This window comes from Canis aureus, chromosome 16 (genome assembly GCF_053574225.1).
Source record: "Canis aureus isolate CA01 chromosome 16, VMU_Caureus_v.1.0, whole genome shotgun sequence".
Lineage (NCBI taxonomy): Eukaryota > Metazoa > Chordata > Mammalia > Carnivora > Canidae > Canis > Canis aureus.
This window is the reverse complement of record NC_135626.1, coordinates 36,385,952-36,456,344: the sequence shown is the minus strand read 5'-3', so window position 1 is coordinate 36,456,344 and position 70,393 is coordinate 36,385,952. Positions and strand designations below refer to the sequence as shown.

Sequence of the window (70,393 nt, the reverse complement as noted above, 5' to 3'; positions counted from 1 at the left end):
AGTCCAATCATGTGGTTCAAGGAGCCCCAGTGCCCAGTGGAAAGCATTCTATGGATGGCGGGAGGGGCAGAGAACTGTACCAGATGTGTCAGCAGTGGGTGTGACCCTTCCAGAAGACACATCAAGTGGGGAAAAATCAGGTGTGCAAATAACGTTTTGTAAATGCCTTTCTAATTCTCAATGCTCCAGGAAGGAATCTCAGAGATTAAATTAAGCTGTTAACCCTCTAGGCGCTCCTGTCGTTTATTGTTAAGGAATTAATGGGAATGCGGGAATGCAGATGGCCTGGCTGTCAGCTCGGAGAGGCGATTTTTCTGATCTTCACGGACGTTTCCAGCATCTTTCATTAAGCGCTCATGTACCAATTTGTCATTTTAACCGAGCAGGAAAGAAACTCCCACTGAAGTCCGTCGCGCAGGTGCCGGCCCTTAAATCCTCCCCCGACGAGGCCCGCAGGGTCGCATCCCGCCGCAGGGGAGGCTGCAGGCCTAGTGCGCGGCCTCTGATGGGGCGGGGTGAGGCGGAGCCATTCTAGGAAGGAAGTCGGGATCCCCAAACCCGGAGGTCCTGGGCATAGGTTTTAGGGGGCTGCAGGAGAGCCCAGGCTACTAAACAGAGCACAGACGTCAAGAAACTTGGAACTTCCCCTCCGCGCTCCGGGACGCAGGCAGGGCGCTCAACGAGGGGAGGCGCCACCTACAGGACAGAGGAAGACCTGCACCCTGATCTGGAAAATTCGACCGCTGGGGGGTCCGGAACCGACTGGGCACCGTGTGCCCCTCCTCCTCCTCGCCGTAGACCGTTCACCTCGGGGTTCCCGATTTTTGAGACTCCCTTACTCAGCTGGAGAGAAAATCGTTGCCAAGGTAATCATAATCTTGTGTAATAAAAAATGATGGCAGGGGGGCGAATAGGAATGGTACAGATTGTGTCACTCTCATCTTCTTCGGTTTAGAAGGGACCCAGCCTTGGCTACAATCTCAGTGATAAGGCAAGAAGTAGAACCCAGGTCTCCTGATTCCCAGGCCTGTGCTTTCCCCCATCCAACCCTCATTTTTTAATCATCCCTGGCCAGGCTCTCTAGGTCAAAGAAAGTTAACCACACGCAATGTGGCTTCAGAGGCTCCAGGTCTACCCTCTGACCAAAACCTGATTTGAGGGTTTCTAAAATCCACTGGCTTTTACCTGAAACCCCACCATTAGTCACTCATTTCTTTTACTAAAACTTTCATCCTATCCACCCAGGACCAGTAAGGCTTTCACTGTTGGCTTTCATTTCACCTGTATGAGGTTGAGTTCTAAATCAGTGCTACTCAAAGTATGGTCCACAGACAACAGCATCAGTGTTAGAATTGCAAGTTGTGGATTCTGCTGCAGACCTACTGAGTCAGAACTACCTTGGTTCCCGAACTTCAGTGTGTAGGCTTAAAAGTGTCATCTAAAGAGCTTATTAAGACAGTTTCCTGGGACAACCCCTTTCCACTCCATCACCAGAGATGCTGTTTCAGCAAGTCTTGGGGAGGGACCCCAAATTTGCATTTCTAACAAGTTCTCAGGTGGTGCAGGCTGCTGATGGTCTGGGGACTATTCTTTTTCTTTTCTTTTTTTTTAATATTTTATTTATTCATTAGAGAGAGAGAGAGAAAAGAGAAAAAAAAAAGCATGAGGGAGGGAAGAGGCAGAGGCAGAGAGAAGCAGACTCCCCTGAGAGCAGGGAGCAGGGAGCACTATGCAGGGCTCAATCCCAGGAGCCTAGGATCATGACCCAATCCAGAGGCAGACACCTAACTGATGGAGCCACCCAGGCGCCCCTCTTTTTTTCCTTTTAAGTTTATTTATTTAAATCTTCTCTACACCCAACATGGGGCTCACAGTCACAACTCTAAGATCAAGAGTCACATGCTGTCAGGACTGAACCAGCCAGGTACCTGGGCCCGGGGCTGTTCTTCCAGTTGTTGTGCCTCAAAAATTCCTAATAGCAGATATTGAGAGTGGAAAAGCACCCTGGGATAAAACAAGAGAGAGAAAGGACATGATCACGGTTGAAATAGATACAGAGTATGGAGATTTGGAGTCAAAGACTTCCGAGCTTGTGGATTCACAATTATGCATGTGTGTTTACATTTGAATAAGTTGAAAAATGAAACCACAAGTGATTTCATGCACTGTATAAATGTTAAATGTTTGTGAGCTGAATTTAGCTAGGCATGGTAAATAAAATCCCTTCCTGCTTCCCCTTTGGCTGAGCCCTGCCTGTCTCAGTTACAAATGGAAGTCTTCCGGGTCCCCTCTGACCATCAGTTAGCTCTCCAATTTCATTCCAGAGTTAACTGCTCTGTGGCAGCAGACAAAGCTGACTGGATGGCAGGAATACTGTTCCCCGATGGTATCAGAATCTCTTCTGTATTTATGTTTGCTGTGTGACTGTCACTTGTGTACAATTACATAGAGACTCTGATATTAAGACTTGGGCTGCAAATCACCCCCATGGCACAGCTCTGGTGGAAGAGGAAAAGGGACTTCAGTGGCAACCAGATATCAAACACGAATTACATTGCCCTTGTACCAAAATAGGCATCTTTAAGAAATCATGTCTTCTGGTCCTCCTTTGCTGTGCTTCAGGTGGTATGGTACGAAGAAGCACCCAGATAAATGACCATCTCTTCTGTTTGTAAAGATGACTTGTGAAAGAAAACTCCTTAGCTTCCCTGCGGTGGAGGGGATTATTATTCAGCAAATATTGAATGTCCTCTCTGTCCCTCCATGTGGGGAAAAGTCTTACCCCTACCGCCCATGATGGGTTTAGTCGTGTGACTTGCTTTAGCCAATGGAGTGTAAGCAGAGGTTTTCACTCTACTTGCTTGGTTGGGCTTAGCCTCTTCCATTTCTGCCCCTGGACCATGAGAAGAGCATGTCCTGGTCACTTTGGCCTGGGGCCCAGAATGAGAAGGTACACAGAGTGAACCTGAACAAAATCTACAACCTAGAACGGAGCCCCTGCAGCCAACCCACAAACCTATAAGCAAGAAATAAATAATTTGGGGGCACCAGGGTGGCTCAGTGGTTGAGCGTCTGTCTTTGGCTCAGGTCATGATCCCAGGGTCCTGGGATTGAGTCCCACATCGGGCTTCCAGCAGGGAGCCTGCTTCTTCCTCTGCCTATGTCTCTGCCTCTCTCTATGTGACTCTCATAAATAAATAAAATCTTAAGAAAGAAAGAAAGAAAGAAAGAAAGAAAGAAAGAAAGAAAGAAAGAAAGAAATATCGTAACCTCTGAGATTTTAGGTCATTTCTTATGGAACACTATTTTACTGAAGTTGACTGATTATACTGCCTTGGGTGCCTGTTCCATTGAAGTTTTGCCAGGCAGTCTTTCACTGTGTCTAACCTAAATCATTTATACATTAAGGCAAACATCCATTCTGTCTTCAGTCCAAATAAGGGCATCATTAGATTACATCCTTTATTCTAAATGTCCAAGAAATGTAGCTTAATTTGTTTAATAACTATCTGCACTAAGAAATTAGAGATATACTCAAGGAATTGGTTTTACAAAGTGTTATTTATGCTTGCCCTTATTGGAGCTATTAGAGGGAGGGTCCCCCAAAGGTGATCATATCCTTCAAGAACCAGAGAGGTAGCAATCAATGGGAAAGATGTGAGTTTGGAGACCTGTTTAAAATACTATAGAACTCCCTTATTTTCTCTCAGCTCTTGCTTGGCACTTTACAGAGTTGCAATTATTTTATATATCTATGTTTTCTTTTTCTTTGGTTTTCTCCCCACAAGAAAGTGTTTCCATGGGACATCTGGGTGACTCAGTGGTTGAGCATCTACCTCTGGCTCAGGGTGTGATCCAATCCCAGAGTCCTTGGATCAAGTCCCACATAGGCTCCCCTCAAGGAGCCTGATTCTCCCTGCGCCTATGTCTCTGCCTTTCTCTCTCTGAATATATATATTTATAAAAATCTTTAAAAAAAAAAAAAAGAAAAGAAAAGAAAAGAAAGTGTTTCCACATGGGACAATGCTTATCCTGTTTACCATTTTATCTTCCAGTACTCGGTGAACTCTGGCATGTAGCAGCGTCTCAAAAAAATACTTGTTGAACAAATAAAGGAATTCTAATAAAGCATATTACTGAACCTGGTAAGGGGGAAACAGTGAAAAGCCTGTTTACAGTCTAAAAACCTGGCTCTGGGGTGCTTGGGTGGCTCAGTCAGTTAAGCATTTGACTCTTGATTTCAGTTCAGATCTTGATCTCAAGGTCGTGAGTTCAAGTCCTGCTCTGAAGTCCATGCCCAGCATGGAGCCTACTTAAACAAAATCTGGCTCCAACATTATGTGACCTTAGACAGTTCAAGGGTACCTAATTATGTAAAATAATCATTTGAATAATCATAATGATAAGTCAGTGGGAAGCCACTGAAGAATTTTGAGCTGAGGAGAACATTATCAAGATAACATCTTGGGATGATGTACCTATCTGCCACGATTACAGAGAGAGAGGCAATTTCAAAGTGAGGGGATAAGGGCCTGAAGCATGAGGTGGCAGTGGAAGTTAGGAGTGAGGCTGGGATGGAGGTTCTAATAACTCTATCCCCTGACAGGGAAAGAAGGCAGCAGAGAGGGAGTGTCTAAGGTAGCACCACAATCAGCTACCTGTATGGCTGAAAGAATAATTATGTTCTTAGGACACCTGGGTGGCTCAGTGGTTAAGCATCTGCCTTCGATCAGGTTGTGATCCCGGGGTCCTGGGATTGAATCTCTCATCAGGCTCCTCACAGGGAGCCTGCTTCTCCCTCTGCCTATGTCTCTGCCTCTCTCTCTCTGTCTCTCATGAATGGATATATAAAATCTTAAAAAAAAAAAAAAAGAATACCCATGTTCTTAACAGAGATATGGAAACTTGACAAAGAGGCCAAATGTTTTGGTGAGATGATAAGTTAATTTAGATAGAATTTTAGGCAGTGGCCTGGGTATCAGGTGAAACCACCTAGCCCCCAGGACTGCATCTTGAGAGAGAGGCCAGAACTGGAAAGGCACATGTGGACATAGATTCATGGAGGTGACAGATATAGGAAGAGAGAGGCCGAAGACTGGAGCCAGCCCTACAGACTGCCTAATGAGAAGGGGAAGGAGGGGGAAGAGTGGCTGACCAAAGGGATAGAACAAGTGGGATCAGCAAAGGGTCTCTCCGAAGCAAAAAAAAAAAAAAAAAAAGGAAAGAGAGGAGTTTTGATGTCCAGCCCCATCTCTTACGGGAATAGTGTCAGCTGTCAGACTTCAGGGAGCTTCCCTTCAGAGCAGAAGGGAACATCCTTTAACCTGACACCCTGGCCTCTAACCACCTGGGTGGCTGTTGGCCCCAAGGCTTTGTGAGCCTTAAAGAGAAGTCCAGGGAAGGGAAAATGGAGAACTGTAATCAATAACAAGAAACCTTGTTAGGTTGGGTTTGTTTTCGGATTTTTTTTGTTGTTTTTTTTTGTTGTTGTTGTTGTTTTGTTTTGTTTTGTTTTTGGTTTTTTTGGTTTTCCCCCCCCCCCCCCCCCCACTTCATATGCAGGAAGCAATCCAGGACTGTAGCTGGTGCTATGATGGGTGTATTCTGGATGTTCAAAAGGTCATCGGGCATGGAGACAGGCTAAATTATGGCCGGAGTGTATGAATCTGAGGAGGTTCTCCATTAACATTTATTAGGAATTGTCATCGCTTCAACCCGAATGGGCCCCAGATGTGGAAACCCCGGCCGCCCCAGACTTCTCTTCCGGGCTGCAATCTCTCCTCTGATTTATTGTTATTAAACATGACCAGATTTTGTAGAGGGGAAAATTGAAGAAAGCAACACACACATGGGGAACTGTTAGGTGGAGGCTGCCAAGAGAAACAAACCATTTTATTATTTCTGGTGGCAGTGGGAGCACGTGGAGATGCAGACCATTGTTACAAGACTCCATCGTGCCTCTTTCCTAAATCAAAAAGATGCAGGCCTGAGCTTCTGGACAGTCTGCTCCAAGGGCAAATGTCTTCACCCTGGAGGGTGAGAGAGGGGCAAAGTTGAAGGTAACAAGAAACACTGAGAAGAGAGAGTCGGCGCTTAGAATTCTAGAAGCCATAGACAGGAACTCTCTTCCTCAAAATATATTACTTTCCAGGGCAGATGGCTTCCTACAGAGTCAGTCATACCCACTGGATATTAGGTCATTTTTCTTATCACTAATATTTACCCTCTTACTGTGTAATTATGGTGAGGGATTCCAAGAAGTCCAAGTTAGAGCCCCACCTTTGGGTAGCTTGTAATCTATATAATTTATTCACACTTTTAACGTAATTTTGTGAAGCCCATGCTGTGTATAAGGTATTGTTGTAGGTGTTGGAGAAAAATTGGTAAGGAAGAGAAACAAAGTTTATGCTGTCAGAGCATTTACATATCTGTAAGGAAACGGCATCAGAAAATGCCAAACAATTAGCTACCAGATGAAAATTCTTTTCTAAGGAAGGCAGTAGGGATGCCTTGGTGGCTCCGCAGTTAAACAGTTGCCTTTAGCTCAGGGCATGATCCTGGGATCCAGGATCGAGTCCCACATCGGGTTCCTTGCAGGGAGCCTGCTTCTCCCTCTGCCTGTGTCTCTGCCTCTTTCTCTCTCTAATAAATAAAATATTAAAAAAAAAAAAAAAGGAAGGTGGTGCACAGAAAGGAGACTGTGTTATACTGTGTTATAGGTAGGAATCAGGAAAACTGCATTCCCATCCTGGCTCCACTACCCAAGAGTCTGGTGGCCTTAGGTAAAGTACTTAACTTCTTGGAACCTCAACTTCTTGTTTATAAAATGGTGATAAGCCTGCCTTGCCTTATCTCTCATAGGAGCATTGTAAAAATTTAAGGAGGTAATGTATTTGAAGAGTTCCTTATAAACTGTAAATTGCTCTTTGGTGTTGGGTGTTTTATGACAAGCACCAAATAAATGATATGGTGAGTGTTATGGGCCAGTACTCTCACTAGCTGGGAATCTGGGGACTCATCCTCCATGCTTTCTTTTGGGAAAAGGATAAGCACACTATCCCCATGCTGCTGAACACATGTCCGCTGAGGAGCCTTTTACTCATGGAATCTGGATTATCTGTGACTGATCTTACTAACAGGCCATTTCTGGAAAATCCTCACTTGACTAGGCCTTTTTTCCTAGAACTTTGCATGGAAACTATCCCATGTGGGAATAGTAGTGAATGCATATAGGTAATGGGGTACATCTTGAAAGTCACTGGGTCTAAACTACCTTTGTTGCTGCATTGTCCCTTTTTGAGGAAATTATCTAAGTTCCCAAGAAGGAATTGTGTTAAGCCATCACCATCCAGTTTCCAACTTTTCATTCCTTGCCCACCCCAATGCATTTACATCATATATATATGTAAAGATACACCCACTAGTGCACACACCTGCATTATGTCTGGAATTAATGGAGATACCCCTAGAGCCAGCCTTCCTTCTACCAGGCAACTGGACCAAGTGTCCAAGGGCTAATCCTGCAGCTGCTTCCTCCTGCCAAGGGGTAAAAACATGGAGAGAAAAAGGAAACAGGGAAGGTTTTAGGACTTAGGAATATTCCCTAAAGATTTCCTCCAGTGGAGAGATCTGCCTTCAAGTTCTGGGGGTCTGCAAACCCACATCTTTCTAGCGTGGCCTGGGAACAGAGAGAGGAGAGAGAATTGAATTCTGGGTTTCTACTAGATAGTTGTGTTGCACCAGGAGGGCATTTTAGGAGAAGGAAAAGGAAGGTGGTGTAGGAAGGAGGAAGGGAGTTTTACATCTCTGCTTTGCCCTTAGCTAGACAAGCCCGCTAGGGCTTGTGGCAGGGTGAGTAGGGCCTAAGACCCTCCTACCCACAGGGTGGTCCACAGGTCAGCAATATCTTAGGACTCAACCCAGTCCTACCGAGTCAGAAATTGCATTATGATCCCTAGATGGTTAGCATGCCTATTAAAGTCTCAGAAGCATCAGCCTGAGATGCTACTCTGGGAATGACTTCTGTCAATGAGCCACTAAGGATCTGTGCTCTCTGATCTCTCTGGCCTTCCATGTCCACTCTCTATCCTTCCCCTCCCCTGCTGTTGGTGCTGGTGCTAGGAAATGATCTTTATGAACTGCCTCAAGAGACTCTCTTATCCTCTGACTTCTGGTTGGGATCAGTCAATGGTCAGTGCTCAAGAAACAGTGACTTTGCCTGAAGTTCTTAAGGGAGAACAAGATAACCAATATATATCATGCAGCAAGTCACTGGAAGGCTGAAGGTGTGAGTTCAGGGTCTTTATTCCCCCAGGTCCCTGCTAGCCCTGCCTTGGGTTGACGATGCCTATGTTCCTTACCTAAAGGCCATGGTGCTCCTCTGGGGCCCCCATCTGCTACAGCTCTCTCCAGATTCTGGGAAATGTTCCTTCTTTAACCCTTCAGGCCCAGAGAACCAATTGTTTCCCACTAACTATCCCTTGTGGATTTCTCTGAACTCTGTCCATAGCTTTGTAAATATGCCTTTATTATACTCTTCTTGAACGAACCCTGTTTGAGTAGGCCGTCTCTTTCCCAACAGGAGCCTGATCAGTTCAGGATCTCAGAGAACAGACTCAGGGGTTCTTGTTCATGGTTAGGGGGAAAGGACTAGTTGAGTACTTCCAATTTAGGAGATTGGAATAGCCATTGTCAATCCAACATACTATTTCCTATGAAATTCTCGTTTCTGAAATAGAAAAACATATCACAGGCTCTCTTGGCACTTCCTCCAACACACCTTGGCTTCTGTGCTACAGATTACCTGTCTTTGTGTGGACGTGTGGGTGGTCTAGAGCTGCCTCATTCTACCTTGGGAGCACTGATTTTTAAATTTTCAAGAATTTGTCCAACGATTTTGTAAGAAAAACCTAAAACTAGAACACCTGGGTGGTTCAGTCCCTTAAGCATCCAGCGTTCTGACTCTTGGTTACAGCTCAGGTCATGATCTCAGGGTTATGAAATTGAGCCCCCTGTTGGGTTCTACACTCAGTGTGGAGTCTGCTGGATATTCTCTCCCTCCCCCTCTTTCAACCCTCCCCTCCTCACTGCTAAATAAATAAAATTATTATTATTTTTTTTTAATAAAATTATTTTTAAAAATAAAAACTAAAATTATATAGTTATAATTAAAGAAATTTTAAAACAAAAATAATAACATATCCCTTTTTATTTATTTCACTAGATTTTTAAAAGATTTTTAAAAATATTTTATTTATTTATTCATGAGAGACACAGAGAGAGGCAGAGACACAGGCTAAAGGAGAAGCAGGCTCCCTCTGGGGAGCCAGATGCAAGACTGGATCCCAAGACCGCAGGATTGCAATCTGAGCCAAAGGCAGACCCTCAACCGCTGAACCACCCAAGTGGTTCATTAGATTTTTTTTTAAGATTTTATTTTTAAATAAACTCTACACCCAATGTGGGGCTCAAACTCACAACCCCAAGATCAAGAATCACATGCTCTACCTGACCGACCCAGGCAGGAACTCCTTCACTAGATTTTACTATGATCTTTTGGGGTTATTTATATCTGTTGTATGTATATAGTAGAAATACTATATAAGGGTGTGATACTCTCCATCTCTTCATAATTCTGCACTGAGTGATGTCATAATGATAGTTTGAAATCAGTCATGTTGCGAGTATTTACACTAAGGAAATTGGCAAATGTTACAGATCAAGATAGTACTTTTTTTTTTTCCTGGAGAACTGTTTTGTTAAACACCATGGAGTTAGTCCCTATCATTGAAAGGTGCTGGAGAGATGAATAAGAGGAAGGGAATCCTTTGAGATGGTCATGGTATTTGGACTTGGGTAGCTTTAAGGGAGATCCATATGCCTGCTTTCTGACAAGAGGAAGAAACGTGAACAGACTTGGCACTTGACTAGAAAGGATAAACTAAACAGAGAGAGGAAATATCCTCTTTGGCTCCTTAGGGCAGGATGGATTAAACAGGCCTTTTAGCATGTGAGATATAGTATTAATAATAGCTTACTTTCACAACGGGGTTGTTTGTTTAAAAGCTCTCAAAGTACTTTACATCTATTACCTCTTCCATCTATCAAATATCTTGACCAAGGAGAGAAGCAACAGAGACATTTCTTCTTACAGATAGAAAAACTGGGGCTTGGGGAGGTTAAATGACCTTTTTAACCTCAGAAAACTGAGATCCAGAGGGGCAACAGGGCCCAGTGCTCGGACCTACATGCCCACTGGAATCCCTCCACTAGCAGCTAACATTTATGTGATGTTGAGCAAGTTGTCCGAGTTTTCTGAGCCTCGGCTCTTCATCTGTGGAAAGTTATGGAGGAATAAATGAAAGAATGTGTATTAATCACTAGATGTGTGTGATCAGTGCTGCAAAAATGGTGAGTTTACTGGAGAAACCCAAAGATTGGGCAGGGGCACGGGAGGAAGAGCTTGTATCACATGGCACAAGCAACTGTAATGGGCACGTGGGAGTCACTGTTCCTAAAACACCTGCCAGTCAGTCCAACCAGTGTGGAATCTCACGTGCGCCTTCAGGATGCCTGGCCTCTCTCCTGTTGGGGCCTCATCACTCCCTTTTCTCTCCTCTTCTTGCTCTCTCCTGCAGAACAAGACTCTCCCTTCTCTAGAGCTTTGGTAACATCTGCCGTGTGATAAACACATATCAAGGCATTCTTCCAAGCAGTTTCCTTCCTAAGAGAAATCTGGTGAATAAAATGATTACCAGGGCACCTGGGTGGCTCAGTCAGTTAAGTGGCTGTCTTCAGCTCAGGTCATGATCTCAGGTTCTGGGATCAAGCCCCATGTTGGACTCACTGCTCAGCAGGGAGTCTTCTTCTCCCTCTCCTCTGCTGCTCCCCCTGCTTGTGCCCTCTCTCTCAAATAAAATTTTAAAAAATGATTACCGCTCCATTATACATAGAGAGGCATTTACACAGGGTTTTCCCATCTTCTATTTCCTTTGAACCTCAGAGCCACCCCATGGCAAGGATTACAATCACAGCCACTTTACATTGGGGAAACTGAGGCACCCGGAGTTGCCCAGGGTCACAACTTGTAAGTGGCTGAGTCAGGACTTGACTGGCAATGTCTATATTGCACAACACCATGCTGAGTGTGATTCTTCCTTCCTCAGAATGGGCATATTCTAGTCTATCTCCTGGAGAACTGCTCTCTCTGCCATTCAGTTAGCTGTCTAGACCAAGAGCCTGTAGTGGGTAGATTCCTGAGCTGGATGGATACCAGGTATTGGACAAGGAGTTAGAAAACACAAGCTGGGGCTCTAACTATTTTTTTTTTCTAACTTCTTTCCTAGCTTGCTGTACATCCTTGGGCAGAAGACTGAAGAGGCAGGAAGCTATCATGTTATGAGCAAGTGCTACATTCCAGACACCATGGACTAGGAACTTGACATCAATTCAATTATTTCATGTAGTCTTTGCTACAACTCCATGAGAGAATATCATTATTTTCACATTAAAGGTGTGGAAACTAGGCTCAGAGAGCTTAAGAAACTTGCACAAGTCCATCTAGGCGATGAGTGATAGAGGTGAGATTTGTACCCATGTCTCTCTGACTCTAAATTCCTCCTTCTCCTCCCATACCATCTTGTCCCTCTGAGTCCCTGTTTTCTGAGGCGAATCCCGGCATCTAACCTCTCTGGTTCCCAGCTCATACTTCAATCAACTGCTGGATTATGTTCGGCCTCTGGCAGGGGGCTGAGGGCTGGGAAACCATGCAGTTATCCAACTTCTCCCAAGTTCAGAGGTCAGAGTCAGGAGCTCTGATTACTGCATCCACCCTCCCCCACCTCTAGGAGGGTGCCGTGTTTCATGTGAGGTCAGCAGCCACACATCTCTTCTGCAACATCCTTCAGAATATGGGCTCCCCACCCACAACTCATCCCTGGCCTGGGGCGGACTGTTCATTAAGGGGAAGGTAGGGAGGAGGTGAACCAAGATAGCAAAGAGATCCATCAAGGTGCGGAGCTGACAGGTGCACACACCTGCTTCTAGCCAGAGGAGCTAGCGGCCAGTGGGAACCTGCCTCAAGGAGAGGACTTTATCTGGAAAGGGAAGGGAGGATAAAGGGAAAAACAAAACTAAACGAGATTGGACCACTCTAATCATATGGCTCTAAATCACAGGGAAGAACCATGGCTCAGACATCCAAGTGGTGGAGGATGGGATTTTTACCTTGACTCCTGCTAATTTTCATTGATTTATGTGGCTTGAAAGCATTTATTTTCTGCTTACAAGCTACCCACCTCTTGCTAAGGAGGCTCTGGACTCCCTTAAATACTCTCACCATGAAGAGGCAGGAGGCAGAGCTGGGTTTCAGGGCAAGGGCTAAGTTTCCTGCTTGGTTTCAGTGACTGCCTGAGAGCCAAGAGGCCTAATGGGAGCCCCTGGCCTGCCGCAGCCACCTCCCCAATCCTGTCCCCAGAGCCTGCCTGCTTCTGGTCACAGCTCCTTGAGTTTAACACTCCTGGCAGCTTAACACTCTGGTTTTTATGTGCTAGGCCGTAATATTTGGTGAGCTGTGAGATGAGGTGGGAGCATTTGCAACTGGCGCTTCCCTTCCGGCCCTGCCCTGTGATTCAGGCCAGCAGTGTGACAAAGTGAGGCTACCACTCCTCCCCACTCTGGCTCCCACCTGTGGCTCTTTGGCACTTGTCCTTCCTTCATTGTCTCCTCTTCCCTGTGATCCCATGTCTGCTAGACTCCCATACCTCCTGGGTTTTGAAAGGGGGTGCTCAGTCCTCACGTTCCAAACCATCTGCACAGTGAAATATTTTAAAAAGATATCCTGAGTCTGTCTAGGACCACATTCCAAGAGGGGATGGGTAGGTATCAGGAAGGAGGCTTTCTAAATGTCATAGGCCTTGAAAAACTTTTGACTGATGATGACAAACTGATGGGAAGCCGATGGGTCACCCAGTGAGGGTCAAGTTTTCATGGGGATTAGAAGCATAAGAAAGCAGTGTACAGATCTTGAAAACTTCATTTCCTCTACTGGAGGCTCCTGATGAGTCATTTGGGCACCTCTGGTTTATTTCTCCAGGTCCCTGAGCCCTCCTTGTCCCTTCACATGATCCAGGGTCAGAGTTCAGATCCCTTTGGATCCCCCCAGACATCCTCAGTCTACAGTTGTCTTATTTCCTTATTTGCCCCATATTCCTTCCCATCAGCCTTAAAAGTACAGCTGCTTTCCAGGAATAGAGTAGACTTCATTGTGGCAGGCGAGTACAAGAAAATGAAGCTGATTATTTTTTAAGGGGTAGTTTTGAGTATAAATGGATGGAGAGCTTCTTAATAAAATTATTTTAAAATTAATAATAAAATTATTATCAGAAGATGACTCTGAATGAGATGCAGACCCAGCCTTCAAATACACCAAGAGCAGTGGAATCTTTTACTGTGTCTTTTTTTTTTAAAGAATTTATTTATTCATGAGACACAGAGAGAGAAGCAAAGACACAGGCAGAGGGAGAAGCTGGTTCCCCACAAGGAGCCCGATGTGGGACTCGATCTCAGGACCACAGGATCACGACCTGAGCCAAAGGCAGACGCTCAACTGCTGAGCCACCCAGGCATCCCACCTAGTGTGTCTTTTAAAATGAAGAGTTTCGGGGCAGCCCCCATGGCTCAGCGGTTTAGTGCCGCCTTCGGCCCAGGGCATGATCCTGCAGACCCGGGATCGGGTCCCACATCGCGCTCCCTATGTGGAGCCTGCCTCTCCCTCTGCCTGTGTCTCTGCCTCTCTCTCTCTGTGTCTCTCATGAATAAATAAATAAAATCTTTAAAAAAATAAAATAAATTAAAAAAAAATAAAATGAAGAGTTTCTGGGATGACTGGGCTGGCTCAGTCAATTAAGTGGCTGTCTTTGGCTCAGTTCATGATCCCAGGGCCCTAGGATTGGACCCCATGTTGGGCTTCCCTGCTCAGTGGGGAGTCTGCTTCTCCCTCTGCCCTTCCCCCCGCTCATGCTCTCTCTCTTTTCCTCTCTCTTGCTCTCTCAAATAAATAAAATCTTTAAAAAAAAATAAAGTGAAGGGTATTTTCTACATTTGGTGCTATAACCTAAAGATAGTGGGATGGGGGACACCTGGGTGGCTCAGTGGTTCAGCATCTGCCTTTGGCTCAGGGCATGATCCTGGAGTCCCACATCAGGCTCTCCACAGGGAACCTGCTTCTCCCTCTGGCTGTGTCTCTGCCTCTCTGTGTGTCTCTCGTGAATAAATAAATAAAATCTTAAAAAAAAAAAAAAGATAGTGGAATGAGTAATGGACTCCTGGGGGAGACATGCAATGCAAAGAAATAATTCCGCAAGATGAGAGATTAAACTTTTATAATAAAGAACCCCAAGTGCAATGTCTCAACAAGATAGAAGTTTGTTGTTGTTGTTGTTGTTGTTGTTGTTGTTGTTTTCTCACAGAACAGTCTGAGCTCCAGGTTGACAGATTCTCCTCCATGCTGTCATTCAGGGAACCAGGCTCCTCCTGGATTATTTTTCCACCATCCCCTATGATGGCCTTTGCCTGATTCAAGTTGAGTTGAGGGTATGCACGTGTTCTGGGTGTCAAGAAGAATAAAAAGTGTAGAAGAGGCACATCCATTTCTGAATATTCCAGCTCATAATTGACCCACATCACTTCTGCTTTCATTCCATTACCAAGAACTGAATCATATATCAGTTGCAAGGGAGGCTGCAACTGCAAGGGAGGCTGGGAAATAAATATATACATATGAGCAGCCATGCTTCCCACAGTTCACTTATTCTTCCTTGAAGAAGGAAAGTACATTTTTGGATAGTGTCACTATCTAAACCTGCATGTTACCCAAACACCACAGAATAGAGGTTCTTTGTTTATTATCAGCAATTAGGTCAAAGTTTTTGGTAAAGCAGGAAATAGGAAAATGCAATTTATAGAAGACATAAAGACACAGGGTCCCTTCAAGCAATGGAGCACAATCTCTGAGGCCTTGAGAAGAATGTAATTCATTTGTTCTCCCAATGGGAGACTTTGAGGCAGTCTGCGGCAGACAACACTGAATGTTGCTCATAAAATGCTTTATATTTAAATATATTTGAATATGTTTATGTCTTACAAGGATTGTTTACACACATTATCTAATTGGATGCCAAAAACATCCTTGATTTAGGAAAGCGAGGCTCAGAATGGTGAAGGATCTTGCACAAAGTCTCACAATCCATAAGTTGCAGAGGCGAGATCCTCTAAGTCTTCAAGCTCGAGTCCAGTGCCTTTTACACAACAAAATGCTACTATTGATTTTCTGTCCCAAAAGGGTGATTAGCTAGACATCCTGTGGGGGCATCAGGGCTTTACTTTTTTTAACTAGACTTTATGTTTTTGTTTTTGGTCTCCATGTGATTTAGATGCCATTTGTAAGACATCAAGAGTCAGGCCACCTGGGTGGCTCAACGGTTGAGCAGATGCCTTTGGCTCAGGTCATGATCCCAGGGTCCTGGGATCAAGTCTTGCATCGGGCTCCTTGCAGGGAGCCTGCTTCTACCTCTGCCTATGTCTCTGCCTCTCTCTGTGTCTCTCATGAATAAATAAAATCTTAAAAAAAAAAAAGACATCAAGAGTCATCTGAACAATAATACTAATTATTACTTGTTGACCATCTACTGTGTGCCAGGCTCTGAGTTGAGCTCATCATATATATCTCATCTACTCCTCATGATGACCGAGCAAGGTAGACATTGTGATCCCTATCTTAGAGGAGAAAGATGAAGAGGGTAGGTAACTTTCCCCAAATCCATGGCTAATAAGCAGTTGAGCCAGGATGTGAATCCAAGTTGATCCATATATTTTCTCTCTGTGCTGCTTTAAAAGATGATGGGTATTTGCTGCCTGCTTAGGATGCAGGAAAGACACACAGGCAATGCTTGGTAATGTCAAGCCTGAGACAGACCAGATTACTTAAGCTTATCCCTAACTCCTGACCTCCCTTTGGATATCCTGGGAACTGAACCTGTAATTAGATCTTCACTGGCCATCGCCCCCAAATGTCCTTGTCCTTTGGGCTCCTAGATATTTATGGTGTCTGAACTGGAAGTAATCAAAATTCCTCTGGTTCACAATGTCCCTTTTACAGATGGTGAAACTGAGACCTAGAAAAATAAACAAATATTGTGCCAGAGGTGTCAGGGTGAATTCCTGACAAAGCCAGCACCTTCATTTGCTTCTCCAGGCTCCAGGCCCATGACGAAGACTTGGACTGAGAACTGGCCTCACCTGCCACCCCTCAGAACATTCTGCAAGTGAGTAAACAGAGGGACACAATGCACCTGGCTCCATGCTGCCACAACAAGAACTGTCCTCTCTCCCCCTCCGTTCCCACCCAGCCGGGCAAGCTTGCAGTTTTTCCAAAGCAGGGCCAGCCTGTCCTGAGCCACAAGATGTATTAATCAATTTGATGAGGATGTTAAAGCTTTCTCTTTGCAACTAATTATGGCCTGATTTATAGGCCTGGCCTTGGTTTGATAGAGCTCTCCTTGTGACAGGGATGGATGCCGAACTGGCATGGACCCCTTCATCTCTTCCATTTCTTTCTCTTCCTCCCGCCTCCCTCTGCCTGCCCTCCCACGGCTCCTGCCTCCTGCCTCTGCTCTTGGTCCCACAGGAACACCCTAATGACACGTTGACAAGCTGGTGAAGCATAGTTCCCTCTCTGTTGCATCTGCCTCTGACACCACCACTCCTCCTATAGTCTCTGACGTGGGCAGATGGAGGCCTCGGCAGGCTCCGACACCGCCCGGCTGCTCAGCTAGAAGCTCTGTACACCCCTTTCTTCTGGAAACAAAAGAATAAAATTCCTGGGGATCGACCACAGCATCTTCCTTCCCCAACACGTCAAGAGCTTGTTGACATGAACTTCATCCCCAATTGAATTAGAGATGGACACCGGGTGTCAGGATTTCATCCTGGTTATTCTACACAAAAGAAAAGGCTAAGGCAGGGCGATGAACATGCCTGTGGTTCCACACACGGTAGAACAACAAAGGTAGAATCATCGGTGTCCAGGCTTCCAGCTCCAAGATCTTCCCATTCCTTGAGTCATCTAGCTGTGCCGTGCCTGGGAACCACAGTGCGGCAGGAGGGGAGCCCCGGCAGGTACACTGGTTCCCCGGCTTTAGTGTATGTGCTGCCGAAGCGAGCACGGCTCCCTGACTTTGGGCGTGAAGGTTTCTGTGACCCCACTATTGTACAGATGTGCAATAACATGTGGATAGGCACGTGGCACAGAGTATGTGTGCCTGTGCGGGTGCACAAAGGGGCTGTTTCCAGCTGTCTTTATGTCGCACCCAGAGGTGAGGAACAATCCCAAGCAATCACCTTCCTTAGGCAAGACAGCCCTCATGCAGTCATTCCTCACAGGCTCAGCAGGGTTCTATGGGGACCAACCCAGGGTGGGGGCCTCTGCTTGTTGTATGCTGTCCCCCAAGTCATATGACCATTTCCGAGACGTGCCAGAGGAAAGGCACAACATTCGTGATATGATATTTCCATGATATATTTGTGGCAAGGTGCTAACCTAAACATAACCGATGCAGGCAGCCTGGGTGGCTCAGCGGTTTAGCGCTGCCTTCAGCCCAGGGCCTGGTCCTAGAGACCCAGGATCGAGTCCCATGTCGGGTTCCCTGCATGGAGCCTGCTTGTGTCTCTGCCTCTCTCTCTCTCATAAATGAATAAAATCTTAAAAAGAAAAAAAAAACTGACGCACAAACTCAAACCTGAACCTGAGCCTTGACCTTACTCCTGACCCTACATCTAAACAAGTTCCTAGGGATCCCTGGGATCCCTCAGCAGTTTAGTGCTTGCCTTCAGCCCAGGGCATGATCCTGGAGTCCCTGGATGGAGTCCCATGGGCTTCCTGCACGGAGCCTGCTTCTCCCACTGCTTGTGTCTCTGCCTCTCTCTCTCTCTGTGTGTGTCTCTCATGAATAAATAAATAAATAAATTTTAAAAATAAAATAAAAAAATAAACAAGTTCCTAACCCTAACTGTAAACTAATCCTAAATACAAACCCATCTCAGCATCTAAAATAGCCTGGTGCCAGACCATAACCCTAACATTAACCCTAATCTTTATATTAACTCTGTGGCTCTTGGCCAGAGGTGATTCCCACCACCACCAGCAACACACTCCCACCCCCGGGCCCAGGAAGCATCTGACAATGTCTAGAGACATTTTGGGGTTCCTACAATAGAGGTGGGAGAGGATACTATTAGAATCTAGGGGGTAGTGGCCAGGGTTGCTGCTAAACATCCTAAAAAAGCACAGGATGGCCCCAAGGATGGAATTATCCAGCTTTAAATGTCAGTAGTGCCAGGGCTGAGAAACATTGCTCTAACCTTAACCTAACCCTAATTTTCCATTAAACTAATACTGACCCTAACTTTTTTTTTTTAAGATTTTATTGATGGAACACCTGGGTGGCTCAGTGGTTGAGTATCTGCCTTTGGCTTAGGTCATGATCCCATGGTCCTGGGATCGAGTCTTGTGTTGGGATCCCACAGGGAGCCTGCTTCTCCCTCTGCCTGTGTGTCTGCCTCTCTCTCTGTGTCTCTCATCAGTAAATTAATAAAATATATTTTTTAAGATTTTATTGCTTGACACAGAGAGAACACAAGCAGGAGGGGAGAGGGAAAAGTAGGCTTTCTGCTGAGCAGGGAGCTCGATGCAGGGCTGGATCCCAGGACCACAGGGATCATGACTTGAGCAGAAGGCATATGCTTAACTGACTGAGCCACCTAGGAACCCCTGACCCTAACTTTAAATATAACTTTATTTATTTATTTATTCATGAGAGACAGAGAGAGAGCAGCAGGCTCCATGCAGGAAGCCCAACGTGGGGCTCGATCCCGGGTCTCCAGGATCACGCCCTGAGCTGAAGGTGGCGCTAAACCGCTGAGCCACCTGGGCTGCCCTAAATATAGCTTTAAACCTAACTTCCAACACCTACCTCTAACCTAAACCTACATCCAAACTCAGAATCTAAACCTAATTGAAACCCTAACCCTAATCCTAGCCTAGACCCTAATTAGAAATCAAACCCAATCCGAACTCAACCCTAACAACATCCAGGTGGGTGAGGGTTGCTAGGATGAGAAGGGTGAGCTCAGAACTTGTTCCTACTGCTATTTCCCTTGGTTTTTCTGCACATTCAACATGAGGTTGTTTAGTCTTCTCTGGATTATGCAGGTCCTCTGTTTCCTCTGACCCAGGATGGCACTGCTCATGAGCCCCCTCTCCCCGGACAACAGGATATGAAAGGATATGAAATTCAGATTCAGTTTAGCAGTTAGCTGCTTTCCAATATACCTCAGAGGACACTGGTAGAAATGGGTAATTTTTAAAATATGTATTTATATATATATAAAATGAGATTTGGGGGGAAATCCTAACAGTGATGCTATTTAGGTACAATATTCTTTTTTTCAATCTTCCTTTAAATTAAGAAAATGTTTAAATCTGCTCCCCTACTTGATCTTTAACATATCTTGAAGATCAGTAAGTCAGGCAGTATTATCCTTATCTGATAAATAAAACACAAAGGGACAGAGATGTTAAAGGCTTTGCCCAAGACCACACAGCAGGGCAGCCCAGGTGGCTCAGCGGTTTAGTGCTGCCTTCAGCCCATGGTGTGGTCCTGGAGACCTGGGATTGAGTCCCACGTCAGGCTCCCTACATGGAATGGAGCCTGCCTCTCCCTCTCCCTCTGCCTGTGTCTGTGCCTCTGTGTCTCTCATGAATAAATAAGTAAAATCTTTGGGGAGAAAAAAGAAAGACTGCACAGCAAGGCAGCAGAAGAGCCTTGCCAGCTGGCTTGATTCACATCTATTTTCTATACTTTACCCTGCCTCTGGTCTCAATTACTATTATCTCCCATTTTTCCCCAGTTAGTGCAAATATCCACAAATCCTGAACATTTTTTAGAATTTGGAATGATGTGGGTGCATTCATGGTTTGAGAAAAAGAAGCAGAGCCAGTCATGAATGTGGAATGAGAAGGATTCATTCAAATGCCCAAGTGCTCAGTCACAAATGTTTTTTTAAAAAGATTTATTTATTTTATTGGAAAGAGAGGGAGTGACAGAGATAGCGAGAGAGAGAGCATGAAGGGGGAGGAAAGGGAGAAGCAGACTCCTCACTGAAAAGAGTCCAACAATGTCAGGCTCAATTCCAGGACCCCAGGATCGTGACCTGAGCAGAAGGCAGATGCTTAACCAACTGAGCCACCCAGGCGCCCCCACAAACACTTTTAAAAGTATGGGTTGGGGCACCTGGCTGGCTCAGTAGGTTAAGCATCCAACTTTTGATTTTGGCTCAGGTCATGATCTCAGGATTGTAAGATTAAGCCCTACATCAGGCTCTGTGCTCAGCGTGGAGCCTGCTTAAGATCCTCTCTCTCTGGGCAGCCCCTGTGGCGCAGTGGTTTAGTGCCACCTGCAGCCTGGGGTGTGATCCTGGAGTCCCGGGATCAAGTCCCACGTCGGGCTCCCTGCATGGAGTCTGCTTCTCCCTCTGCCTGTGTCTCTGCCCCGCCCCCCCTCTGTGTGTTTCTATGAATAAATAAATAAAAATTTAAAAAAAGAAAGATCCTCTCTCTCTCTCCCTCTGCCCCTCCCTATGCTGCTCATGCACTCTCTCTCTCGCTAAATAAATAAATAAATAAAATTCATAATTAACTAATTCATTAATTAAAAGTTCAAGTCCTTGGGGTGCCTGGCTGGCTCAGTAAGTAAAGCATTGACTCTTGATCTCAGAGTAGTGAGTTCTAGCCCCATGCTGGGGTAGACATTAGGGGGGAAGAGAGTTCTGGTCCTTGAATGGGATGAGGTGGGAAGGGGAAAGAAGGCAACCAGGTAATAGGAGCAGCTAAAAGCCCTGGAGCATGGGACTAGGTGTCAGGTTGAAGGTCCAACAGTGGACAGTAGAGTAACTGGTCCAGAGCCTCAGGAAGACCTAAGGACTGTCCTTATCTCCCTACATCTTCTAGAAAGAAGATTGATGCCTCTGCCCAGGACTCTCCCATTCCCGTGGAACTTAGAGCATTGCACTCACACCCCTCGAGCATTGCAGAGGCTTGTGACAGAGCTGAGTTTACACAGGCAGGCTGTAAAACAGAAAGGGTGCTGAGGTAGCCAAGCTGTCGGCAGGGGCCTGAGTGGGAGCTTCAAGGGTCAAGATTGTCTAAAGCCATGGGGAAAATGTTGGAAAGTTTACCTTTACCCTTGCCAGAAAGAGCAACTGATGGCTTTGTTCTTTTCTAAAGCTCCCAATTTGGCTTCATACTAGATCTTGTGTGGGCTTTTATTCCTGAATCTTGGCTAAACTCCTTAGGCTTAACCTATTGGACTCAAAAATATCGAGCAGTTATATTGCCTGCCTACCTCCTCATGACCATAGTAATAGATTACAGACTCCTATTAAACATCAGGAGTACCTCTCCTCTCAATGCCATTAACACAATCACAGATAACTATGCTAAAGATCCACAGCCAAAAAAAAAAAAAATTATATAAAAGAAAACGAAATATCAAGGCCATTCCAGCATTAAGAGATATTCCTATTAGTGAAGCAAACCAAATGTTCTTTCTTGCAGCCAGAGAGCTTTATGCCAAAAACTAAATTTTAAAAAAATTTATTTATTTATTTATTTATTTATTTATTTATTTGAGACCCAGAGAGAGAGGCAGAGACATAGGCAAAGAGAAGCAGGCTCCCTGCAGGGAGCCCGATGCAGAACTTGATCCCAGGATCCTGGGATCATGACCCAAGCAAAGGCAGATGCTCAATCACCGAGCCACCCAGGTGCCGCCCCCAAAAACTGAGTGGTATATAGACTAATCCCAAGCATTTACTATAATTTTTGACCAAATAATTTTGACCATAATTATTTTGACTCTCTCTCTCTTGCTAACACCCAATACTGAAATGTAAGAAAAAGTAAGTTGAACTTCTTAGATTAAGTTCCATTAATATTATAAACATTCTCAAATATTAGTTACTAATGGGCAGAATAAATAAGATACTTTTGTTAATCATCATTAACAAAAGAAAGAAAGCAGTGAACCAGTGAAGTGGGGGGATGAGTAGGAACCCAGACCGAAAAGGGAGTGCACTAGAAGGAGCTATTTGAGAAATCATAGTTTTGAGGACACAGAAAGCCCTAAAATGTTGGGAAAAAAGAGACATTTAGAGATCAAATGTAGAGGAAAGAGCACTGGACTAGGTCCAGAAAGTCTATATTTGAATCTCATCTTCGGTGCAGACTTTAGACAAGTCATTTCCCATAATTTCTCCATCTGGAAAATCAGAGGATTAGACCAGAACTTAAAATCCCTACCAAGGTTGACATTCTAGAATTCCTGACTCCCCCAATCAAAATCACGCTGTGCAAGTCTTTTTCTAGTCCTGTCTCCCATCTGTGTGACTGAACCAGCCTGGCCCTCCCCACTGGGTACTTCTTTCCTTGTGACATGGAATTTGTTTTCTGGTGGGTAGAAGTCTCTGGGTTCTCCTGTTAGACATGAGCCTCTGAAAGAAGAAACCTGTCTGGAACTCCCAGCTCTTGGAGCCTCCCCTACAGTGCTTTGCTAGCCTAAGAGCTCTGTGAGGTCCCCAGGCAGGGATGCCTGTCCTGTCACGTGGCCTCCTCTGGGCTCCTGAAGCAGCCCCTGCCCTATCCCCAGGCCCCAGGGCTGCCTGGCCAAAAGCAGAGAACATCGGGAGCTCTCCACAACTGCACATTAAACCTTCTGGACCTGGAGGCCCCTCCACCCCAAGGAGCCGATGTTTCTTGCTGAGGAGCTCTGGCTGCACCGAGTAGATGAAAAGCTGTCTTCACAGCAGAGTGAATTCCCTCAGACCCAGAGCAGCTGCTCCCCAAAGTCTCCAAAAACAAAAATCCTCATGAATAAATATTAGGGAAGAAATGAGGTTTCCCAAGAACAAAAGCAGAGTTGAAGAAGTTACTGAAAGAAGTTGGGATCTTTCATCTCACCAAATATGTCACTTATGTGTCGCCCCAGACTCTCCTTGCCAAGCCCCCTCCCACTCCACTGATCCGCAGCCACATCCTGCTTCTGCCTCACATGGAAACAGGCAGCACCTAGGAGATCATCTGCTCAGACTTTCCTTCAGAGGAATAGAGAAACCACAAACAGCTGCCCCCTGAGCCCTCCTGCCAAATTCCAGCTCAGACCGGGGATCTTGATGACCTCATTGGTATCTGAGCTGGAACTCACTTCTCCAGAGACAGAAGGGCTGCCAAGGACCCCTGCAGAGTCCCTGGAAAAAGGAGAGGCGGCATGGTGGGTTCACGTCTGTGCCACACCGGGAGAGATGTGCCAAGATCTCCACCCAAAGACTGAGCCACCAACTTGCCAATTGGCAGCTTGGGGTGAGTCCCTCCACCCCACCATCTCCACCCTGCCCCGTCAAAAAGCCCCTTGCTCTTCCAATCAAAAAAGATCCCAAGTTAGAGCCTCATTCGCTCTCATCTGGATGCCAATATTCAATGCAAATATCCTTGGGAGAAAATGTGCTTCTGTGCTAATGGACTTATCAGAATCCTTCCAAAACAGTTTTGCCGAAAGAGAAGGTGTAAGAGAGCAGGAGGGCCCTGGCAAGGCGGTGGAGCCGTGGGGTCCAAAGGTTCACAGCTCCTACAAGGTCAGTGCCAGAGGGGGAGCCGTGGGATTCGGGTAGAACAAGCCCCTCGTGACGCAGGTGAGACCAAGGCCCAGAGAAGGAGAACACCTTTCCCAGCGTCTCCCAGCAAGTCAGTAGCAGAGGCCAGACCTCAGGTCTCCGGACCCAGCCCTGTGCAGATAAAGGAGAGCCCAGGGCCTGAAAGACACCCCTTGGCTGCTTCAAAGGTTTGCCTGAGCCGGTCCTTCCCCCATCTCTGCCTCTGTAATACTTGGTTCCACCTGGACTGACCTCCACTCTGGGCTGAGAGCCCTGCAGAGCAGCACAGGTGGCCAGAAAGGGGTGGGGTGAGACGGGGAAGGGGCGAAAGATCGTCCTGTGGAAAGATTGAGAAAAGTCTGCTTCTTATCTGCATCAGACCCCGTGAACCCTGTTAAATCTAGACTAGTGCTCCCCTTTCTGGTCCAAAAACCCCAAAGAAAAATAGTAACGCTGTAGGGACCCCTGGGTGGCTCAGTGGTTAAGCGTCTGCCTTTGACTCAGGGCGTGATACTGGAGACCCAGGATCAAGTCCCGTGTCGGGCTCCTTGCAAGGAGCCTGCTTCTCCCTCTGCCTGTGTCTCTGCCTCTGTGTGTGTGCGTGTGTCTCATGAATAAACAAATACAATCTTTAAAAAAAAAATAGTAATGCTGTCATCTTTGGATGACACACTAGATTGGCATGCTAATCAATTATTCCCTATCTGGACTCCTCCAATGACACATTTCTTTCCCCTTTACCTTATAGTTGTTTTCGTAGCGGAAAAAGAGTGAGATCTTAGAATCAGGCCTGGGAGATTTGGGTTAAACTTTTCTAAAAATTTCAATATATGACTGTTAGTGAATGAATGAATAATGAATAAATGCATCCTTGTAATTCCTGGAGTACCTAAAGTAATTTTTACACATTGCGAGTGCTCAATAAATGTTACTTGAATTAATGCATATGATGTGTCTTATAGTGGAGCAGCTGGCTGGCTCTGTCAGTGGACTGTGCAATTCTTGATCTCGGGATTGTGAGTTCAAGCCCCATGTTGGGTGTAGAGATTACTTAAAAAATAAAATGAAACAAAGTACTATTTCATCTGCATCTTATTTATTACATGAGAAAAGGAAATCTGCTGACATCTCCAAAGTTCCTGGCCAGAACAATTCAGAATTGATTGTTTGGCCTACTACAATTTATGCCAATGCTGATGAGAACTCCCACTTTCTGGGGTCCCTCCTTTTTCTTCACCCTTGGCAAGTGAATTTCATTGCAGAAGATGGGTAAAGATGGATCTGTCCCAGAGCACCTCTAGGCTATGCTGGGCTTGCTAGGCTTTCTCTCTTCCTACCATATTCATATAATACTTACTGTGAGCTCCAGGGCATCTTGCAAAGCAGGCATGTCTTTGTAAAATACTGTTAGTTCATACAACTCAAAGAATTTCTTTTTTCTTAAATATTTTGTTTTTGGGCATCCCTGGGTGGCTCAGCAGTTTAGCACCTGCCTTTGGCCCAGGGCGTGATCCCAAAGTCCTGGGATCGAGTCCCACATCGGGCTTTCTATGTGGAGCCTGCTTCCCCCTCTGCCTGTGTCTCTACCTCTGTGTGTGTGTGTGTGTGTGTGTGTGTGTGTGTGTGTGTGTGTGACTCATAAATATAAATAAAAAATCTTTAAAAAAAAGATTTTATTTTTGGGACACCTGGGTGGCTCAGTGATTGAGCATCTGACTTCGGCTCATGTCATGATCCCGTGGTCCTGGGATTGAGTCCTGCAGCAGGCTCCCTGCATGGAGCCTGCTTCTCCCTCTGCCTATGTCTCTGCCTCCCTCTGTGTGTCTCTCATGAATAAACAAATAAATAAATAACTTTTCTTTTTAAGCAATCTCTATAATCTGTACACCCCATGTGGGGCCAGAACTCAAGAACTTGAGATCAAGAGTTGCATGTTCCACCAACTGAGCCAGCCAGGCAACCAGCAACTCAGAGAATTTTAATCACCCGAGTCTAAAAGCAATGATTGGGTCTCACCTCTCAGCAGCCTCTCCACTCTGAGGCTGCCTCCCTGACCCAAGAGGCTCACCTACTCTTCCACTGGAACCCAGGTCTTTGTTTCTTCCCATGAGTTTGGCTTCTACTTTTCTAAGCATTTCCCAAGTATACTCAATATAACTACTCAGATTCCTAGAACCTTTCTACACTGCCTTTCTTCCAAAGTTCCTTCTCTCTTGTTTTTTTCTTAAATATTCTTTTTTTTTGGTAAGATTTTATTTATTTATTCATGAGAGACACAGAAAGAGAGGCAGAGACACAAGCAGAGGGAGGAGAAGCAGGCTCCATGCAAGGAGCCCAATGTGGGACTCAATCCCGGGAATCCAGGATCAAGCCTTAAGCCAAAGGCAGACGCTCAACCGCTGAGCCACCCAGGCATCCCCAAAGCGTCCTTCTCATTCCCAAGTATATTGGTCAAAACTTGCCCACAGTGGTGACTGGGAACAGGACTAAAAGGAAGGGAAATTCTCTCCCAGCATCCAGCTTGGGAACTCATTTAGAGTCTCCTTTGGACCTTACATAGGACCTGGCATGCAGTAGGAGCTTAATAAATACATGTTACATGAACATTGGTTTAATATATAAATATTAGTTTAATATATAAATATCTGTTTAAAAATAAATAAATAAATATTGGTTTAATATATCATATTCCTCTGATTTTCTTTAGACTACAAATCCCCCAAGCATAGGCTTAAGAACTGTGTCTCTCCTCTCAGGATGCCTCCTAACCCAGAGGTACTATTTCCTCATTCTACAGGAGGCTTCTGAGAACAAATTCTTCCCACTTCCATGTTCTCTGAGCTCCAAAACTTTACCAAAGCCCTTGCTTAATGATGACTTGGGCCCATGTTTCTCAACCTCAGCTGATATTCTGGCCTAGAGAATTCTTTGATGCAGGGGCTGTCCAGTGCATCATAGTATGCTTAGCAGCATGCCTGGCATCTCCCCCATGAGAGGCCAGGAGCGACCCTCTCTCCATTGTGACAATCCAAAATGTCTCCAAACATTACCAAATATCTCCTGTGGGGTTTTTTTTTTGGGGGGGGGTGGTGGTACAAAATCACTCCCGCCCTAGACTGCAGCAATAAAAGAAGCAATTGCTTTGCTTTTTATTGCTCTGTGGGAATGGAAAATCTTTTTCTAGTAGAGGAAAAGTTGCATATTTATTACATTAAGAACTGGTGAGTAATGTCCTTCCAACCCTAGGGGTTTCTCAGAATTGAAACTGGGAGCACTCCAGGTGAGAGAATTCCTGCCTGAGACAAAATTTCCATGTCAGGTCATTGGGGTACACACAGAGTGGTGAAAAAAGGAAGTGGAAAAGTGTGAGGGCATGCCCCAGAAGTTACTAGAAATGGCGATTACTTTCCATTCCTCAGGACCTGCCAGCGCTCTAAACCTGGGGTCAAACACATAAAGGCCTACTCTGGTTGGATCCTACCTGCCTGCAGGAACTGGAACCCAGAGAGACCAAGTGACTTTTCTGATGTTGCACAGCACATCAGAGGGGGAAAAAAAACCCCAGCAAGATATGAATTCCCTTTGAAGTTAGACATCTGAAAGCCAAGGGAACACGATACATCCCCACTGCCACCCAGAACCTGTCTGCCCTAATCTGACTCTGGAAGCACAGACTAGACCAGAGCGGGAGGAGGGAAGCATCTACTGGTGATGTTCACTTGAGGGGTGGGGGACAGGGCTGCTCACACTAGCAGGCTGCTTCCCAAGATGCTCTGGGTTGCTGGCTTCTGAGCCCACTATCTCACTTTCGTGTTGCTGTGTGGAGATAAGCTATCAGCTTCTGCAGAGGATCAACTGAGGAAGTTGGGAGGGGTAGCCTTGGCAGCTGGCAGGAAAGGGCTGGCAGGAAAAAAAAAAAAAAAAAGCAAAGTATCCTGGGGACAAAAGTGCTGACTGGACAGTTCAGGAGGGAAGAAGGGGGAGCGTCGAGGCAAAGGGAGAAAATGAGAGAAAGAAAGGCAGAGAGAGGCAGAGAGACCCACAAGAAAACTAAAATGACTCGGCCAAAGAGAACTTGAGTAGAGAGCTTTTCCCCTCTTTCTATTAAAATTGTATTTTCTCACCAATCTGTAGAGGTGCTGGTTTAAAGTGTTCTTTCCACCTGTCTTGCCTTCAAAGAGCTAATGCAAACCAAGTATTCTTAAAACACATTTGTGGATGCCTGGGTGGCTCAGGGGTTGAATGTCTGCCTTTGGCTCAGGTAGTGATCCTGGAGTCCCTGGATCAAGTCCTGCATCAGGCTCCCAGCAAGGAGCCTGGTTCTCCCTCTGCCTGTGTCTCTGCCTCTCTCTCTCTCTCTCTCTGTGTCTTGAATTAATTAATTAATTAACGAATAAATAAATAAATAAATTTTTTTTTAATAAATAAATTTTTAAAATGTATTTGTGATCCCCACAAAGGATCAAGTCTTCAAGAGTGATTTACTGTGTGACTTCAGGAAAGTCATTCAACTGTTCTGAGGCTTTATGCTCCTCTCTTTAAGAAAAAAAAAAAAGGCAGAGATTACCCCGCAGGCTCTAAGGAGAGGCCTCATGGTCTAACTCACTAGAAGTGCTAAAGAGCTGTTCTTTCATCTGGAACTACCTAGGGAGAGATTTTCTTACCATGAGCTTTTACATCCTCATTCATTTGAATTGGCGCTCTGGGAGCCGGGAAGAGAACAGGTATTTTTATCTTACTTTAATGGATAAGCGGTGGTATAACTAGTAAAAAATGGATCTCTCCTTTGTTACACTCCTCTGCATACTGTGGAGAAGGCCCAGGCTTTCCCCCTTGAACAGGATTCTAAGACTTGGCTGAGCAGACTGGATTTTGGGGGACAGAAGGGGACCCTGCTCTTTGGAGAGGAGAGGCACCCATAGACTGGCATAGGGGCTGCTGGTATCATCAAAAGGCTTGAATTGGGAGCTCTCTCCTGAACCCAGCCACTCAGCCCACAGTTACACAAATCCATGGTATGGCCTGCTCTGGCTCTGTTTCAACGCAGGAACTTAACACAGGGCTATACTCCATAAGGCCCTGATAGGACAAGTCATAGGTGAGTCAGGAAGCAAAGCCAGTAATAAAACTTCCCAGGTCTGTGCCCTTCAGAGGCAAGAACAGTCACGTCTTCTTGTCCTGTCTTATGTGCTCACTCTCCCTTTCACTTTCCTCCAAGGCCTCCTCTCCCTTCCCACCCAACTGCTAGGTGGCAGCCCTTTATTTATACTCTTTTCTCCAAAGCCCTCATCCTCCAGGGGGCCGACTCAGATTACACCTGCTCTTGAGGAATCCTTCCTTTACTTTGTTATTAGATCCCCAAATTTGTCTACAAGAACAAGACCCTGGGCACACAGAAAGACAGCAGTAAATTAGGGGTGAGTTATATGTCTCGGGTGATGTGTGTGCTAGTGTGTAAGTTAACACCACATGGATGGAATCCAGAGCTGCCCCTGGTCAGGTGCTGCCTTGGGCTCTGGAAATTACCATTTTTAGGGAACTGGTTTCTAAAGAGTGGAAGGGACTATGATTCCCCTTGGTTGTTATTCCTTTTCTTTTTTTTTTTTTTTAAGATTTTATTTATTTATTCATGAGAGACAGACAGACAGAGAGGCAGAGACATAGGCAAAGGGAGAAGGAGGCTCCCTGCAGGGATCTGGATGCAGGACTCGATCCCAGGCCCCGGGAATCACAGCCCAAGCCAAAGGCAGACGCTCAACTACTGAACCACCCAGGCGCCCCAGTTATTATTCCTTTTCTATGTGAAACACAGCCCTGGCCCTATGTCCCGCCTGCCCAGGACAAAGACCAAGTGGGAGGGCAGCCTGGGTGGCTCAGCGATCTAGCGCTGCCTTCAGCCCAGGGCATGATGCTAGAGACCTGGGATGGAGTCCCATGTCGGGCTCCCTTCATGGAGCCTGCTTTGCCCTCTGCCTGTCTCTCTCTCTCTCTCTCTCTCTCTCTCCCCCTCTGTGTGTGTGTGTGTGTGTGTCCCTCATGAATAAATAAATAAAATCTTAAAAAAAAAGAGAGAGAGACCAAGTGGGAGAGGGTACCCCCAGTGGGTGCGGGCTTCCTCCAGAACCACCCTGTGATATCACTGTTGAAGTGTCTGCCTCTCTGCTTTGAAGCCCACTACAGAAGAGTCTCCAGGAGGCAGAGGAGGCCTCCGTCATGCAAAAGACCAAAGGGAAGTTCCAAGTTCAAGTCCAGGAACAGCACTAGAGAGGAAGGGTCAGGTCATCAAGCAGAAGGAGCCTTTCCCTCAAGGAAGGATACAAAATTACCGAGGAACAGGAAGAGCTTCCTCCTGTCTCTACCTCCAGGATACCCAAGACCTCACTCCCTCTGCTCCCCCCCCCCCCCCCCGTCCTTCCCCGACCTGCTCAACCGGAGAGAGACAGGGTCCCTAGACCTTGCAGGAGCCCCCTGAGCCAGGCCGGATCAGGGAAGGACGCCCGGGGAAGCTCCCAGGCAGAGCAGGGCGGGAACGCCGGGCCAGGGCTCCCCGGGCTGCGGCCGGACGGGTGCAGGAGGCGCAGGGGCCCGGCGGGCCGCGGCCGGGGCCCCGGCTCTCCGCAGATTCTTTTCCCGGGTGCGCGGGGTGCGCGCGGGCGGGAGCAGGAGCGAGACGAGCGGGCGCGCGAGGGGGGGCCCGGGAGGGAGCCGGGGCGGGGCGGCGGAGGAGGCGGCGGAGGAGGCGGCGGGCCGCGCGGCGTGGGGCCGAGGCGCCGCTAGGGTGCAGCTGCGGGCCGGGCGGGCGGCGGGCAGGGCCGGGGCGGGCGGAGCGGCCGGCGGCGCAGGCGAGGCCGCGCGGTGTTGTGTTTCACTGTAACTATAATTAGGCGGATTCTGTGTTTATTTAGGCTGAGAGCTGTAAGATAAATGACAGCTTCGAAGATGCTTTTCAGCACTTCATAAATCACCCACGGGCCCGGGCGGTTGGCTTCTGCCCCGCCTGGGGTCGTCCTCGCGCCCTGCCCGCCCCCCCGCCGCCCCGGGGACCCGGGCACCCCTGGGACGACCCCCGGGACTATCCCCGGCGCTCCCAAGGGAAAAGGGTGCCTGTCCTTCCCGAAGCTGGCAGCGCCCGGGCACAGGCGGGGGGGGGGGGGGGGGGGGGAGGGGGGCAGGCTGGTAGCAGGGCGGCCTCCTCCCCGAGGTGGTCCCGGGGGCCGCGCGGGGCTCAGGATGACAGGCAGGCTTGCCCTCCTCTGGGAGAAGATGGTCTCTAATCGGCTCTAATTCAGGCTCTCTTCCCTGTGCCTGGCTGACACATCTGGAGATTTACAAGAGACATTTGAGAAGTATTTATAGCACAGGGGACTTTTCCTTCCCCTCCTCTGAGGGTCTGAGCCTCTCCAGGAGGCTCAGGGTGGGAGGCTCCGAGTCCTTTCCCATAGGAGAGCGCATACTTGCAGAGGGGTGGTGGACAGCAGGCCCTCTCCCCGTTGGGACCTTGGAAGTCCCTGGCCAGGAAAAAGAGCAAAAAACTGGATGGTGACGCACCCGCTGCCTGGCCTGGCCTGGGTCAGGTCAGTTCCCTCAGCAGGAAGGGAGAGCAGGGTGGAGTGGAACACTGGGCCTATAGGGCTGGGACTGCAAGCATGCAAGCAGCACGCAGAGGTGGTAAACCCGACAGAGAAGTGAACGTGGTCTGAACCAGACACCTTCTCATGCAGAGGTTTCAAATCAAAACAGCCACTGCCAAGTCCCAGGTCAAGTGTCAAAGCTAGTGGCGTGGACCCTTCTCTTAGTCTGGGAGCACGGATTTGGAGAAATTGGCCTTGGTAAAAACAGCAGGCCAACATTCAGTAGGCAAAAGGCCACAATAATCTTATGAGGCCCCGTGCTGCCAAGCCTAGGCCCAGCGCCGGTTTGGGGAAGTTTCACCAAGCCAGCAAGGAGAGAAAGGGATTCCTGGCTTCAGACATCAAGGTCTGGCCGAAGGAAGGAGAGGTGCTATATGGGCACTGCCCTGTCCCCTGGGCCTAGTCCTCCCCAGAAGGGGTCTGCATTCCACCAGAGAACAAAGCCATCTTCTCATATGGAATGCCGCACCCACAAGAAAATAAGCAGAGAGAGCAAACTCAGGAGCTCTGAGTAGATGTGCTCACGTGTGTGACCTTGTGATCTCTATCAGAGTGGCATTCCTCACTTATTTGGTATTGATTAGCCACTGTCTCTGAGTCAGGCACTATGCTAGGTGTTAGGCACAAAAAGGTAAAAGACACAACCCTTTCCCTTCTATTCTAGTGGGAGAGATGAACATAAAAACAAATCATCACAAGTGGTTATTATGACGACAAGTACAAAGTAGGATGGAGCCTGGCACCTCCTTGAGGAGACTGGGTCTTTTCTCTCCAAGGGTCTTTGGTGCCCCAGAGTGGGGGTTTGGGGGATTCCTCAAATCTAGGAGTAGCTCTGAAAACACTACAGAGCAAGGGTTAGGAGCGTGGACTCTACAGTGGAGCATACTGAGTCTGAATTCCAAGTGCAACATGGGACTTAAACGCATGACCCTGAGGTGAAAGGTTACATGCTCTTCCTACTGAGCCAGGAAGGCACCCTCAGTCTGAATTCCAATTCTGTCACTTAATAATGGTATGATCTTGAGCAAGTGTTTGACTTCCCCATACCTCTTCTACAAAAATGGGGAGGAAGGGCAGCCGGGGTGGCTCAGTGGTTTAGCGCTGCGTTCAGCTCAGGGCCTGATCCTGGAGACCCGGGATTGAGTCCCACATCCTGCTCCCTGCATGGAGCCTGCTTCTCCCTCTACCTGTGTCTCTGCCTCTCTCTCGCTGTGTGTGTGTGTGTCTCTTGTGAATAAATAAATAAAATCTTAAAAAAAAAAATGGGGAGGAAGAGGATGATGATTACTATTGGGCTTACCTGGGGATCCCTGGGTGGCTCAGCGGTTTAGTGCCTGCCTTTGGCCCGGGGCGCGATCCTGGAGTCCCGGGATCGAGTCCCACGTCGGGCTCCTGGTATGGAGCCTGCTTCTCCCTCCTCCTGTGTCTCTGCCTCTCTCTCTCTCTTTCTATGTCTATAATAAATAAATAAATAAATAAATAAATAAATAAATCTTAAAAAAAAAACTATTGGGCTTACCTCATAGGGTTAGCATGAAGATTAAGTGAGAAAATGCAGATCCAAGTGCCTGGAACATAATAAGTGCTCAATAAATGTTAGCAATGGAAAGGGAAAGAGAGAAAGAAACTGAATGGAAGAGAAAAGGAAGGAAGGAGTTTGAGAGAGGAGGAGAGATCAAGAAAGCCTCTGTGTGTTTAGGCAGGAAGAAAATTGGGAGAAAATGCTCAGGTCCCCTGAATGAGGGAAGTACTCTTTGGGAAGCCCCTGCTACCATCTCCATAGTTTGTAAGCACTTTCTGGTGAACTGAAAGGATTTGGTTCTCATCCCAGCTCTTCCATTAGTTGCTAACATGTTCTTTCTCAGTCTCCATGCTTCAGCTCCTCCTCTTTGAAAAGAAGCAGGCGGGCCTCCTTCTACAATCTTCGTTTCTGACATTTTATGGATCTGTTCAAGAATGCACACAAAAAATGAATGTTAGTATGTACATAGATAATTTTACAAATCAACTGCAAGACTGTATTGTTGCAACGGTTTCTAAGCAATGCTCTATCGCTGCTAAATGTCTTTTGTGGCACTCAAAATGATGATATATTATCAGCTGTCCTCCGTCCTGACAAACATCTTTGTGACACTATCAACAGCATAGCAACCACACTGGGGCTGTAGCAATGTCAATGTCAATGTTGAAAAGGTCAAATTTCCAAACCCAGGGCCATTTTGGAAGTTTACCCCAGGTTCAGGCTACTCAGAAGAACTTAGATCTGCCATTTTTCTGAGACCTGATCTTTCTGATTCATCTTTAGCTTTTCAAGTGCCCTTGTTCATCCAATTTAGTCGACTATACTGAATATTTTCCATGTGCTGGAAAACTTGGCTTAAGTTCATTGTCTTTTAAGGGGAAATACATGCAAGCAGATCAAAAAATGCAATAAAATGCTGCAAATGTGGCAACAAAAGTCTGAGTAGGTGACACTGGGGATGGTGAAGAGGAAGTGGTCTGTTTTCTCCCCTGTCTACACAGTGTTCTACACGTGCATATTTGTTTGACAAGTGAACCACCCAGTGAATAGCTGGGAGTGGAAGACTGCAGTGAGGGGGGCGGTGAGAGAGACGAGCAGGAAGGGAGAAAGAAATCTACCTGCCCACATACAGTGTTGAGACAATCAAACGAACTAAATTATAAAGCAAGTAGGAATGGGATTACACATCTCTAAGAACAACTGTGTGAGGTCAGAAATAGATATGCCCTGAAGCTTTCTTTCTGCCCCAACTCTTAGAAAAATCCCCAGGCTACAGATTTCCTGGCCAAAACAAGTTGAGCAGCACTGGGGCAAGGGGAGAACTTTCTTCCACCCACACCAGAAGAGCTGAATCCCTGCCTCCCTGACTGTTAATGTGGAAGCGAGGTCCTCCTCTTGCCGACTACTAACATAGTTGGATGAGGATGAAGCAAATCTCTCTAATCTTCATATGATCAAAGGCCACGTTGCATCTTGTTGCATCTGGGGCTTACTCTTGACTTTGGAGTCTGATACGCACAAAGGAAGACAAAGTTATAGGTTTATCTGTCTTATGGCTCACAGATTTCACCAACTACCAAGAGGACTGGATGAGAACATGTGAGTTAAGCCACACAACCAGCCCTACCCAGGTGGAAGAACCGCAAATATGTGGCCAGCTCACAGAGGGTGAGGATTGACAGCTTCCTTGCCAAAGACAGTATACTCCTTTCATTTATATTTCATTGTAAGGTACTAAAATGCAGAGAAGTGCAATAGCTGTCACATTTCGTAATGGGATCCGTCTTTACAGCCCAGATCGTCGGAAAACTTCTTACAGAATAATAATTCAGCCCTCCTCGGGGCTTTGCTTCATTTCTGCTCTCCTGGGGAAGCAAGCAAAGAAAACTAGGCATTTCCTACTCAGCCCTGTGTCAGCCTAGAGGCACTGAAATCCTCTGTCTGGTTAACTTAAGGTTTTTCCCATTGTCAACAATCTGAGAGGAAGCCTCAGACTTCAGCCAACTTTTACAGGCAGATCCCTGTTACTGTCACCCACTGATATCTTTCTGCTGACCCCTGGCTTCAAACTTGGCTCAGTCAGTGCTCTTGACTTTTCCCACACTCGGCACTTCCAATCTAAGAAAATGCAGCAGAGCCTGTTTTCCAGTATAAGCATGTAAATTCCACACTCATCAACTCCAGGCATTTGCAACTCCGGCTTGGGCCCTACTCAGGAGACAGACACAGACGATGGAATTTGTTTTTAAAATCTGCCTTTCAGGTTAAGAAGATGGTGCCCCTAGTTTTTGTCAGGAGGCCCTGTAATTTGAATGTTTCTCTAGGACTAGAGAGAGGAGCCACAAAGACCCACAACACTCCTTCACCAATGCGCTTTGGTAATCAGCAGCTGAGAGCTCTCGCTCATGCTAGGTAATTCTGTTTGGCTCAACAAACATTTGTTGAGTACCTATTAGATGCCATGCGCTGTGACAGGTGCTGGCAATTATTGCTCACAACCTGTACTTGTGAAGCAGTTGGCCAGGTTTAGAGATGCTGTTAGGTGGCTGAGGGATAAAGGACAGAAGGGACAACCAAGCTCATCGTCACAGCGCTCCGTCTTTCAGAGAGCATCTTACACGTGAGAGAAACAGAAGCACAAAGCAGTCAAATCTCAGGATAACTCATTTGTTCTGAGTCAACTGCTTGTCTCTCCTTCTGAATCATAAGAGTAGTAGACCGAGCTGAGGATCTAGAGTCCAAAGACCTGGGTTCAAATTCCAGTTCCTCCATGTAGTTGTGTGAGCATGGGCAAGTTGCTTCACCTTTGAGTCTCAGTTTCCACCGAAAAAATGGAAATCAGAATATTTGTCCTGCTCACCTCATAGGTCGAAGAGAAACTCAGAGCAAATAATGCAATGTGGACTAGTGCTTCTCAAACTTTAATGTGCATATGAATCTCCTGGGGGGCTTGTTAAACTGCAGACTCTGGGTCAGACGTGGGTTGATCTGAGAACTGACACTGCTAACAGGCTCCCCGGTGATGGTGCAGAGCATGGCCCATGGGTCACACTTTGAGTAGAAGTCTATGGACTGGGATGCCTGGGATCCCTGGGTGGCTCAGCAGCTGAGCATCTGCCTTTGGCCCAGGGTGTGATCCCACAGTCCTGGGATCGAGTCCCACATCGGGCTCCTGCGTTGAGCCTGCTTCTCCCTCTGCCTCTGTCTCTGCCTCTCTCTGTGTCTCTCATGAATAAATAAATAAAATCTAAAAAAAAAAAAGAAGTTTATGGACTATTTACTAGTCAGACAAAAAGGATGATGATACCCAATAAGCATCACTATCTAAGTAAACATCCAGAACTCATACAGAATTCAGTAGAGCCATATTAAGTGATTAGAGATGTGTTAGGCAGTGTTAGGCAGCCACATTTGGAGCAATAGGAGAAACTTACAGCATGGCTTTGCTTACTTAGGTGAAACCATTAGAGAATCCATCTGATCCATCCAAACTCAGCAGCTAGGTCAGAAAAGAAAGAGTGGAATTCTTCTATCTCCTTCAGTTAAAAACATTTGCCCTGGATATAAAACATTTAGATAAAAATCAGAAGGCCCTTGATCCTGCTAGATCATATCCTGTACATTGTTACTATCTCCTGCCAAATTTCTATAGAGTCTTAAAGCTGTTGGAACAGATATGCTTGAGGTTAGGCACCTCATATCCTCCCCAGTCCTGAGCTTGGGCCTTATCCTAGTGTTTGAAGACCCTTTTGAGGTCATTTCTACCTGCTTCTGAGCACTGATGTTACCCTAGATGAGAAACATATTTCTGTTTTTCAAATGCTTTCAGAAAAAGCCTCTGCAGGGGCACCTGGGTGGCTCAGTGGTTGAGCGCCTGCCTTTGGCTCAGGGCATGATCCTGGGGTCCTGGGATCGAGTCCCACATCAGGCTCCCCACAGGGAGCCTGCTTCTACCTCTGCCTATGTCTCTGCCTCTCTGTGTGTGTCTCTCGTGAATAAGCAGTCTTAAAAAAAAAAAAAAACAACTTCTGCATTTCCCCATGAAAATGACCACACACTCACACCCTTAGGAATATTTATATTTAGTTAATGTTTGTGTATCTCCTATGGGCTCAGGGGTAATCCGAGTAGTGTGCAACCTGGAAGAGATGAGCTGGACTCTGCTTGTCCCAATGACCTACAAAGAGATGATCCATGTCTTAGAATGTGCACAGCCAGATCTCCAAGGGCCAAAACAAAGCATAAAGTTGAGGGAATTATTGAGATAAATAGGAGGGGAAATATTATAATGAAATATTTTTGGTGGGAGGCAGGAGTCCCAGATTTTAGTCTTATCTTTGCCACTACTCTACTGATCTGGGATGGGGCTTCCAACATCTATAAACAGAATTTACCTGCTTGTAATGTACATACCTCTTCTGTGGCTAGAAAGGATTTATGATTCAAAGGAGATATGAAGGGAAAAATGGTAGGAAAAAGCAAGAAAGCAAAACATAGAAATTTCTTTTCTCACAACTCTGGAGGCTTAAAAGTCCAACATTAGGGAGTCATCAGGGCTGGTGTCCTCTAAGGACTCTCTCCTTGGCTTGTGGATGGCCATCATCCTGTGTCTTCAGATAGTCTTCCCTCTGTGCGTGTCTGTGTCCTAATCTCCTCTTCATATAAGGACACTAGCCATATTGCATTATGACTCACCCTATTGACCTCAGTTTGCCTTAATTGCTTCTTTAAAGAACATATCTACAGGGGTGCCTGGCTGGCTTAGTCAGTAGAGCATGCAAGTCTTGACCTGGGAGTTCTGAGTTCAAACTCCACATTGGGGATAGAACTTATTTAAAATAAAATTAATTAATTAACTAATTAATGAATTTTTAAAAACCACAAAAACATGTGTCACACTCTGGATACTAGGGAATATATTTGGGGGGGGGATATATTTTTTAAGTTAACATTCCCCCAGTGGTTTTTACCTATATTTCTCAGTTGCTGGTTTCCTGCTTCTCTTTGGGTCTGAGAGTTGGGTTCAGTTGAAGCTAAGGGGAATCAAACAAGACTCTTATTGGAATTCCCTCCAGAACTTTCCTTGGAGAGCAACAGGCACTGGAGTCCTAGCTCCTGCTCCAAAGTTTGCTGCTGATGCAAAGTGGAGTCTTTCCTGGAGAAGGGAGGGCTGGGAGGAGTAAGTGGCGACAGTTTATCTGAAGCTGGCGCTGGGTTCATTAAGAGGCCTGGTGCAGTTTATCTGCTTCTTGTCCACAAGACTCAGCTGCTTCGAACGCAGAGTCCAGGCCTGTCACCATCCCAGCCCTGGCGGCGTCAGGTTGGAAGAGTGTGAAACAGGGCATCCTCTCCCCCCACCCGGCTCCCCTTGCCTCCAACTGTCTGTCCTCAAGGGGTCAGATAGGAGCTGCAGTTGTAGAAATGAGGCTTGAAGGCCCTCTGTCAATGCTTTCTACCTACCCCTGAGACAGTGGGGTCCTGAGAGTTCACTTGGCTACTCCAGCAAAGAAGAGGCCCAGACCTCAGCGGAAGGAGGTAGAGAGAGAAGAAGCACAGACTTACCTTTATCAAAGCCACCTTGCCCTAAATGTAGATGACACTTATTTTAAGTGGTCCCATTTGTCCTTGTTCTTGCCACATTTTGATGTTGGGGAGTAGGATAAACTTCTCTACTGCAAGAGAGGAGAGCAAGGGATTGTCAAGCCTCTTTCCTAATGTTGAACATTAAGCAACTCAGTGGTAGAATCAAACATGGAGGGACGCTCAGTGAGCTCACTCAGGGATGCTCACTGAGGGTGGCTCAGTGGTTGAACGTCTGCCTTTGGCTCAGGGCGTGATCCCGGCGTCCGGGGATCAAGTCCTGCATCAGGCTCCCTGCAAGGAGACTGCTTCTCCCTCTGTCTATGTCTCTGCCTCTCTCTGTGTGTCTCTCATGAATAAATAATTAAAATCTTAGAAGAAGAAGAAGAAGAAGAAGAAGAAGAAGAAGAAGAAGAAGAAGAAGAGGAGGAGGAGAAGGAGGAGGAAGTAGAAGAAGGAGAAGAAGAATCAAACATGGAACACAGAGCTCCTAAGTCCTGGACACCTTTTCTGGGACTGAGGCCCTGGCCAGGCCTAACATTCCTTCAATGCAGGGGAGAGTGGTGACTTGTCCAAACAACTCAAAACATCTGTCCCAGGAGGGAGGAGACACCCCCACCCCCAGAGGGTGAGTGCATTATTCAACTATTTGGAGTAGACTCCAACATCTGAGATTATTAACTTCCTGCTCTATCCAGAGAGTACCACCACTGTATCTACTATTGGGATTCATTTTCAGAAGACTATTGACTTTTTCCAGGAAGGTGGAAGGCAGTAGGTGGATTTATGCGAGTCAAAAGGACGGGATCCCTGGGTGGCGCAGCGGTTTGGCGCCTGCCTTTGGGCCAGGGCGCGATCCTGGAGACCCGGGATCGAATCCCACATCAGGCTCCTGGTGCATGGAGCCTGCTTCTCCCTCTGCCTGTGTCTCTGCCTCTCTCTCTCTCTCTGTGACTATCATAAATAAATAAAAAATTTTAAAAAAGGAAACAGTTGTTTTCATGGAAATCTGCCCCATTGAAACATGGAAAGTTGTTAGGGCGCTGAGGTCTCCTGCTCATCTCCAAATTCAGCTTCCCAGAGGGGCCGATTTACACTTACCCTTTGTTATCTGCTTCTCCTAACTCCCCATCTGGATTTGCTTCCTCACTCCAGGCTCCACAGTGTACCGGGATGTCACTCCAAGTACCAGGGTATCACCAGGAAAAATCAGGCACCAACATTCCTCAACACACATCAGTGGCCATGTAACTCTGTGCCCCAGACTCGATCACCTGCGGTGTCTGTCCGCTACAGCCTGGTTGTTAAACGCTTGGGGCCGTGGAGCCAAGTTATCCCGTGTTTAATCTCAGCTCTTCTTACTGGCTGTATACTTAATCTCTCTAAACCCCTATTTCCTCATCTGTTAAACGGATGTAATAAGAGTATTTACTTCTTGGGATTAAATGAGATCAAGTGCTTAGCACAGGGCTTGGGCGCCTGGTAAGCACCCCATAAACGTTAGTTATTATCTTCAGTGACTTTTATAGAGGTGGCTTCCACACTCTCCACACCCATGTTCGTCCTTCCAGATTGCTATGTCTGCCCCCGTGGGCCTTCCTCTACTTTGTGTGCCCCTGTACCTTATAAAACATGATCATCTCTATGCCCTTTGCCTAGTAGATGCCCTTTCTCTCTTACTTCCATGGAGGCACAAAGGGCAGATGCGTTATTTGGCTACCTGTTTCCCAAATCTGTAAGTAGAGAAAGAGCACAAGGCCCTACCCTCCAGATAGCTGGAATGGAGGCCACTTGACCTTCCATAGAAACCCTCAGCAGCCCCCGTCCCAGTCCAGCCCTGCTCCCCCTAGCCTGGAGTGGGGGCTTCGGGGAGGTATGGAGCCCTATAAGTGTTCTCCCCGGACCCTCAGCAAGCTGCTTATCAGGGACCGATATGCCAGTCCAAGCTGCCTTGGGCCCGAGCTTGCCATGACAGCAGGAGCTGCCTGAGAAGAGAGGCTGAGATAAATGAAGGATCCTTCATCCCCGTCAGCACGGGCCAGACAGAAACCAGGTGCAGGGCAGCGAGCCTTCATCTTCTGTAAACAACTTCCATCGCCCACTGCGGCTGCTTGAGCCTGAGACAGGGATTAGAAGCACGGCTTCTGCAGGCCTGGGGCCTCTCAGCTGGACGGCACCTGAAAGGGCGCAAGATAACTGGCTGCTGGGAAAGAGGCTTGAGGAAACCCGGCCGGCCGTCCACAGGGGGTTTGCTTGACCTGGCAGGAGAGAATCTGATATCTAAACAGTTCCCTGAAGCCCTAAAGCTCTGAACGGTCTCCAACTAAATATTTGATATCACACTAGATAACAGCCCAGGGCTCTTCCCGGCTGGCGGGAGAAGGCTCTGCTCGGGTGGAGGGAGGCCTCACCCGTACTGGCTTCAGCTGACTTGAAGGGGGAGGCCTTCCAGTTGGGCTGGTTTTGCTGTCCTTTAACCTGGGATAGTCCAACTAGGGGACAAATGTTGGTCTTCTGGGACGCCTGGGTGGCTCATTGGTTGAGTGTCTCCTGTCAGCTCAGGTTGTGATCCCTGGGGCCTGGGATCACGTCCTGCATCGGGCTCCCTGTGGGGAGCCTGCTTCTCCCTCTGCCTATGTCTCTGCCTTTCTCTCTCTCTCTCTCTCTCTCTCTGTGTGTGTCTCTCTCTCTCTCTGTGTCTCTCATGTATAAGTAAATAAAATCTTTAAAAAAAAAAATTGTCAGTCTCAGTGAACTCATGAAGAGACCTGGAACCTAAATCTCGTTGGAAGGCAGTCATCCCCTCCCTCTCCCACTTCTTTGGTAGAAGGTCCACTTTCTGGAGCTGAAAAAAATACCTATGACTCCCTGTGCTCAGCTTCATCCACCTGAGATGACAAAACAAAGTTAAGTGCTTGAATCCCAGGAGGGAGGTGAGGACGGACAGGCCCGGCCAAATGAAAGAGTGTCCCTAAGTAGAAGTCCTATTTTTCCAGCATTTCTCCAGATGAGAAAGTCCCCAATCCCGTGTTCAGAGTTCCTTGTAAGATGATCAGAACAAAAGCACGCTTCAGATAGTACTGCCTCCGAAAGGGTGTTCCACCTCTGGTTGTAAAGTAGGAAGCAAGAGTGAAGGATATGGCTCTCTGGCCAGACAGACCCGAGTTCAAATCCCAGCTCTGATACTAGCTATGAGATCTGGGCCAGTTATGTGACCTCACTAAGCCTTTCCTCATCTGCAAGACAGGGACAGTGGTACAGTCACAGCATGGTTGCAAGGGTCAAACAATGAAACGCGAGAAGGAAGCACTTACCCAAGTACCCGGTACAATAAAGGCTCAATAAATGGCAGCTGGTGTCTGTAATGAGATCTCAGCCAATCAAGCAAACTTAGAGACAGGAAAGTGAGATTTATCTCAGAACTGCTTCACAGGGGTATGATTTGAGCACAGAATATGGCTTTATTCTTTTTTTTAAACTTTGTATTTTTTTAAAGATTTATTTATTTCCTTATTCATGAGAGACACAGAGAGAGGCAGAGACCTAGGCAGAGGGAGAAGCAGACTCCCTGCAAGAAGCCCATTGTGGGACTGGATCCCAGGACCCTGGGATCATGACCTGAGCCAAAGGCAGAAGCTCAACTGCTGAGACACCCAGGCATTCCTAAAACTTCCTATTATAGAAAATTTCTTTTTTTTTTAAAGACTTTATTTATTCATGACAGAGACACAGAGAGAGGCAGAGACACAGGCAGAGGGAGAAGAAGGCTCCCCACGGGGAGCCTGATGTAGGACTCGATCTCAGGGCCCTGGGTTCATGACCCGAGCCGAAGGCAGACGCTCAACTGCCGGCCACCTATGCACCCTATTATAGAAAATTTCAAGCAGGGGTACCTGGGCGTCTCCGCAGTTGAGCATCTGACTTGGGCTCTTAGAGTCATGATCTTAGAGTCCTGAGATTGAACCCCACACCGGGCTCCCTGCTCAGTGGAGAGTCTGCTTCTCCCTCTCTCTCTGCCCTGCACCCCACTCATGCTCGCACTCGCTCTCTCAAATAAATAAATAAATAAATAAATAAATACTTTTTTTAAAAAAAGAAAAATTTAAACATATACATAAATGACAGAATAGAATGGACTCTCCTAAACCTAACGATACCTAGTTTCAACACCTATCAATCAAGGCCAATCTTACATTGTCCATACCTCCCTATGCAGGTAGAGTCTGTTTTAAGCTAGATATTTTGGCCACAAGTCTAGGTTTATTTTAATAAGAGAAGGAATGTGGAATTTAGAGCCTAGAGAAGTGTTCCACTCTAGGCGGATCACTTAATTTATTTGACTCTCAGATTCTTCACCTATAAAATGATGATAATAATACTCGCCATATACATTTCACAGAGCTCTTGTAGAAATGAGCTGCCTTGAGAGGGCCTTATAAAAAGAAGTGCTATGCAAGCATGGGTTCTTAATGTCCCGCCTCTCACTCCGTGGCACCAAGTATGCTCTGAACAAACATTTATTGAGGCCGTTGTTAAGTGTTAGGTTATGCCAAAGAAAAACCTGTTCTTCAATTTTGGGTTGTGCCCCTAAGCCTAGCTGGTCACATTGCAAATGCTGTCACTAAGGCACCTGGGCCAGACAGAATGGATCACTCAGTGTGTCTCAAAGAATCCCCTCAGTATGCATGTTCTGTTGGACCAGAGACTCAATTCTCATACTCCATGTCCTTGTTCAATGTCAAGGCCTGCAAAATGTCAAACTATGTCAGGTCTCCAGGGCTGTATCTCCGTTAAGGTTCAGAGTGAGAATTACAGAGACAGCAAGACCTCAAAGTTAAGACCTCAAAATTACACTTTGAAAAAAAGAAGCTGTCCAGGACATAACCCAAATCGCCCCTTCAAAAATTATTTGGAGTTCAGTCTTACATCCAGACTTTAAAGGCATGAGAGGAGAGCAGAAGGGGATGTGTGACCCAAAGTTTGCCCCTAAAGCTATTTTGGCTTCAGCTGGAGAAGATGGCTATTTCTCTCTTGTTTTTCTTCCCTTCAAAAGAAGAGAATTCAGGATTTCATCCTTGCCCCAACCCCTGCCTCCTGGTGGCCCAAGAAAACAATATTTTCCTGCTCAGCAGGGCAAAACCTCTTATTTCTACACTGAAGTTCCCTGCTGCAGACAGATTTCTCCAGCAAGTTATTTTCTCACCACTGAGCCCTGGCTATTTTGCAACCCTGGAGCACGCCAGGGCCGGAGCAGAAATGAAAGGACCAAGGCTGTGTCAGCTGCACTGGGGCCCAGGTCACTGGCGATCAAATTTTTTAATGAACATGGAGGCCAAGGACTTGAAAGGAAGGTCGGGGTTCCCTGAAAGGCGAATACAATATGTGTCTGGATTATTAAATCCCGAACATGAAGCCATCAATGTCCTTCCAATAGCCATTACTCCCAGGAGCTCAGGGCTGCCCTGATTGATCAGGTCCCTCAATCTCCTGGATGCCTCTGACTTCATGCTGTCAAAGAAGCATGAAGGACACTTGACCATAGGGATATGTCCCAAGAATCAGTATTTTGATGCGATATCTGCACTCTCATGTTCATTGCAGCATTATTCACAATAGTCAAGATATGGGAACAACTTAAACGTCCATCAATAGTTACATGATAAAGATGTGGCTTGTACACAGAGTGGAATATTACTTAGCCATTCAAAAGAATGAGATCTTGCCATTTGCAGCAACATGGATAGGTCTTGAGGGTATACCTTAAGTGAAGTAGAGAAAACCAGGTACCAATAATTTCACTCATATGTAGAATCTAAAAAAAAAAAAAAAAAAACAAAACAAAAAAAACACCCAAAACAGAAGCAGAATCATAAGTATAAAGAGGACATTGGGAAAAAATTAAAAATAAATAAATAAAAAATAAAAATAAATTTAAAAAAACTAAAAAAAGAGGACATTGGGAGTGACCAAAAGGGAGGGGCTGGAGGATGGCAAAATAGGTGAGGGGAATTAAAAGGTACAAACTTCCAGTCATTAAATAAATAAGTCATGAGGAGGAGAAAAGTACAGCATAGGAAATATAGTCAATAATATTGTAAGAGCATTGCATGGTGACAGATGGTAACCATGCTTATCACAGTGAGCATGATATCTAGAACTGTCAAATCACTGTGCTGTACACCTGGAACTAATATAACATTGTATGTCAACTGTACTTTAATTTTAAAAAATTTACATATATTGCAATAGTATTCAGCCATAAAAAAAGAAAGAAATCACGCCATTTGCAAGCACATATAGATGAACCTGAAGGACACTATGCTGAGTGAAATAAGCCAGACACAGAAAGATAGATATTGTATGATCTCATAGGTAGAATCTAAATAGGTTGAATTCGTAGAACCAAAGAGTAAAGCAGAGGTTGTCAGGTACCTGGAGGCAGGGAAATGGAGAGATGTTGGTCAAAGAGTACAAATCTTCAGATTTAAGATGAGTAAATTCTGGGGAACTAAGGTATAAGCATAGTGATTATAGTTAATAACATTGTATTGTGTACTTGAAATTTGCCAAGAGAATAGATCTTGAGTGTTCTCACCATGCACACACAAACTCACACACACAGACTATGTGAGATGACAGATGTGTTCATTAACTTGACTGTGGTAATAATTTCACAATGCATACACATATTATTAAATCATCACATTGTACACCTTAAAAAAATCATGTTGTAGGGACGCCTAGGTGGCTCAGTGGTTGAACATCTGCCTTTGGCTCAGGGTGTAATCCCGGGATCCCTGATTGAGTCCCACATCAGGCTCCTTGCATGGAGCCTGCTTCTCCCTCTGCCTATGTCTCTGCCTCTTTCTCTCTCTGTGTCTCTCATGAATAAATAAATAAAATCTTTTTAAAAAATCATGTTGTAGGGGCAGCCTGGGTGGCTCAGTGGCTTAGCGCCACCTTCAGCCCAGGGTGTGATCCTGGAGACCCTGGATCAAGTCCCACGTCGGGTTCCCTGCATGGAGCCTGCTTCTCCCTCTGCCTGTGTGTCTGCCTCTCTGTGTCTCTAATAAATAAATAAAATATTTTAAAAAATAAAAATAAAAAATCATGTTGTACAACCTAAATACATATAATTTTGTCAATCTTACCTCAATAAACGTGGAGTGGGGAAGGAATGAGATAATACATGCCTACATGAAAACATTATACATATGCTTTATAATCATCATCATCGCTCTCCTCCTTTGGTCAACCTCCTCTGGATCTCTTCAGTACGTTGGGCTCAATTTAACATTTATTTGTTAGTTCAATAGACATCAGAGAGCCAACAAATGGAGTAGGTACTGGGAAAAGCAGGACTAACAAGATGATCTCTGCCTTCAAGGTAATCAGAGGATTAGAATGCACAAAACCAAAGGCTGTGGTAGAGGCACATGCAGAGAATGAGGATCTAGGGGAAGGGCTCCTAACTCCAACTGAGTGGAGGAAGTAACAACTGGGCTGAGTTTAGAGGATGCATGGGAGTCACTCAGACAAAGGAAAGAGTAGGGGGCATTCTAGGCAGAGATGAAAACATGCAAAGCCATGCAGTTTAACTGAAATAAAAGTAAGCTATTTTGAATTCCAAAAGTCATTGCTGCTTCGAAGGACACAATCAGCAAGAGTGAAAAAGCAACCCATGGAATAGAAGAAAAGACTTGCAAATCATCCATCTGAGAAGGAGTTAATATCTGGAATATGTAATGAACCCCTACCACAACAACAACAGAAAACAAACAGCCCTCTGAAAATGGCCAAAGGACTTGAATAGGGTGCCTGGTGGCTCAGTGGTTGAATGTCTGCCTTCGTCTGCCTTTGGCTCAGGTCATGATCCTGGGGTCCTGGGATCGAGTTCCACATCAAGCTCCCCACAGGGATACTTCCCCAGAGAAGACATACAGATGACCAATGAGCACATTAAAAGATGCTTAATCTTTTAAATTATTTATATATATAAATATAAATCAAAACCACAATAAGATAGTACCTCACACCCATTAGGATGGGTACTAGGAAAAAAAACAGAAAATAGCAAGTGGTGGTAAGGACATACACAAATTGGAAAACTTGTGCACTGTTGGTAGGAATGTAAGATGACATGGCCACTATGGAAAATAGTATGGTGGTTCCTCAAAAAATTAAGACTTATCATGGGGGGCCTGGGGGGCTCAGTTGGTTAAGCATACAACTCTTGACTTGGGCTCAGGTCATGCTCTCAGGGTCATGAGATCCAACCCCACATCCAGCTCCACACTCAGTGGGGAGTCTGCTTGAGATTTGCTCTCTCCTTCCCCTCCCCCCACCAAAATAAATAAATATATTTTACAAACAGAGATATATCCAGCAATTCCACTTCTGGGTAATGCCCAAAAGGTTGGAAAGCATGGTCTCAAAGAGATATTTCTTCATAGCAGCACTATTCACAAATAAACATGGAAGCATCCCAAATATTCAACAACAAATTAATAGATAAACAAAATGTGGCATGGATGTACAATGTACTATTAACCAGCTTTAAAAAGGAAGGAGGGCAGCCCCAGTGGCTCAGCAGTTTAGCGCCGCTCTCAGCCCAGGGCGTGATCCTGAGCTGTTCTCACCATGATCTCACCAGGATCAAGTCCCTCATCGGGCTCTCTGCATGGAGCCTGCTTCTCCCTCTGCCTATGTCTCTGCCTCTCTCTGTGTCTCTCATGAATAAATAAATAAATAAAAGCTTTAAAAAATAAAATAAATAAAAAGGAAAGAAATTTTACATTTCCCATGATGCAACATGGATAAACTTTGAGTTCATTATGCTAAGTGAAATAAGCCAATCATAAAAAGACAAATTCTGCATGATTCTAGGTATATGAGGTACAATTTTGAGTAGTCAAATCCATAGAGATAGAATGTGGTTGTCAGGGGCTGGAAGCAGGAGAGAAAGGAAAGTGATTATTTAATAGATACAGAGTTTCAGGATGCGTAGGTGGCTCAGCGGTTAAGCGCATCTGCCTTCAGCTCAGGGCATGATCCTGGAGTCCTGGGATCGAGTCCCACATCGGGGTCCCTGCAGGGAGCCTGCTTCTCCCTCTGCCTGTGTCTCTGCCTCTCTCTCTCTCTGTGTGTGTCTCTCATGAATAAATAAATAAAAATCTTGAAAAAATATAGAGAATTTCAGTTTTTTAAGATGAAAAGAGTTCTGGAATTGGCTGCATATAATGTGAATGTACTTAAAGTTAGTGAACCATACACTTGAAAATGATTAAGATGGTAGGTTGTATGTGTACTTTATCACAACTTTTTTATCACAATTTTTAAAAAAGGTATTGGGGAAGTTAGGAAAATTTGATATGTATTGCATGTTATTGCTAACTTTTTAGGTATGATAATGGTACTGTGATTATATAAAACACCGTCTTTATTCTCAGGAAGTGCAGACTGAAAAATACAAGGGTGAAGTGCAACCTATTTTCAAATGCATGAGTGGAAGGACGGACACCTAAATGAAGACTTCCATAAAGCCAACCTGGCAAAAGGTTAACTGCTGAATTCAGGTGGTAGATGTAGTGTTGTTCATTGTACTACACTTTCAGTATTTTCTTAATATGTGAAAATTTTCATGATGAAAGTTCGGAAAAATATTTAAATCACTGTATGGACTCAGCTGAAGAAAATACAATCAAGCCAACACATATGCAAGAATAATTAGATTTTTCCACAAGTTAAGTCTGATGTGACTGAAAAAAAAAATCCAATGAAACAAAAAAATAACAATTAGTTGTATTTTTTAAAAAGATGTTATTTATTTGAGACAGAGAGAAGGAAAGTGAGATCATAAGTGGCAGGTGGTCGGGGTAAGGTAGAGGGAGAAGCAGACTCCCTACAGAGCAGGGAGCTGGATGCGGCACTGGATCCCAGGACTCTAGGATCATGACTGGAGCCAAAGGCAGATGCTTAACCAACAGAACCACCCAAGTGCCCCCATTAACTGTGTTAATAGAAATTTAGTATCCGTGGTGTGACCCTGGACAAGTCATTTACCCTCTGTAAATCTTGGGTTCCACAGGATGCAAAATGAGAATTATATTGATACTTTTCCTCTTTGGGTTGTGACAAGAATTAGATGAGACAATGTATGTAAAAGGCATGAAACAAAAGCCAATGTTTGATAGGCTCTCCATAAGTGGCTGGTGGGAGCAGAAGCACGAGGAAAATATTAGTCTTAATGGACCATGGTTGGGACACCTGGGTGGCTCAGCAGTTGAGCATTTGCCTTCAGCTCAGGGCGTGATCCCAGAGTTCCGGGATGGAGTCCCACATCAGGGTCCCTGCGAGGAGCCTGCTTCTCCCTCTCCCTATGTCTCTGCCTTCTCTCTGTGTCTCTCATGAAGAAAAAGAAAAAGGAAACCTTTATATCATATGGAGAAGAGATAAAACCAAAAACTAAATAAATTTGCTGTATCTGTCAGTTATTAATATTATACCATCTATGCTACGCGTTGGATCTGGCTCACCTTTACTCTTATAGTCATTTATCTTTTCAATATTTCATATCTATTTACCAGACATATTTTACCTAGGTACTAAGGATATAGAAATGAATAGACATATGAATAAGTGATGAGAGCAATGTGCTAAGTGCCCAGCAGCAGGATTAGTGAAGTATAAGCAACACAAAACGGAAAGAGATTCATCCTGTTTAGGGATGGTAGGAAGGGTTCTTCGAGGAAGTGAAACTTGAACTATGTTTTGGAAAATAGATAAGGATTCTTCAGACACAGAATGGGTAGAAAATCATTTCAGCAAATAGAAGAGCTTATTAAAAGCCAATAGAGAATGAGTATCATGTTTTGGAGGGACAAATAACCAGGTAAAATCAGATCTCAAGGAAATATGAAAAGCCAAGAATGTCAGGAACACATATACAATTCTAAAAGGAGATGGACAGACTGATTTAGACATCCAAACTCCTTTCTTCACACTTCACACTTCTACAACCTCCCTCCTAAAACCCTGTATCTCTTCATTCCATAAGCTGGTGACCTCATTCACACTCTAAGCTTTTTTTGTCCTCCAGTCATTGCCATATTTTAATAACATTTGCAGATACAACAACCTGGAATTGGTCTCTTCCTTACCTTATTGTACATTTCAGTTTTTTAAAAAAGATTTTATTTATCTGAGAGTGAAAGAGAGAGAGAGCACATGCACGAGCCAGGGGAGCGGCAGAGGGAGAAGGAGAAGCAGACTCCATCCGCGCTGAGCGTAGAGCTTGATGTGGGGCTCCATCCCAGGACCCTGAGATCATGACCTGAGCTGAAATCAGATGCCTAACCAACTGAGCCACCCAAGTGCCCCACATTTCAGAATTTTGACCTTTCAAAATAGACTTCACTTACTTACTTTACATTTTGATGGGCTTGTACTGATCTTCCATTAGGACCCTCCCTACAAAGTTGTCATGTGCAAAGAGCATTCACTTTCTTCCAGTCTTGCCTCCAACTAATTGAAATTCCTTTGGCCTCTATTGCCTCAGTTAACAAGCAAGGCTGATGATGGGAGGGATGAAAGTAAGAGTGAAAAAAAAAAAAAAAGAAAGTAAGAGTGGAAAGAGTCATAAAGCTTTAACTGGACCTTATAAAAAATAGCTCTCACTGCCCACCCCACCTCCATACTCTCACTGCTGTTTCATGATTTTTACTGATCCTCAGCCAAAATTGATATTCCCTTTGGTTAGGGGGCTGAGTAACTATCTACAAAGTAAGTGAAATATGGTGTGCTTGGAGTCCCGTAGCTTGTGAAATCACCAAGACCCATTATTTCAGCATGGTTGTCTCCAGGCCGGCTCCAACACATGAAAAGAAGACTGGGAAGATGCCTGGCTCCTGCCTTCCCATCAACTATTTAATTTGTTTGACACCTCTTACTGGTAAAAGCTCAAGTGAAGGCATTCTGTAGCCAGATGAGGGCTGAGATCTCTAAATATGTTGAAAATGTTCTCTGTTTTTTCTCAAATATGTCTCTCTCATTCAGGTATTTGCCCTATGATAGGCTTTTACCTTGACAGCCCTGAGTCTCCACAGCTTGCATTGCAGAGCCGATAAGGAAAGGCAAGATCCCCCAGATCGAGCACTGGGAGCACCTGGTGAGGAGAGGCCATATGTGATTTGTGCTGTGTGGCCTCACAACCAATGCTCACTAACCTCCCCCTTGCTGGGAATGCATTCTCATCTAGAGGGAAGGTAAAAGAAAGGAGAAAATAGTGGGTTTTCTCTGAGGGGCTCACACATGCACTCCTTAGTTGTCTCCTTATCTGCAGACTTGGCAAATTCTTTACAACATCTGATCAAGGAAGGGTTTTTTGTTGTTGTTGTTTTTTGATGTTTCTGCATGTTCTCGATGTGCTGCCCTGCTGCTAGGATATGATGAGATGCCCTTATCAGGAGCCCCTTTGGAGCTCTGCAAAGTCTGCGTATTTTTAAGTAAACAGCAAACTAGTCCCAGAATGTAGCTTCTTTGGGACTAAAGCAACATTTGCATCAAATAAGAGAGCAGATGCCAGACCCAAGTGGTCTACTGCCCCTAATTGGGCTCTATGTCCTCGTCTCTCCTCTTCCTGTCTCACCCCAGGCTCCACATCATTCTATTGTCAGGACCCCTCTATAGCTTCCCCAGGACCTGGGCTGAGTTATAGGATAGGAAGCTGCTCATGGTCTCCAGCTTTCTGCCTTCCATCTGCTTTGTGTTTGGCTCTGCAGACCAGTGTCAGGAGTCTCGCAGGTGGAAGAGATTGGAGATTAGAACTTTTGATCTGCTTATTCCTCAAAGTCTTCAAAGCCCTGACCTATATGTCTACCATGTCCAGGATCTCCAACAAGGCCCTGGAGGGGAATGGCAGGGAATGAGGAATGTGGAAGAAGTCTGATTCCAATGAGAGTAGGCAGGGTGCTGAGTGGCCCAGTAGGTAAGGCCAAGAGTGGCACTCTTGATGTAGGCTCAGGTCCTGATCTCCAGGTCTTGAGATTGAGTCCCATGTCAGCTCCACGCTCAGTATGGAGGCTGCTTGAGGTAAGATCTCTCTCCCTCTCCCCTCTTGCTTGTGCTCTCTCTCTCAAATAAATAAATAAAATTCTTTTTAAAAAGTGAGAATCAGGGCACCTAGATGGCTCAGTAGGCTAGGTGTCTGGCCTTTGGCTCAGGTCATGATCTCAGGATCCTGGGATTGAGCCCTGCATCGGGGTCCCTGCTCAGCAGAGTCTGCTTCTTCCTCTCCCTCTGACCTGCCTCCTTGCTTGTGCTCTCTCTCCCTCTCTGTCTGTCAAATAAATAAAATCTTTTTTAAAAAATGAGAGTACGCAGGGATGCCTGGGTGGCTCAGCAGTTAAGCGTCTGCGTTGAGCTCAGGGAGTGATCCTGGGTCCGGGGATCGAGTACAGCATCAGGCTCCCTACAGGGATCCTGCTTCTCCCTCTGTCTCTCTTCATGTGTCTCTCTCATGAATAAACAAAATAAAAATCTTTTAAAATAGATAGATGATAGATGATAGATAGATAGATAGATAGATAGATAGATAGATGATAGATAGATGATAGATAAAAATCAGAGTAGGCAGCTGAGCAGTGCTACTGTCTCTAACTCCAGGGCTAAAAGCCTCTTCTTCTCATCCATCCATGAATCATGACTCCCATTTCCTGGGAGGTCATAGCCCCCACACGCCCATCATAAGAACTTAGAAAGAGATGTCCTCAAAGACAACCCTTCTCATATTCATGTTAAGAGCCCCCTTCCCATTTCCCCCTTCGCTGTAATATACCAAACCTTAAATTTTCAGCTTCAAGATCAGTCATGTTCAAAGTGTCTACCTCTTTCCAAACTTGGAAAAAACTGCTCCAAGGGAAGATCCCTAAGGCAAACCTCCCATCATGGGCAAACCCTGGACCATTAGAAGTTTTCATGGAACCTCTGAGTCAACCAATATTTGACTTGGACTCTATTTGCAGGAATTTTCTATTTTTAAAGGTTAGACAGAGAGAGCAATTCCCTAGTCGAACCCAGTGATCTTCAATACTTGGGTAGTCTGCTTGATTTCTCTTCCCTAAAAGGAAAAAGGCAATGACCTAAGACCCTGAACAAGGCCTGATAGTGAGGGACTTGGCTGCAGCAAAGATGGTGGAATAAAAGCCATGATCCTGAATGCATTCCATATTCTGAATATGTGGACTTACATATACATTCTTGAGGGCCAGAAGCAAAAAAAGAAAATCATATGTTGCTTTTCAGATATGCAATCTTGGGTACATTGCTTATTTTCTCCGTGCCTCGGGTTCCCTGTATGGGAGAACAAAGATCATAGAAACCTCCCAGAGATGCAATGAGAAGTAAGGGCTAATAGCAAAGTACTATATGGATGTCAATAACAACAACAATGGAAAAAAAAAAAACTGAGGCCCTCAAGAGGGGAGGTCAGGGTGAAGCATTAGGAAAGAAGTAGTTACCCAGAGAGCAATGATAAGGAAGAGCAGATGACCTGGGGTAGCTGGCTTAGCCCAGGTCATCTGCACTTCCTGCCCTTGAGATAATACAGCCTCTCCTTCTCACCTGTCCATAAGGTTTCTCTACTCCAAATGCTCCTTGTCCTTCTCACAAAAGACACAGGCTCCGCTCAGCAAATGTTTGTTCCCCACAAATGGCTGCCAGTCTGAGAGTGCTCACCCCTCCCAGAACTTGGGGATTTGTATGGATTATAGTTTTGATGACTGATGCAGCCCTAGACGTCAGGAAGATGAACACAACTGGCAAGAGATAAAGGATCCTTCTCATTTCTCACCAGCCACCAGCCTGCCCCATAGTCCTTTCCTGCCCAGGCCCTGCTGCCTGTCTCAACAGAAATATAGTGACCAGACCAAGGGATGTGATATTCCCACTCTGCTTAGAACTGATGCAATCACATGTTATAATTTCTGTTCCATTCTGGGCTCTTCATTTTATGGAAATATTAACTAAGGAAAGAAGAGCAAGATGGGGAAAGATCTGGAAATCTGGTCTCAGGAGAAACAAATGAAGCAATTGGGAATGTGTATCACTCTAGAGAAGGAAAGAACTAGGGACACACATGAGAGATGTTTTCAAATATTTGGAGGAGTAGCATGTGGAAAAGGAATTCAGAATCATTCTGTTGACTCCAAAAGGTGGCAAAATAAGATCAATGGGTGCAAGTCCTAAAGAGATGAGCTCCTAGTCTATATAAAGAAATATTTCCTGGGACACCTGGGTGGCTCAGCGGTTGAGCGTCTGCCTTTGGCTCAGGGCATGATCCTGGAGTCCTGGGATGGAGTCGCACATCAGGCTTCCTGCAGGGAGCCTGATTCTCCCTCTGCCTGTGTCTCTGCCTCTTTCTCTGTGTCTCTCATGAATAAGTAAATAAATCTTAAAAAAAAAAAAAAAGAATAAAGAATAAAGTCTATACAGACACCCCCATCTCCAAGCTTTTCATTATTCTTTTGCTTTGATTTGCCCCACCCTCATTCTCTAAGGCCTACTGAGGTGGGCTCTAGTGAGGCTGAGAAAAGAGGGAAATTCTCAACAATCATCAACTTCAGCATGTGTAGGTCTCCGGAAATTCACTCACCTGATGAGAAATTAAAGGCTTGTGGACTGTTTTGGGGGCGGCGGGGGGGGAAGTGCATGGGAAAAGACAGAAGGGAAGAGAAGAGAGGGAGGCAACGCAGATTCCTCAGTTCTCTCTATGAGCTAAGAAGCAGCTAGATGGTTATCAAAATATCCAAAGGCAGTACAAATCAGAAAGCTGGAGTACAATCTCATGTGGGGGCAGGAACCTCTCTCCACATCTGCCAAAGGCCAGGAGAGAACACCTTTCCCTGCTACTAGAAGCAGATTTACAAGTAACTTACTCCTCCTCTGTCTCTATTCCTTAAACAACAAAACTCCTCCATTAAGCTTACTGTTGTGGGGACTGTGTGTGTGTGTATGTGTGTACGTGTTAGGAGAGGGGGAGAGGCCTTTCTCTCCAGGCACACCTAGGATGGAAACACCCACTATTCAGACCATCAGGGACCTGTGAACTTTTCTCTCCCTCTCCCAAACCAGGGCTTCAGACCTCATTGGTGAGTGGACCCTGTAACTCAGGAAACTGCTCCCAGTCCCAGACTGAGGTGGGAAGGGATGCTGAGGGTGCCTAGTCAGACCCTCTGTGACAGCAGGAAAATTCTCTGCACCTTAAACCCTGCCTTGGTTGAAAGGAGAGGGTGGAAGGCTTCAGGCTTCCTGCCTAGGCTTCAACTGACTTAAGAGAAGAATCTGAGTTATGTCTCAGCAACTGAGCAAACATTTACACTTGTCACCAAAAATAAATTTGAAAACTAAATTTAAAAAGATCTGGAGAGATGGAAAAAAAGAGAATCAGGTCTTTTCTTGTTTTCCAAAGGAGGAATCTGACATTCAGCTCAGCTCAGCACCTGGCCAACGCAGAAGACATAAGGGCAAGAGGTTTGTGTACTGACTAAATTAAATTCAAACCTAGGATTCTATTTCCCACCCCACCTTGGAGATTTGTGTAAAAGAGAGCTGGAGGAAGAAAAGGAAAAAAGTAAAATGTGCTTTAAATTTTTTCCAGCCACCTATATCCATTTGACTTAGAAAGTAATAAAGAGGCAGAAGAAAGAGCTATATCTATTGTAGATAAGCCTCTCATTAAAAAGAGGAATTTTTAAAAACGGGATTTTCTCTAGGGAAATAGAGGAGTTTTTCATAAAGGCAGAATTTGGGGACACACTCGGATTATTTTTGTTAGATTTATACAACGCACACTTGAAAGTCTGATTTTTTTTTTCCAAACAGTTTAGGATGTTGAAGAACACAAAGCTGGGGTTGGTAATAGGCACTAACTGGGTGCTATTTTCCTTTTATTTTAGTATCCATCCCTTTGTTCCTCATTATTAAATTCTAGAGATAAACACAAGCTCTTTTTCTTAGTCGAGGCAGGAAGATGCAGATAAAGTCTACTAAACTGTGGGTCCTGACACCCAAATGAAAACCAAGGAAAAAGTCAGCTTTGCAGATGTTCAGTATCCGATGAAGATAATGTAAGAGCTTGGCCATGTTTGGGATTGTTTGTTTTGCTTTGTCTTCATTATTGCTTTCCCTCTGAGTGCTTAGCCACAGGCCACCAAACTTGAAGAGCTGATTAATTTTCTACCTATTTCCTTTTCGTTTCCATTCTGGGAATTCTGGCAAGATAAATTTGACGAATTTTTAGCAAAAGGCCCTCCTCCTTTTCACCTGTATGCGGAGAACCCTTCTGTTTTCCACTCACACTTCTCAGAAGTGCTGCTTTGCACCACTGACAGTCAAAATACAAACTCAGGGGTGCCTGGGTGGCTCAGTGGTTGAGCATCTGCCTTTGGCCCAGGGCGTGATCCCAGGGTCCTGGGACCGAGTCCCACATCGGGCTCCCTGCAGGGAACATGCTTCTTCCTCTGCCTGTGTCTCTGCCTCTCTCTCTCTGCATTTCTCATGAATAAATAAATAAAAATTTTTAAAAATACAAATTCAAAGGAGTGGGAGAGAAAGAGAATGTTTCCACGCAGGTTAACAATACCTGTCTCCCAGGGAGCCCGACTTCTCCAGCTGTTGCAGCCACATCTGTGAAGCTGTGTACTGGATTTTTGATTGAGAACACGAGTAACAGTGCTTGTTTATACATCGGTCTGCAAATGTGGAGGGGACGCCGGGGGACACTGCGGGAATATATCAAGGTGTGGATTTCAATAGGTTTTGAAATGTTCGCACCATAGGTGGGAGCCTGCAAGCATGCAGGCCCTTTCAAAGGCATCTTTGCAATTCCCTCATTTCCAATGCGCCTAAATTACTGAATTTGAATAGCTGAATAGAGACCCCCTGATGGATTCAGCACTTGCTACCCCCCCCCTCCTCTGGGGTAGACGTTGCCTTTGTGGCTTCAGTCCCTGGGGAAGGATCTCTCCTGCCAAATCCCAAAGGTGGGGATTGAACAGTGAGTTCCGGAAGCTGACGGAGTGTAAATAGGAGAAACTGGAGGTGGTGGAGGGGGAAGGAAGAGTCGGGGCTGAAGAAGAAAGTGGGTTAGCTCTTCCACCACCTACCAGCCTTTGTCTGCTTACATACAGCTGGAAGACTTTTCCCCTAAATAACCTGTTATCCAGATTTTGCCTCTTCAGACTCCCCATCCTAAAAGACAAAAACACCTGGCAGAGCCTGCAGCCAATCCGAAATGGGGAACCAGAGAACCCTGGCAGAAGCCCTGGCCCTTTGCCTTCCTGCAGGTGGCTGCCCAGGAAGTCCCTTCTCTCAGCTTTGTTCCTACCGATCTAGAAACCTAGCCCCAGGTGGAGCAGAGGGTGCAGGGGACCTTTCCTTTTCCTTGACAGTTTTCCTTTTCTTTTAGATTCATTGTTAACTTTTTTATAAATTTTTTTTTAGATTTCTATTTCTTTATGAGAAAGAGAGTGAGCACAAGCAAGGGGAGTGGCAGGGAGAGAGAGAGGGAGAAACAGACTCCCCACGGAGCAGGGAGCCCAATGCAGGACTCAATCCCAGGACCCTGGGATCATGACCTGAGCCGAAGGCAGATGCTTAAACGACTGAGCCACCCAGGCGCCCCTCCTTCCCTTTTCCTGACTTGTCAGGTTCCTGTTTCTGTGATCAGGATCCATGTGTGTAGATCTATGGTAGTAGTAAGCAAAAGGATGTCATCAATTGCCAGCAATTTCCAGCGATGGCAACTGACCAGGCTAGACTGGGTGATGCTCCTGAGGGCTCTTGGAAACTTCCAGCAGGTGGCCATCTCTCATTATCCCCTTTCAGACTCAACAAGTCCATACACTGCCCTGTGCCAAGTCACCATATTGGCCTTAGAAGAGGAAGACAACCCAGACATTTTTAGAAAAGATGAAAGGAAACCTAGGTCCATTCGTGTATGGATGACCCCAGATTGTGTGGGGTTGAGTTGGGAGATAGAGAGGGAAAAGAAAGGCTTATTTGTGACAGGAGCACCTCACCAGGATCTCCTCAGCAAGATCTCCTCACCTGGATCACTCTGCAAAAGGATGGCTGCTCCGTCCCTCTTTTACCCACATTTCTATCAACCTAAACACCCAGGGGTGCCTTGCTGGCTCAGTCTCTAGAGCACGTGACTCTTGATCTTGGGTCGTGAGTAAGTTCAAGCCCTATGTTGGGGGTAGAGATTACTTAAAAAAAAAAAAAACCTGGGATGCCTGGGAAACTCATCTGTTGAGCTTCTGCCTTTGGCTCAGGACCTGATCCCGGATTTCCAGGATCAAGTCCCACAACGTGCTCCTTGCATGGAGTCTGCTTCACCTCCCTCTGCCTGTGTCTCTGCCTCTCTTTCTGTCTCTCATGAATAAATAAATAAAGTCTTAAAAAAAAAACAGCTGAGCCTTTAAATCCCTTACATTTCCAGAGTTGAGTATTTTCTTGAGTTTACACCTGCTAACCTAAAGAAGCCCCAAACAAAACCTCTGCGGGTGAGCCCTGGGAACAGATTTGCCCTGAAGCTAGGAAGTCAACTTACTGTCATTTGCCAGAGATAGACACCTTCAACGGACAACGGAGATGGTAGAGGAAGAAAATGCTTCTCGATCCCCCTCCCTACTTTCATTACCTCCATAGTAGTACACTGATGATGATAATACTCTTGGACTAATCAAACATTGGAAACTGATATCCTTTCAGGACACCAATTTTGGGATGCCCTCCTTCTAGACAGGAGCAGTTAGCTTCAATCTTCATTTACTCTCATAGGGCTCCCTGCATGAAGCCTGCTTCTCTCTCTGCCTATGTCTCTGCATCTCTCTCTGTGTCTCTCATGAATAAATAAATAAAATCTTAAAAAAAAAATCTTCACTTACTCCACAAATATTTACTGAGCATCTACTATGTGCCAGACACACAGAAATAGAACAATCAACAAAACAGACAAAATCTCAGCCTTCATGGACCTTACATTCTAGAATATTAGAATGCTAGAATGTTAGATTCTAACATTCTTACATTCTCTAACAGAATGTTAGAGACTGTTTTCATATATGGTTGCTGAGAATTGTGTCACCTCTTTATTGTATGAGCTCTTTTAGTGTCTTTGGAAAAAAAGTGCAGGCTATTACAAGTTTGCAAGTGTCTCTATGATTAAATATAATCTATAATACTAATAACGTGCAGATACATGACCCTTTGCAGCCCTGGATCATCTCCAAGACCCAATAGTTTCATTTTAGTCAATTTCCACTCCTTCTCTCAAAAGAAGGAGAATCATTTGCTGAGTCGTCTCTCCTCTGGGAGGCCCCGACTGCTTGCTGGTCCAACAAGAGTGGAGAGACCAGGGCATGACCCCACGACCGGGGCCCTTCCCCCGCCCTTCTGGCCACAGCAATCCCCTGGACAGCCGGCTCCGCCAGGGCTGGGGGTGGGGGGCTGCTAGCCATTTTAGGGCTGAACTCTCCATGAACCAGGAAGGGAAGGGGCGGCAGCAGAGCAGAGCCAGCAGGAGCAGGCTAGGGAGGCCAGGCTTCTGGGCAAACCTCTCTGGCTGGGTAAATATTGAGCTGCCTCTTCTCCAAGGTGGGGGTTGAAACAGAGCTGTCACACCAGAGTAAACTGAAGGGAGCTTCAGGCCCCTGAGGAGCAGAGTGCACATGCTTTGTGGGACTCCCTCCCTCCTAGGTTCCCTTCCAGGCAGAAAGGGCTGCAAGGCTCAGAATCATCTGGACTCAGGCCAGTGATTTTGAGAGCTTAGAGGAAATGGACTGGGGGTAGGAAGAGAAAGAGTGATTTTAATTAGCTCTAACTGGGCCAGTAGACTATATCCAACAGGATGTTTCCCCCACCCAACCCTCCCATCCTCCTATCCCCATTAAGTTTTAACATTCTTTCTTACTTAGGTCTTCTTCTAGCCTCAGATGAAAGGATGAGTCAAGCTGCAGTGGGATAATTCAATTTATATGAAAGACTGGGAAAGCAGGCCCGGAGAGATTAGGTGACTTACCTGAGGACACACAGGAGTCTCCTGATGAGTAAACTTGGGTCCCCTGACTTCTTACAAAATGCTTTCTTCTCTGGAGTATCTGCTCCATCTATTTCCTGATGTGAAGAACAACAGTGGACAGGGGCCAGGAGGCCTTTAAGCCCCTCTCTTCTCCCAAGAAGGGACATAAAATATTTCTCATCTCCAACTCCTGTCCCACCCAGGATTCACTCTATTGTGTAAAGCACTTAGAGAGCCAAGGAAACAGCAAAAGCTGAAGCATCTGGAATATTGTGATTGAGTCATGCAAAAGAGGTCGTTCAAAGAGGATGCCTGGGTGGCTCAGCATTTTGGCGCCTGCCTTTGGCCCAGGGCCCAATCCTGGAGTCCCGGGATGGAGTCCCACATTGGACTCCCTGCATGGAGCCTGCTTCTCTCTCTCTGCCTGTGTCTCTGCCTCTCTCTCTATCTCTCATTAATAAATAAAATACTTTTTTAAAAGGAGGTCATTCAAGGAAGTCCTTAGAGTCAGGACTGAATCATCAGAAAAGAAAAAAGAGGGACGTCTGGGTAGCTCAGTGGTTAGGCGTCTGCCTTTGGCTCAGGGTGTGATTCTGGGGTCCAAGATCAAGTCACACATTGGGCTCCCCACAGGGAGCCTGCTTCTCCCTCTGCCTGTGTCTCTGCCTTTCTCTTTCTGTGTCTTTCATGAATAAATGAATGAAATCTGAAAGAAAGAAAAGAAAGAAAGAAAGAAAGAAAGAAAGAAAGAAAGAAAGAAAGAAGAAAGAAAGAAAGAAAGAAAGAAAGAGAAAGAAAGAAAGAGAAAGAAAGAAAGAAAGAAAGAGAAAGAAAGAAAGGAAGAAAGGAAGGAAGGAAGGAAGGAAGGAAGGAAGGAAGGAAGGAAGGAAGAAGAAAAGAAAGAAAGAAAGAAAGAAAGAAAGAAAGAAAGAAAGAGAAAGAAAGAAAGAAAGAAAGAAAGAAAGAAAGAAAGAAAGAAAGAAAGAAAGAAAGAAAGAAAACAGAACAGGAAAGAAAAAAGAGAAAAGAAAAATCTGGTACAACACCAAGGGGTGCCAGTCTCATGGACAATAATAAGAATGTGCTCCCAGACTTATGCAATGAGGCTGTCCTGCCAAGAGCATGTCTTATCATGACCCTGTACTGGTATTCTGTGGGACTACCCTGAATCTTTTTGTTCCGAATTATTTTATTCCCTAACAGCAAGTAGCATGGTTATAGTACTAGTTGGGCCTGTGGCTACAGTGCAAGAGGGCCAGGGCTGGAGGTTGTCTGCTTCCATCACGCCAAGACCAAGAACAACTCAGTGTAAGAAAGTAAGAGAAGGGCAGCCCCAGTGGCTCAGTGGTTTAGTGCTGCCATCAGCCCAGGGCAGGATCCTGGAGACCCAGATCCCATGTCGGGCTCCCTGCAGGGAGCCTGCTTCTCCCTCTGCCTGTGTGTCTGCCTCTCTCTGTGTGTCTCTCATGGATAAATAAATAAAATCTTTAAAAAAAAAAAAAAAGAAAGAAAGAAAGAAAGAAAGAAAGAAAGAAAGAAAGAAAGAAAGAAAGAAAGAGAAATGTCTTATGTGAATATATATATGACAGAAAATCTCTACTGAATGCCCTACCAGGCAGGTTCTAAGCAGGTCTCCTATATCTCATTTATTTTTCCACATCTCCCATTTTATATCGGAAGAGATGGAAGCACAGGAGAACTGAGTAACTGGCATAAGCTTACCCAGCCAGTAAGAGGGGACTCACTGACAATTGAGTCACACTTTAGAACCCTTGCCCTACACCACTCTAAGTCAGGAACTCAGCGTGTCTGCCTCCAGAACTACCCGTCCATCCTCCCATGGTAGAGAAGGGAAGAAAGTGCAGGAGGCCCAGATCACTCTTCCCCTCCACAGGTGAGTGCAGAGGCCTGAAGGGAACAAGGGGGCTCCTTCTCAGGCTCAAAGAAGGGAATCCCTTCTGTAGCTCCAAAATCTGCCACTAGTCCCATATGCCTATCAGGGATCAAACAAGCTAGGAGTGCGAGAATCAGAGTGTGTGTGCGCCAAAAAGTCCAGATGTGCCCTGGAATAGATTAGGGACCTATTAGAAGTGGGAGAGGACCTGTCTCCCTTAATAATGAGAATTATGATTATAGCTCAAATTTCTTTATTAGGGATTGTTTCAAGTATTTTACACATGTTTTTAAAATATTGTATTTATTTGTCAAAGAGAGAGAGCACACAAGCAGGGGGAGCAGCAGAGGGAGAGGGCAAAGCAGGCTTCTCTCTGAGCAGAGAGCCAGATGCAAGACTCGATCCCAGCACCCCAGGATCATGACCTGAACCAAAGGCAGATGCTTAATTGACTGAGCCACCCAGCTGTCCCAGTATTTTACACATATTAACTAATTTAATCCCAACATCAACCCTAGGAAGATAGGTGCTCTTCCGATTGCCATTTTGTAGGTAGTGAAACTGATCACAGGGAATTAGACAACTTGCCCAAGGCCACCGGGAGGTGATAAGGCAGGATCTGAAGGAGTTGAACCCAGGTATCCTGGATGTTTCCCCAAATCCTCAGTCTTCCTTTCAGGCTCATCTGGATCTGCACCCCTGCCCCCATCTCAGTCCTCCCAAAGATGCCCCCAGCCTCCCCATCCCAATGCCCTTCCAGCAGCCCAGGGCTATGGGTGCAAGGAATGTTCATAACAAAGAAACTAACTTAAAAGTAAGGAGATCTTCAGGGTTTTTTAAATCTCTTTTTCTTGTCTCTCTTGTCCAGGAGATCAAAGGGCCTCACGTTGAGAGAACAAACGCTGAAGAAAAAGGCAAATGAAAGAAGAAAAGTTCACACTTCAGGCTGAGAAACAGATGGTGCAGAGGGTTGGGTGGAGTGGAGGCCCGACTGCCCCCCACCAGAGGGGGAAGGGTGAAGAGATGCTCCTCAGAAACCTTAACAGACTTGCAACCAGCCCTGAGAAGAATTCTCTGAAGACTCAAGGGGAAAAAATTCTCTTAAGATTTTAATTTTCAAAACAGGGGATTCTTCTTGAGATGGTCGTGGTATAAATGGAGGTGTGGGGTGGGAAGGGTTTTCCAGTTCTGTAGAAAATGCATGATCAGATCTCCTGGTGAATATAATTCCCCTCTTCTCCCTCCATGAAAAATCCACCTTTCTGAAAGCCGCAGTAGAATCTCTGAGTGAAGCAGTTTGGCATCTATTCTGGAAAGTTGAACAATGAAAACCATCAACTCAATTCAAGAGCAGCAAAGTGTGTGTGTGTGTGTGTGTGTGTGTGTGTGTGTGTGTGTTTTGCCATCCTCTCCCTGGTCGGGTTAGGATGGGATAGGAAAATGCAACGATCTTTTCTTTCTCCAACTAAATGCCTGCCATGTAGACACATCTGGAGTCTGAGGTTCAAAAAGTGGGATTTAGGAGAGCACAAAGTGGGAAAGAGGGCAAGATTTTGGCATCTAAGGAAATGGGAGATTTGGACTTATTGTGGAGTATTTTGAGCCAGCCCCTCTGTTAACAGAGAATTGATCTGCCCCTCACCCTTCCCTGGGGGAATCTCGTGGCTCCTTCTGCTCTGACCAAAATCAAATGCGCCAGCCTTCCTCCTTCCTCCTGTCCCCTCTATCACGCTTCCCCCAGGACCTGTCAGCCCCAGTCCGAGGCCCAACTCCAACACCCTTGTAGTCCTGCCCTAACCACTGCTCCTTCTTCCCTACATGCCTGCCCATTTGCTGGTCCAAAGGTTGGAAGATCCACAAACACCCCAATCAGAAGGCTCCACCGACTTGCAGTAAATGGCTTCAAGCAAAGGGAGTCTTGTTTCCATAGACACTTGCTCTCTCCCCTCTGTCAAGGTGACCCTTTTAGGGAAGCCAACCTTGGTGGCAATTTCAATTCAATGCAGAGAAGCAGTTAATAGATTTTTTTTTCCAAGACAGAGGGCAAGACAGCGGCCTCTGGGAAAGCTAGGCTTTCTCTAGCAAACACGCTTGCCTTCCTCTCCACCTGGGCTGTGCAATTATTGATAACGTTGCCTCTCCTATAATGGCACCGTTTTCATTAGGAAGCAAATGCTGAGCGCTTCCTACCTACACTCTAGTCCTTTTGGCCACCTCCCTTCCTTTTAGGTCAAGAATTAAACAGATGGGGTGGCTAGGAGCCCCCTTGCTGTCGCGCCACCCCCCAACCCCCTCAGCTGTCAGGGCTCGGGGCCTTTGGACTCCCCGGTAACCGGAATCAATAACCGGGTGGGAGCCCGCAGGCCCGTGTCAGCTCGATGGCACCGCGGGGCTAGTGAGCGATGGCGGTTTGTCGGCCGTCGCAGAGCTTCCTGAGCCCCGGCCCCCCGCCTCCGCCGACCAAAGGTTTGTCAGTGGGACCCGCCGGAGACAATAGCTGCCCCCGCGGGCTCGCTGTTGGCTTGTTTGGAAAGCCCAGAGGCACTTGGAGGTAAAAAGGTCAGCGCGGGGATGGGGTCACCCCGGCCCCCTCTGCCCCCCAGGCTCCCAGCATCTCCCGGGCCCTGGGCGGCTCCCTGCCGGGCTCCCGCGCCCTCCCACCCGCCTCGGCCGCCTCCCCGCTGCGGTCCAGCGCCCCGAGCCCGGGACGTTCACCTTGAGCTCGGGGATGGCCCCTTGGCGCGGGTGGGCGTGCCCCCGGGGCCAGAGTCTGCCAGCTACCCTGGCCTCCTGTGTCCCCACGTCCAGGTCCCCGCTTCGGGGAAGGGCGCTGCGCTGCGGGCGGGTGGAGGGGTAATCTGTGTGCCGGCCGCACTTTGTCAGGGACCCACCCTCTGACGTTCTCTGAGCAAGAATTGGCGGGACTGGGCACACTGCACACCTTGCCTACCCCACAATCACCCCATCAGCATTTAGGGAGGGCCCACTCTAGGCCAGGCCTGGGGAGAGAGCAGGGGGAGGAGGCAGAGGGCCCTTGCCTTCTCCCACACTTCCTCCTCTTTTTAACACCTTTGCTGTTCTCTCCCAACAAGCTGTCTTCTCTCTTTTCCTGCCTTCCTCTCTCAGGACCCTCTCTGGATTATCCCCCCCACCCCCCATCTTTTTCCCTTCTCTCTTTCCTGGTTCCTCCAGTGATGTAAGGATGGCCACTGTCAGACGTGGAAGCTGGGCTCAGTTCTGCTTAGGACACTCCCAGTAAGTCCTTCTGTTTATCCAGTTGAGTGTTTACAGCTCACATCTCTCCAGCCCAACCAGCATTCACCAACTCTTCCCCCATCTCTCCCCAGGGCTCTTGGAGTATGCAGCCTCCTCTATCCCGGAGGTGGAGGAACAGAAGCAGTCTGGAAGAGGGTAAAACACAGACTTTATTGAAATGAGGTAGCTAGAGGTACAGAGAGAACCCGGTTTGCTTGGGGCTCTGGTTTCCAGAAACTCCGGTGGCACCTCCACTGTTGCTAAGGTTCAGAGAAATGTTTGCTGCTGCTAGCTCTCACTGCACCTGGGCCTCCCTAGGATGCCTCAGGGGTAGAGGTGGATGGAGTTGGGGAGGAGGGTCCTGGGTTTTCCAGGAGGCAATAAATAGGGGAGGAACTGGTGGGGGCGTGCCTGCGCCTTCCTGGTAGAGGCTTGCTGAGGGCAGGCCTCGAATGACAACAACGTTCCAGAAGTCTCCAGAGTACCAAGTTCCAAAACACTTTGGTGGCTTAGAGATGAGGTTGCTGGTGGGAGGAGGCAGGTCTCAGAAAACAACCTCTGGAGGCTGCGTTAGTGCAATACAACCGTGCGGGGAGGGAGTTAATAAGGTTAAATGGGGCGGAGGGTGTTGGGGGGCTTTTTGGTCTGTCACAAGGCAGCTGGTGCTATTGTAAGGTCTGTGGTGACTGCAGAGATTGAGCATCGATAATATGCCTGCACCCAGAAGCCTCCCCCAAGAGAAGTTTCAAGGCCTTCCCAGTGTCTTGGCCTAGAAGGGGGGAGTTAGGGTCTGAACGCAGGAGAAGAGTCCTCGAGACTCAAAGGCACTGAACTGAACACGCGGAAGTCGGCAGGGAGAGGAGAATTGGGGAGGAGGAGGCTTTGCTCCTACCTCCCCTCCCAGGTGCTGAGCCCCAGATGAAAGGCGGAAGGAAGCCCCTCCCTCCAAAGCTGACAGGTTCCTTGTCTCCCTGCCTCTGGTCCTGTAGTGTCCCCAGCCAGCAACACCCCACCCGCACCTAACAGGGAAGAAGTGGTTCCCCGCTCCCCCCACAGGCAGCTGTAAGCCTGCGCGCCGGCCTTGGCGAGGGTCGCCCGGGACACTACTGCCGAGGCCTGGTTAGGGAGGGCGGAGGAGAGGGCTGGCCCGGGGCGCTCCGGGGCCGCGGAGCCCCGACGGTAGGAGGTTTCATTCAGGAGGTGATGGAGCTGGGCGAGGCCTCCGGGGAGGTGCACGTCGACTGGTCGGAGGCGTCTCCGGCCGCCTCCTGGGGACAGCCCGGCGGGGCTGGGGGCACCCGGCCTCCCTCGCGCTCACGCTTCTTCTGCTTCATGCGCCGGTTCTGGAACCAAATCTTGACCTGCGTCTCGTTGAGCTCCAGGGTGGCGGCGATCTCCACCCTCCGGGCCCGGCTCAGATACTTGTTGAAATGGAACTCCTTCTCCAGCTCCGTCAGCTGCCTCGTGGTGAAGTTGGTGCGCAGCCCGCCAGGCGCGCCCAGGCCGGGCTCCGACACCTTCGCTGGGGGCGGGGCGGGAGAAAGGGCCACGTCAGTCCCCTCACCTCCTTCTCCTTCCCCTCTCCTCCTCCTGGGCCGGCTCGGCACCCCCACCCCCCACCCACCCCCAGCACACACATGCTCTGTCCAGCTTCGGCTCCCCACGGGTCCCTGGATCCCCCGACACCCCCAAGGTGACCTCCAAACTCAGACGGACCTCCCCCAACAAGTCCGTACCCCCCCTCCCGTCCTCCCCCAACCAGGTCCTGGGTCTGGGTGGGGCGCATGGATGAGCAAGCGGTGGCGGGAGGTGGTAGAGACTCACCCTTAAGGGTAACCGGGCACTCGCTGGGTGGGGAAACCCCAACCGACCTGCGCCTGGGCGGGGTGCTCTTACCTGCCTCGACCAGGGCCGCTCTACCTGTCCTGCCAGCCCAGGCCCGGGACCCCTCACTGCACGAGCAGCAGAGCTGCTTTGGGCCCCGCCCGGAGAGGAGGTAGGCCACGCCTGATTCATACCTGTCTTGGGTGGGTTCCTCTTAACCTTCATCCAGTCGAAGGTCCGGGCCGTGGGGGTGCTGGGTTCTGACGGGCAGGGCGACTCCTTGTCCTCGGAGAGGAGATCAGCATAGGCCGACGCGAAGCTCGCCGCCTGCTCGCTCCCGAAAGGGGGCTGCGGGGGCGGAGGGTAGGGCCCGGGGGCCGCTCCACCGGTTCCGTAGCCGTCGGACAAGCCCCCTAGCTGGGCCCCATAGCTCGAAGGATGATAATAGCCTCCATCTCCTTCCGGCTGGCCCAGAGGATAGTACTGAGAGGGCCCATAGCTGGGGCTGCAGGCGGCCGGGGCATACCCCGAGGTCGCGGAGCTGGGGAAGGGCACCCCGAGCGCCGAGGGCGGCTGCTGGGCGGGATAGCCTGAGTTCTGCTGGAGCGCGGGGCTGGGCAGTCCCCCACCATAGCGGGTCTCGCCTGCGTAACTGTCAACAGCCGGAGCGGAGCTGGGGGGGAAGGAGGTAGGGGCGCTGTGGGCGCTGTGGGCGCTGTAAGCGCTGGGTCCCCGGTTACAGAGTGGGTACTCTAGGAAGGAGTTCATCCTATTATAGTCCATGCGTGGAGGCCGCAGGAGGGTCGGCCCGTTTGGGGGAGACACCCTCTTGCCCTACAACCTTTCGGCAGTATGTCACAGCGCTGAAGCTTGCATCCATGGCCTGGCCCAGCTCGCCTGGGCCAGGGCTCCCCCAGGAAGGGGGTAGGGAGTGGGGGTGGAGGGGCGCATGTGATCTCTCCCAGGCCAATGGGCGCAGCGGGCCAGAGTTTGGCAGCCCCAGCGCCCATCCATCACCCCCCAAGCATTAGCATGACAAAGACACTTCAATCACCCGCAGCCCATCCATCTGAGAGCGACGTGGAAGCGTCAAAAACATCTTTCTTCAAAGACTTTTGGAAAGAAGGGACCAGAGGGAGAGGGGGTAAAAGTTAGAGGAATATTCAAGACTTTCCTCCCCTCCCAACCCCCAAGGCCTTCAATAGGCTCCCGGGTTATTAGATTTGGACAAATTCAACCCAGCTGCCCTTCACTCTTCCCACCCCCAAAGGAGCTTTCCTCCACCCCAAGACTGTAGATGGGAAATTGAGCCCCCTTACTTTGCCCCAAACGCCCACCGCTGGTCTCTTTCTCCCCATTTATCTTGGGGTGATGAGGATGGGACAGCAGGGGAAGGCATGTTATCTTGGGCCAAATGGATAACTGTGAAGGAAGAGGGTGCAAAACACCCAAGGGTGGGGCAGGGTCTAGAGTCTAGAGGAAAAATTCATTAACTGAGTGGTGGGAAATGCATTTAAGGGAACAAGGCAGGACGACAGAAATGTGGAGAGGAGGATGAGAAACGCCCCACTTCTCTTTCCACCTCTCCGCATAAACGCTCTCTCCTCATTCACACATCCATTTCTCTCCCTCAGCCTCACTTTATATTCTCTGTCTCAATCCATCTCTCCATTCGTCCATCTCTCTCCATATTTATATTCGTTCCCTACCTATCCATCACCTCATCTTTCTAGATGTATTTATCCTCTCTCTAGCCATCCATAGCTGTAGCTGGCTCGCTCACTCAGACTCAAATAACTTCTTGCATCTCTCCAGAGAGCCACAGTGGGCACAGAGCTAGGTGATGTTTACAGAGAAAGAAGAGAGAAATTTTATTCTCCTTCTCAATGTTTAAAACTAGTGGAGCTAATTCTAGGAAACAAACTGAGGGTTGCTGCAGTGGGGGGGTGGGTATGGGGTAACTGGGTGATGGGCATTAAGGATGGCACTTGATGTAATGAGCACTGGGTGTTCTATGTAACTGATGAATCGCTATAATATAATACAGTATATGTTAACTAAATTGAATTTAAATTAAAAATTTTTTAAAATAAAAAATAAATAAAACTACTGGGGCTCCTGTATTCCCCTGGTTGCCTCCTACTCCTCTCTCCCTCATCACCCACCATCTCTCCCCTACCTCCCCTCCTCTAAAAAAAATCCCAAGTCTCAAATTCATAAATTCAATACCAATCACATCTTTTAAAGATTAGTCAGACTTTCTAGAATAAATTAAGGGCGTTGGCTTGGAGAATGGGAGAATCAGTTTAGAGGTCTGAAGGTTCAGGAGTGGAGACTCACCCCTCTCTGCCCCCCACCCCCACATCTGTTGGGTTAGAGTTGAGGGAGGGGAGGGGAACAGGAAGTGCCTCCTTCTCTATCTTCAGACCTGGACAGGACTGGAAGAGAAGCTCTTAGGTGGAGCCCATTGATTCTCCTCCTCCAGACTCTGAGGACAAGAGCTTGGCGCAATCCAACACCCACGCTCATTTGTAACCTGTCAGGGTGTCTGCCTGACCAGAAGCCTGGGGCTGGAGCTCGGGCAAGTCCAGGAGGGCAAGAGTTCAGGGAGGGATCTCTGTAAACAACTGAACTCTGCAGAGGAAGGGAAGCAAGCGGGTGGGACAGGTCTGGGGAGGGCTCTCAAAGCTTCTCAGGTTTTCCCCACCCCTACAGGGGTAGAGTGAGTACTCATCCTTTGCCAAGAACCCCATAGCGTGCTCTCTCTCTCTCTCTCTCTCTCTCTCTCTGTCTGTCTCTGGGTCTCTCCATATTTCTGTTTCCCATTTCCCCTCAGTTAGCCTGTCCTTTATGGTCACTTCTCCAGCTTTCTATCTTTATCACTAGAATCACACAGCCTTTCTCTTCTCCTCATAACTGCGAGCCTGGCTTAGCCCCCCACAGGCCCCTTGCCCCTTTCTCTCCCCATGTGTTCTCTGCTTTGGACCCTGCTTCAGACTAGAACAAGTTGGAGGGGAGGGGGTCAGCTGGTAACTTCTTTAAGGGAGATACAGTGGGGAAGGGGGAGAGAATGTTCACTGCCAAAGGGAAAAGGGCAGACAAAGGAAAAGAGAGTTGAGATGGGGGCAGGGGTGGCCTGCAGAGGAGTTGAAGAGAAAAGGAGTTGTGGAGGTGAGAACAAGCATATTTCTTTCTATTCCCCCCCCCTTTTTTAAAGATTTTATTTATTTATTAATGAAAGATAGACAGAGACAGAGACAGAGACACAGGCAGAGAGAGAGAAGCAGGCTCCATGCAGGGAGCCCGATGTGGGACTCAATCCCAGGACTCCAGGATCATGCCCTGGGCCAAAGGCAGGCGCTAAACTGCTGAGCCACCCAGGGATCCTCTCTATTTCCCCTTTTGGGGTTGATAGATGTTCCCAACTTTCCCCTCTCACTTTAAGATATTCTCCACGGAGGTCTTTGGAGAAGAAGGGTTTATTTAGGGTTCGTATTTCTCTTCTAATCCCAAATCTGATTGAGGCCTATATCTGACCTGGCTGCCCTGCTTCTGAGGGACTTGAGACTTCTTCATTCTCTACCTTTCCCTCAACCCAGAAGGAACACGCTCACCTCATCCCTTGCTTTTACAATTAGGGTAACAATTTGAGGTCTAAATGAAGAAGTGAATTCCAAATCAGTTTGTTTGTTTTAAGAGGAAGAGGAGGGGCAAAGGGAGTGAGGGAAAGAAAGAATCTTAAGCAGGCTCTACCACCAGTGTGGAGCCTAACATGGGGCTCAATCTCAGGACCCTGAGACCATGACTTGAGCCAAAATCAAGAGTCAGATGCTTAACCAACCAACTGA

The 70,393-nt window shown here is 46.8% G+C and overlaps 1 protein-coding gene, 2 long non-coding RNA genes and 1 pseudogene across 8 annotated transcripts; 2 read left to right on the top strand and 2 right to left on the bottom strand.

Moving 5' to 3' along the window:
* The first annotated feature begins 568 nt into the window (after positions 1–568).
* On the top strand, positions 569–17,717 carry LOC144286455 (uncharacterized). Of its 2 annotated transcripts, none has more exons than XR_013354514.1 (4): positions 569–866; positions 11,346–11,579; positions 16,157–16,322; positions 16,685–17,715. It is a non-coding gene; the product is annotated as an uncharacterized LOC144286455 (long non-coding RNA). The 2 variants fall into 2 exon arrangements; XR_013354515.1 differs by having other exon boundaries at positions 572–866; positions 16,253–16,322; positions 16,685–17,717.
* A 3,060-nt stretch (positions 17,718–20,777) lies between these two features.
* LOC144286454 (phosphatidylinositol N-acetylglucosaminyltransferase subunit P pseudogene) lies at positions 20,778–25,388 on the top strand (annotated as a pseudogene).
* Positions 25,389–30,649: 5,261 nt separating this feature from the next.
* Positions 30,650–59,937, bottom strand: LOC144286453 (uncharacterized). Of its 5 annotated transcripts, XR_013354512.1 has the most exons (8): positions 58,103–58,532; positions 56,132–56,270; positions 38,476–38,585; positions 36,365–36,470; positions 35,774–36,160; positions 32,911–33,337; positions 32,692–32,845; positions 30,650–31,078 (listed from the first exon to the last, which is right to left on the bottom strand). It is a non-coding gene; the product is annotated as an uncharacterized LOC144286453 (long non-coding RNA). The 5 variants fall into 5 exon arrangements; XR_013354511.1 differs by lacking the exons at positions 35,774–36,160; positions 58,103–58,532 and adding an exon at positions 59,573–59,937 and having other exon boundaries at positions 36,348–36,470; XR_013354509.1 differs by lacking the exon at positions 35,774–36,160 and having other exon boundaries at positions 36,348–36,470.
* A 4,942-nt stretch (positions 59,938–64,879) lies between these two features.
* Positions 64,880–68,419, bottom strand: HOXB1 (homeobox B1). Its single transcript, XM_077850445.1, has 2 exons — positions 66,740–68,419; positions 64,880–66,243 (listed from the first exon to the last, which is right to left on the bottom strand). Exons 1-2 carry the CDS (start codon positions 67,326–67,328, stop codon positions 65,915–65,917), a joined length of 918 nt encoding a protein of 305 aa, XP_077706571.1. The 5' UTR covers positions 67,329–68,419; the 3' UTR covers positions 64,880–65,914.
* Between the last annotated feature and the right edge of the window lie 1,974 nt (positions 68,420–70,393).

Bases quoted from the DNA above. Each gene is read 5' to 3' on its own strand.
- HOXB1 (XM_077850445.1), bottom strand. From the start codon at position 67,328: ATGGACTATAATAGGATGAACTCCTTCCTAGAGTACCCACTCTGTAAC. The intron at 66,244-66,739 runs GTATGAATCAGG...CCCCGCCCCCAG, and splicing joins GAGGAACCCACCCAAGACAG to CGAAGGTGTCGGAGCCCGGC.